The 72089-nt window shown below is 38.0% G+C and overlaps 2 protein-coding genes and 3 long non-coding RNA genes across 6 annotated transcripts in view; 4 read left to right on the top strand and 1 right to left on the bottom strand.

The window, feature by feature from the left end:
* Positions 1-361, bottom strand: part of LOC141562384 (E3 ubiquitin-protein ligase TRIM58-like) — a 1342-nt gene extending 981 nt beyond the window's left edge. The window contains exon 1 of the mRNA XM_074302425.1: positions 1-361. This exon is cut by the window's left edge and continues 821 nt beyond it. Within this exon, the coding sequence (XP_074158526.1) occupies positions 1-361 (361 nt within the window).
* Positions 362-5888: 5527 nt separating this feature from the next.
* LOC141562383 (E3 ubiquitin-protein ligase TRIM17-like) lies at positions 5889-7233 on the top strand. The gene is made up of 2 exons (XM_074302424.1): positions 5889-6890; positions 7213-7233. The coding sequence occupies exons 1-2, from the start codon at positions 5889-5891 to the stop codon at positions 7231-7233; spliced, it is 1023 nt and encodes a 340-aa protein (XP_074158525.1).
* Positions 7234-17526: 10293 nt separating this feature from the next.
* On the top strand, positions 17527-22038 carry LOC141563500 (uncharacterized). The gene is made up of 2 exons (XR_012488439.1): positions 17527-18021; positions 20821-22038. It is a non-coding gene; the product is annotated as an uncharacterized LOC141563500 (long non-coding RNA).
* An 8403-nt stretch (positions 22039-30441) lies between these two features.
* On the top strand, positions 30442-37389 carry LOC141563499 (uncharacterized). Of its 2 annotated transcripts, none has more exons than XR_012488438.1 (2): positions 30442-30910; positions 32126-37389. It is a non-coding gene; the product is annotated as an uncharacterized LOC141563499 (long non-coding RNA). The 2 variants fall into 2 exon arrangements; XR_012488437.1 differs by having other exon boundaries at positions 32113-37389.
* A 6468-nt stretch (positions 37390-43857) lies between these two features.
* On the top strand, positions 43858-59857 carry LOC141559810 (uncharacterized). The gene is made up of 4 exons (XR_012487566.1): positions 43858-44469; positions 50462-50752; positions 51498-51520; positions 58899-59857. It is a non-coding gene; the product is annotated as an uncharacterized LOC141559810 (long non-coding RNA).
* Positions 59858-72089: the final 12232 nt, after the last annotated feature.

Raw genomic sequence — 72089 nt, 5'->3', positions numbered from 1 at the left:
TTTGGCAACATCTGACACAGAGCAATGTCTGGTCGTCTTCACAGAAGAACTCCAAGACTTGCTGGTGAGTGGCACAGCGCCTCTGTCCTTCAGCACTCTGCAACAGCTGGGAGCTGAGCTGTTTCCCCAGTTCAGTCAGCTCTAGCAGGCGCCCATTGATACATAAAGGTGATTCTCTGACCTGAGACACTTGCCTGCATTCAGGGCAAGAGAAAGCTGTAGCTGCTGAGCTTGGGAGACATGCTCGGCAAAAGCTGTGCCCACACCCGATGGTGACTGGCTCACAGAAGTACTTCCAACAGATGGGACACGTGATCTGGTTCTGCAATTGTTGCAGCATTTCCACAGCAGCAGCAGCCATTCTCCTCTCTCCACTTGCTTCTGTTCTGCAGCAGCTGAGATGAAGAGCCTTCACTTCTATTCAAAGCAGTGCTTCTGAGCAGAAGAAGGCTCTCCTTTTATAGCAGGTAGCCCCACCCCTCTAGAGCCTCCCTGGCAAGGTGTGAATTCCCCTGTCCCAGAATTCTGAAGTTCTACTTGTTAACTCTTCCCAGTTGACAGAGCCCTGAGGACCTCAGAGTTCACACTTTTAGTTGACTCCTTTGTATGGATGGGTTTCACCATCCTGATGGTTCCCCTATCTTTTAGGAAGAAGCCTCTGAAAACAGGGAGCTTCAGATCAATGAATTTTACAATGTGATTTGTGCAGGAGCCCCATGTAAACACAAGGATCCATAAGTACCTTCTCTCCTTTACCCTGCCATACCCAATCACTTCCAAGTCTCTCCAAGAATCCTCTGCATCTCTCCCTTCAGTCCAGTTATGGAGAATCACAGAATGTGAGATGAGAAATCCTCCTCCATGGTCATTTAGTGCAAGGAACCCATGTTCATGATTAGGGCCATCTCTGTGATCCCCATGTGTGATGCCCATGGCTAAAACACACTGTCAAATCAATATAATAGGAGCCAAAATACAAACAAGGATCAAGAGGAAAAGAGTAGAACAGTTCTTTAATGTTCTTAATCAGTATATCCAAGTGCAAATTTTTGGAAAGAGTTGTCTACTTCACGAAGTTTTCTGCTTCTGGAAAGCATTTCTTCATAGGAATTCTTCCCTAGGGGACTGTCTTTGAGCATCATCCCAAAACTGTCCATTTTGATCTAATTAACTCTGAAATATATCTAGGCAAATCAGTCATACAGTATCCTTAGGGCCTTATTTTTAGGACAGTTTTGCAGACACATTTATACCAGTAGATCAGATTTTCCAGATGCCAAGAGATTTTATTGCTGAATAAATCTTCTAGAAATATATCCTTGTAGAAATTTAAAAGGATCTTAAGAAAATCTAATCACATTAAGAAAATCTAATCACGTTGACTGTTCAGCCACCTCAAAGATAAAATTACTAATGTAAACAAAGGTTGGATCTTCTAAGTATATCGATTCCTTAAGCAACAAGCTTAAGCCTCAATCTCCAAAACATGAGAAGATAGACTTTTATAAATTAAAAGCAATTAATTAAATAAAATCAATTAATTAAGAAAAGAATTCAATATTAGGTGATCAGATTTCTAATGTAAGGACAGATTAGGGCCTATCCAAGTTGTAAGGATGAGAGAAAGCAATGTAATTCCCTTAATTCATATGAAGAGGTGTCCTACTCCCAAATATCTATATTTAATCAAAGAACATGGAAAGAATAACTGATTCATCAATAAGTTTCAGGTTTCAGATAAGATATATGGGTTGTTTGAGGTATGCAATTGTGAGAAATCTCCCTTCATCAATCTTTGGATCTAACTAGGGTTCTGGGCAGGATAGTCTAGGTTCTTACTTACAGGTCTCCAAACTGCAAGTAGGCATAGTCCTGTTTCCTGGTTTGACAATAGGATAAACAATATTATGGAAATTTAAACATTTCACAAGCCTTTTTGACAGTAAAAAAAAAAAAATGTTATCGTTCATTTTCAACCATTCTTCTGTGGGCAGTAAGGGGTTCATGAAGAATATTCTTTATTTATTTGATTACACTTGGAAAGAGCTTTTAGCCATGCCCCTGATCTCTTTCTCAGGCATTTCCTTTTTTACTCTAATCAGCCCCCACATAAAATATCTGCATATGAGTAAATGACTTCCTGACTTCTTAACCAACAGTTACTTTTCTAGTCTTTGGAATTCTTAGACTGCCTCATTTCTTCTGACCTTCCTCTTCCCAGCATATAGATAAATTCTGGTAGTCAGTTAGGGGAGTGATATAATTAGCTAGTGATATAGCAATAAATACCTATAGACCTTGACCTCTCCAATTTCTCACTCTCCCCTTCAATTAATCCCACAGAGAAGAAAGAATTACCCTGAGCAGGGATGAAGGGACTTTTTTCAAAAAGAAGAGAGTTTTCTAAGGTTATATGGATGGTATATAGTAGGCATTGGGTGTACCTTAATGACTTATATTTTGACTGCAACTTTCTTTCCCCTGGGATTACTAAATCCTGAGGTGTGGCTTATGTTTTTCCTATTTTTGGAAGGAGGAACATGATGACTGAATCCTCACTTTTATATTCTATCTGGCACCTAAGAAATCTCTCTTGAGTATTGCTTTTATTTGGTTTTCATCCTTCATAACCGAATAAAAATTGGTTTTTAAAAGCCCTTTGGTGTGTCAAACATCGTGGTCAGATGCTCTATTGATTCCAACTCACAAGTAGCACAACATTTGTGTTCATGCAGGCTCTGCTTATTGCTCAGAATAAAACTTCAGCCTAATGAAGCTCCATGAGTGCTCCATCAGAAGCCTGATTAAATAATGCATAGAAACAGAATACAAGACAGAGAAGTTGATGAATCTCCCTGAGTTTTATTGTTCCCCTTTCATTCTTTATTCACTTACCCGTTGGAGTTCGATCTCAACATTGCATCTGGACCTGGCACAAGGTTCTACTTTATGAAATATTAGACAAATAGTCATTCTCTATCATTCTCAGAGCCCAGTAAACAGAAATACTGAAGACTACACTTTCAACAGGAAGGTTTTGTTCGTGTCCTAGAACTGGTATGAAAAAAAGCTTAGATTCATGGTCAAAGGGACTATCCCCATTTCAATACCCAAAGCTTGGCATGAGAAATCAAGTGAGATTTTTCCCGGGGAGTTTGTCAAAATTCAGGTAACACACCATGGCCAGCAAATGACAAAGAAAAAGTTTAGAAACTTAGGAATTATATTACAACAATACATATTACCCGTTTAAGACCGCCTTTGGCAAAGGTAAGGCCCTGATTGGTAGCTAGTTTGACTTTCAGATACAGATAATGAAGCCATACTGTCAATTTAGGGATGTTTATTGCTTTATAGGCTTCCTTTGTAAGGTTCTCTTGGTTCAGTTTTCTTGGGGTCTCTGGCAGCAGCCTTTGTTTTAGTTCAGTAATCACCAGAAGAGTAGCCAAGAGTTAAAGTCCAAATCTTTTATTTCCTCTTTGCCTGATGCTGGGCAGCTTTCTGAAGAGCCTTTCAGTGTGGCCTTGCTTTTATTGGGGAAAGTGCAGGAGGCCAGGCCAGCCACCAGGAAATTGAAATTCAAATTGAATTTGTCCCCTGGGTTCTGAGAACTTCTAGTGTGCTTGTCCTCAGTGGTTCTCAGTCCCTACTTATATGCTCTACACTGAGTATAAACCAATCATTTTATCACTATCATTTTTCCTAGGAAGTATTTCATATTTTCTTCTATTTTTTTTTTGTTTCACTGATTCTTGAAGTCTTGAGTGATTCACTTCCATTTGTTCACTAAATACACTAAAAATTAGAGTATTCTTTTCTTCAGTTATTTTTTTACCTCCTTTTGCAAGTGGACAATTAAATTTTTTTGTTCATTGCATTCTTTTTTTCATTTTTTCTATTCCTTCTTGCAATGGTCTCATTTCATTTCACCATTTTTCTTCTAATTCTCTTTTAAGATCCTTTATGCTATCTTCAAAGAAAGTTTTGTGAAATGGCAATCAGCTTGTATCTCTCTTTAGGGCTTCTTCTGGACTTGCTTTGCCTTTAGGAACCTCAGGATTTGAGGGCTGTTTTTCTCTCTCCATAAAAGCTGTCTAGGTTTGAGTTCTTTTTTGTTTTTTATTCATTGTTTTAAAGGCTTGAGGTGCTTTCAATGCAAGGGAGGGACAGCTGCCCTGGGGCAGTTCTGCTGATTGATTTCCAGTAATGGAACTATTTGTGTTTTATAAAAGGCAAATCTGCCAAACCATCTGGTAGCAACCAGGACAGAGTGGCCTAAGGAGGCTCACACAAGATCCCCAGGTTCGTGGAAGCTACAACACTTTGACTCTCCACTCCAGCTTCTTGCCCTGGTCTCCCTATACTATGCTCTGGGCTTGGCAGACTGTCCCTCTGCCAGATTGAAACAGACCTGTTCTGAAATTCTTCCAAGGTATCTTCTTCTTCTAGAAATGTGTTGTACTACAAATATTTGTGGATTCTTTGACTTCAAAACCAGTTTAGAGGCTTCATCTGGGGTAGGTTTGAGAGAAGGTTAGAGGAGGTTACAGAGAATTGTGTCTGTTCTCCTCCATCTTAGCTCCACCCCCTACCATGTCCTTTCCACAAAACTGGAATCCTTCCTTCTTTTTTTACAAGGCGCTCTCAATCATTAAAGCCTCCTTGTTCCTCATTTCTAGAGAAATGTCTCTCCACTTTCAAGAAAGAATGTGAAGATTTAAAAAAAAAAAAAATCATGCTTGTGGCAAAGTAGAGCTCCTCCTCTCTGTCCCATCATATTCCCAGATGTTAATAGCAGCCCTCACAACACTTGGATAATTTAAACAACTTAAACAACATATAGAGAGATCATCTAATACCTGACCAAATGGAGCAATAAGTGGAATGGAAAAAAAGCACTAGCCATCCCAATGCTGTAGCCTTCATTGGAGTCCTCATTTTTAAAATCAATAGAATTCAATTCAGTTAACACTTTTAGACACCTATCATTTCACTGGCATCATGGAAGATATTAGAAGACAAAAGATAAACAAATCAGACCCTGTCCTCTAGGTGCACCATTTGTGAAAGAAAGGTAGGATTAGGGAAAGGAAATTAAATTTGCAGATAAGTTGTTGACACTTTAATGTCTTGTTCTACTAATTTAAAATGATAGATGAAAAAATTCAATTAATGTTCTTTGTATGTTGAACTGTTTATAAAAAAGGTATTCTGTTGTTAAAAAAAAAAGCAAATCAGTTTTTCTGTTACACTTTTTTAGACAGTTTCAATCCTCAGATTGCTTGTGGAAGGTTAATTGACAACTGTGGAAAGGATGGAATAAGGAGGAAGAAGACACTTAACTGAGAGAAAAATGCAATAGAGAAGAAGTAATAAGTATGCCACTGTAGATCCAACAGAGAAGGAATACCCCTTCTTGGATCCTGGAGATGGCCCTCATCATGGCTGTGGGCTCCTTGAACTAAATGGCCATGCAGATCCATTTTTAATCTTAAATTCTGTGACTTTCCAAAAGTAGATTGAAGGGAGAAATGCACAGGACTTTTGGAGCTTCTTAGAACTGATTGGGTAAGGCTGGGTAAGGGAAAGAAAGCTCTTCCTAACAGACAGCCACAAAGCTGCAGGATGGTGAAATCCATCCATACAAAGGAGCCAAATAAAAGTGTGAACTCTGAGGTCCTCAGGGCTCTGTCAACTGAGAAGAGTTCTCAGGTAGAACTTCAGAATTCTGGGACAGGGGAATTCACACCTTGCCAGGGAGGCTCTAGAGGGGTGGGGCTACCTGCTATAAAAGGAGAGCCTTCTTCTGCTCAGAAGCACTACTTTGAATAGGAGTGAAGGCTCTTCATCTCAGCTGCTGCAGAACAGAAGCAAGTGGAGAGAGGAGAATGGCTGCTGCTGCTGTGGAAATGCTGCAACAATTGCAGAACCAGATTACGTGTCCCATCTGTTGGAAGTACTTCTGTGAGCCAGTCACCATCGGGTGTGGGCACAGCTTTTGCCGAGCATGTCTCCCAAGCACAGCAGTTACAGCTTTCTCTTGCCCTGAATGCAGGCAAGTGTCTCAGGTCAGAGGCTTCCCATTAATCAATGGGAGCCTAGCAGAGCTGACTAAACTGGGCACAAAGCTCAGGTCCCAGCTGTTACAGAGTACTGGAGGACAGAGGCGCTGTGCCATTCACAAAGAAGTCTTGGAGTACTTTTGTGAAGACGACCAGACATTGCTCTGTCTAAGATGTTGTCAAGCCCCAGAGCATGGGGCTCACAGGCACTGTCCTGTAGAAGAAGCTGTGTCCAATTCCAGGAAGAAGATGCAGCACCTGCAAAGTTGCTTACAGAAGTACTTTAAGGAAACTAAGAAACTTCTTGTTAAGGAAAAGAAACCTGTTATTGACTGGGAGGAGATGATCAGCAGAGAATACCGGGAACGGGATTACCTCATGTGGGATGAGTTATATCATTATCTGGAAAGGATGGATCAAGAAACAAAAAACAAGAAGCAGACACTATCCCAGGAAAGCAGCACCCTTCAGGACCTCATGCTAGATCTACAGGAAGCAGACTCCCAACCCAATCTGGATCTACTCCGGGATGTCAAGGAGTTGCTGGAAAGGAGCAAGTCAGCATTGTCCCAAAGGGCCAAGGCTCTCAATCCAGAGGTGAGAGTGTGTCCTATCTTTGGCATGCTAGAGACCCTCAACCAATTCAGAGTGGACATCAGGTTGGATCCTGCATCAGCCAGTCCCTGCCTGATTGTGGCTGAGGATCTGAAGAGTGTAAGAGCTGGAGAAGGCTGGCAGGTAGACAGCCCACATGGTGATGACTCTGATCTTCCCATGGTCCTTGCTGAGCAGGCCTTCTCCTCAGGCATACAGTACTGGGAGGTGGATGTGACACAGCTGCCTCAGTGGACACTGGGGATTCACACAACCTATTTGAGGATAAAAAGTCCCGGGAGAATAACTAAATATGCCTCTATCTTTTTCCTGAGATGTGTCAAGAAGGAAGATGGACACTATTTGCAATCTTATCCTGGATCACTGAACCACAAACTAAAAGATCCTATTCCCAGGATTGGAGTATACTTGGAATACAAATTTGGCATTCTAGCCTATTACAATGTTCTGCAGAGTTCTCTTATTTATCAGTTACCTGATATTTCATTTGCAGCCCCTGTTAGACCCATGTTTTCTCCTGGCCCCCCACTTCCAGGAACAAAGCCTGCACCCATGACTCTCTGTGCACTGGATTCTCATCTTTGTTCTTGCTGCTATTCGTCTCTCTGAGCATTCCAACAAGGAGGAATTCTCAGCCCACCACTAGGCTCCCCGGCTGGTGTTTTTCCATTTCCAAACTTCCCCTGCAAGACAAGGAGCATCACCAACTTCTAGATGGCTTGCCTTTCACCCTGCAAGCTGAAGAGGATTCTTCCCAAGTATGTTGTGCCTTCTGATTGTCAGTGGATTCTGCTTATAAAATTTCAAAACATAGCAATTTTTTTTTAAGCAGTTAAAAAAATATATAACAACACACATATGGACTGTGGCTTTCATATTCTTCCTAGAATTTGTCAAAGTTCTTCGAAAGCCATAGATTTCAAGCCATTCCACTCCTATGTCACTTGAATTACTGTTAACTTATCTTTTACTCCATTCAATAAAGATGTGAAATGAATTCTAGATTTTGGTGTGCTTCTTTGTATCTTTTTTGTTGTGCATTTCTTTCCTTTGTGTCAAGCTCTTTGTTTCCTCATTTGGGGTTTTCTTGGCAAAGTTATTTGTTACAATGAATTTAACTTTGCTAAAATTATCTTTATCTCTTCAAAGTATCTAAAGAACTTTAAGGAATCTAAGAAACAGCTTCCTGGTTTCTCTCTGCCCCTTCTTGGCTCTGCCCCTTCCACTAATTGTTTTTTAATTGACCTCATACAAAATAAAAATTTGAGTCATGTTATTGTTAACACCCTAAACAACATTGGATTCTGATGGGCTCCAGAAAACTGATGTGAGAAGGAAATCAATGCTAATCTGGATTACTTTAGTAATTCCAGAAAAGGAAATTCCTTTTTTACTGTTAGCAATCCCAGTAAATCTTGCTCACAAATGACAAATTGTTGAAGAATTTCTCAATCCAGAAGTCCTGTTATCATGCTGGAAAGTGATGGCTTCTTGCTTGATCCATTACTAAACTAGACCCACATTCTGACTGAGTAGGTTTGAAATTCACATTGAATATCCAAGTCCCTGAAGAGTCCTAAGGCTAAAGTTGGGATGTCTCCCTAGTCAATCATCATAAACCCAAATAGAGAACTCAAGGGGGCTAATGTCCTGTAGAATTTATCATCACTATTGGATTAAGCCATTGTAATTGAAATATATCCCTTTTAATTTCTTGCAAATGGACCCACATCTGAGATTCAAAAAAGGAAATCAGATTCCTCAATAAGAAACTTTTTTTTTTTTTTTTTTTTAATAATAAAAATGTTCACTTAGGCATGCTTCCTCTCGATTCGACCGCTTCCAACACAAGGTGAAAATTTGGCTAGTCCAGTATAAGATGTGAATTCCATTCAATATAAGAATTCCCAGGACCACCTGTCTGCCATAACTTTGTTCTATTACTTCTGACAGTCACTATCTGGTGACTGCATTAGCAGTGAGTACCATGGAGTTCTTACTTCTGGGAAAGTGACTGCCACAGCTGAGTTTGTTCTTGGTTTTGAACTTTTCAGCATAGGACAAACACAGAATGACAGAGTGGAAAGGTCCCCTCTATAGATATTAATTAGTCCATCCTAACTGGAACTGACCCCTGTATCAGAATCAGTACATCTTAACATTTCTTGATTATTTGAACGAATTATTAGAATTACGTGAACCACATTGAGTTTATTCTGTGACTCAGTTCTGGATGTGGCTCAGTTCCTTTTCTGTTTAATGAGGGACCTAATTCCATTTTCTGTCTACTAAGAAAAAAATGGTTCAGTTTTTGGGGATTGTGAGAAAGCTTAGTTGCATTGTTTGAACCTAGTCCCCTGAGGTTAGGAAGTTGGACCACCTCTACTAAATCAAGGAATTGTCACTTTTCCCTCTCTCCCTCCCAACTTTGGAAGTCCCTTATCTATATCCTGTTTTATGTCTTCTTCCTTGTTTTCTTTTATTCAAAAAGCAGTGGCTCCCTTGTAATGGGGCCAAGTGCCCAGCTGAGGAGGCCTGCTGCTGATGTGTTCTGCAATTAACATGTATTAAGTGATAAATCTATACTGCAATCTTTGTTTCTTGCATTGCTTCAGATTTTATCCATCACATTCTTTTCAAAAGAACCAAAAGAATTGAAGTTAGGAGAATATGCTGAATGAGTCCACTACTGATTGGAGGTATCTAATTTCAACATGTCCTCAGCTGGGGATGGTAATCATTCTGCCATTTCTAGTTAATTATCTGTCACTCATAAAGGAGCAATGCCAAACCTCTCTTCTCTCCTCCTGCCTCTACTGACTGAGAACAAAATCCACAACTAACAGAATTTACAAAGAAGTTTATTAAGTCATCCCATGGAGGGGAGGGTCAAAAAGTTGCTTTGGCCTTTGCCACTGAATATCTGTAACTTACATATGATATAGGATTCAAACAAAGGAAGAAAGAAACAGAAGTTGCTTGGCCGGCTTGGAAATATTTGCAGATAAGACACATGAATGGTTTGGCTGTACAACCAGGGAAACTTCCCAATGTTTCTTGCATCAATCTTCTTACCTGGTTGGCCATGTGGACAGGCAATCCAGGTTCTGATTTAAACATTAAGTTAATCAGGTCTCTGAGCAACATGTTTTGTAGGCTACCTAGTGGCAAGTTCCACCTGAGCTCTGAAGTTTTCTCAAACTTCCCACAGAACCCCTTATTTGATTTACCCACAAAGAACTTTATCTTATATGTCTTCAAAAGTTTTAGACCATTTTCTGAGAGGTGCTTGTTCTCTGCTTTTCCTCACCTCACACCCTCTGAAAGTACCCTTCACTTTCCCAGTGCACACATTATTTCACCATTTGCTCAAGTCTTTTGAGGTTGGTAGTGCTCCTACAGAGAAGGCCAGGGTTCCCAACCACTCAGTGTCAAGTAGGAGTGCATGAGCAGAAGATGGCCAATGTGGAATATCAAGCATGACTGGGACCAATTTAAAGACCTATAAAAGGAGTGAAAATATCTCATTAATTTCAGTATGACTGGAATGAATATCCATGGATGAATCCAAGAGAAAATGATCTGTCCTTCCATTTTTTGGACAAAAATTGGATTAATGGCATGAAATACTGAATGAATTTGATATTTATGACAATTAAGTTTAGAAAGTGACATTTTTCCTCATTCTGTCTTTTCTTTTTCTGATCAGAATTGCTTGCCTAATGACGGAAAATACAAAATATTCTGAGCTGAAGAAAATGAAAAAATAAAGTCTAGCCTTTCCCTTCTAGTTTCTTGCAAATGGACCCAACTGTAAAGTTCAGAAAAAGAAATAAGATTAATTTTTTTTTTTTAATGATTGTCTCTGGGTACTTCCTCTGAATTCATCCCCTTCCAAAACAAATTTAAATTCATGTGATGTGCCATAACATGTACATTCAATGCATCATTAGATTCCCCAGTAACACCTGTACTGCCATAAGCTTTGTTTTGATACTTCCTAAAATTCACTTGTGATAGCATTAATGGTGAATATAATGGGGTTCACATCTCATCCCATAAATATGTTTGTGCTTAATATTAGCCATTTCTAGGAGGAGGGCAGAAAGAGAAGAAAATAATTTTTAAAAGAAAATTTCTTTTTTTTTTTTTTTCCCTGAGGCAATTGGGGTTAAGTCATTTGGCCAAGGTTACACAGCTAGGAAGTGTTAAGTGTCTGAGGTCAAATTTGACCTCAGGTCTTTCTAACTTCAAGGCCGGTGCTCTATGCACTGTGCTACCTAGCTCCCCCCAAAAAGAAAATTTCAAGATACCTGTATTTTGTTATGTTATTTAAAAAACTCCCCCTCCTTACATTCAGAATAAAATAAATAAAATAAAAATACCAGTGTTCAAATTTAGCAGATTACTAAATAAACTAGAAGCACATTCTCACCAAGTGGATTTGAAATTCACATTGAATATCCACATCCCTGAAGACACCTACAGTTGGGATATCTCCTTAATCAACTTAGTTAAACATCATAAACCCCTAATACAAAACCCAAAAAGGCTAGTGTCCTAGGAAGTTTATCAGCACTGTTAGATTAAGTCATGCTGTAGCATTCCATTGTCACTGAAATATTTACCTGCTAGTTTCTTGCAAATGGACCCAATTCTGAAATTCAGAAAAGGAAATAAGTTTCCTAAACTAGAAACCTGTTTTTAAATGATTCATTCAAAATATGTCATTTATTTAAATTTAACCCCTTCCAACACAAGGTGGAAATTCACCTGAACCACATAAGATATAAATTCAATTCATTATTAGATTTCACAGGACCACCTCTTCTGCCATAAGTTTTGTTCTGGAACTTGCTGAACTTCACCTGAGATAGCATTAGCAGTGAGTATGATGGTGTTCACACCTCTGGGAAAGCAGCTAGCCTGCCTTAGTATGTTCTTGGCTTTGGACTTTCAGCAGGTGACAAATACAGAATGATAAAATTGGAAGATCCTCCCTATAGATATCAACTAGTGCAAATAGTACCTAACTGGAAATTATCTCTATTTCAGTGTCAATAAGTCTTACTTTTTTTTACTTTTCAAAAGAATTATTGGAATTCAATACACCACACTGAATTTATGTTGTGACTCAGTTCTGGAGGTAGCTCAGTTCCCTTTCTATTTAATTAGGGATCCACTTCAATTTCTAACTACTCAGAACACTGTTCAATGGTGAGAATTGGGAGAAAACTTCATTGCATTGCCAAGTGATTTAGAAGTTGGGCCACCTCTACCTAATCAAGGAATTTCCCCTTTTCGCTCTTCCCCTCCTTATCCTGTTTTATATCTTCCTACTTGTTTTTTTTTAATTCAGAAAATGTTTCCCCTGTAAGGGGTCAAGTGCCAGGCTGAGGAGGACTGGTCCAGATTTGCTCTGCAGTTGTCATGTATTACATAATAAATGTATATGGCAACCTTTGTTTCCTTGGTTATTTCAGATTTTATCCATCAATTCTTTTAAAAGAATCAAAAGAATTTAAGTTAGGAGAGCATGCTGAATGAATCCACTACTGATTGTTGTTATTTACTTTCAATTATGTCCTCAGCTGGGGATGGTAATCATTCTACCACTTCTACTTAATTGTCTATCACTCAAAAGTTAGCAATTCCAAACCCATCCTTTCTCCTCCTGCCTCTGTTGATTGAGAACAAAATCTAGAGCTAAAATAATTTAAAAAGAAGTTTAAGCCTTCCAGCAGAAGGGAGACTTAAAAAAGTTGGATGGCTGTTGCCACCGATTTTCTTTAAATTATACATAATATAGGATTCAAACAAGGAAGAAAAAAAGAGAAGCTGCCTGGCCAGCTAGGAGGCATTTTCAAATAAGCCACATGAATCCTTGAGATGTGTACCTAAGGGAAACTCCTAACATTTCTTGCAAATCTTCATATCTGGATGGGTACCTGGTCAGGGTAATCTAATTTCTGATTTAAATATTTAAAAAATCTTGTTTCTAAGCAACACATATGTTTTCTAGGCTACATGGTGGCAGGTTCAACCAGTGCTCTGACATTTTCTCACAATTCCCACAGAACCCAGTAGTTGATTCACCCACAAAGAACTTCCTTCATCTTATATTTCTTTACAAGTTTTAGACTATTTTCTGAGAGATGATGCTTCTCTGCTTTTTCTCACCTTACACCATTTGAAATTTCCCTTCACTTTCCCAGTGGGTACACTGTTACACCATTTAATCAAGTCTTAGGGTTGGTAGTATTATTACAGGGAAGGCGGCCCAAGGTTCCCACTCACACAGTGTCAAGTAGGGGATATGAGCAGAAGATGGGCAGTGTGGAATATGGAGCTTGACTGGGACCAATTTGAGGTCCTAGAAAAGGAGGGAAAATATTTCATTAATCTCAGAATAAGTAGAATGAATTGGTTAATGAGTGAACACTGAGATTAATTGTGTGCCTAAGGGAAATGGAAAATACCAGGATGACAAATTAGAAAAGGTTTTTTGTTTTTTGTTTTTTTTTTTGGAGGGAACAAACTATCTTATATTTTACAATTGCTGCATCCCAGTACTCCACACAGAGTATAATGGTGGGGAAATGTGTGGAGAAAACATAAGCATGTCTTGCTTAAGGAAAAATACCTCTCCATCTTCTTGTTGTACTACATGCTGGGAATTTTCTCAGTTAAGAGGTCATCAATTTGACATTGCTATGTACCCTGAAGGGGAAGGCATATGTGAGATACACAGGGAAGACCAGAAGCTGTTCTGTGATAGGAATAAGACCCTACTCCTTCAGGAATGGCACTGATTGTCCATGCACAATTTCGCTGTTTCTGCATTAGCTTATCACTTAGATCTGAATACTGTTATGTCAGAATGGGTTCATGGTCTTTTGTAATGTGCTGTTGTCTCCAGAAGCTGCTGTTTGCTCTCTGGGAGGAGATCTGCTGTGTCAACTCAAATCTCTCAGACAGATTCTTCTTCCTCTAGAGAACTGTTGTCTCTAGACAGTTGCTGTTAACTCTGGTCCAGAGTGGGACTTCCCTCTTTTATCCTCCCAGAGAATGGGTGTAGGATAATGTAAGGGCTTCTGGGAAAAATTACTTCAACCAATGAACTTGCTCCTCCTAAGCATGCAAGCTCTTCCCCAGAAATTCACAAGTAAAACTCCCAGTCCTGGCTGGAACTAGAGAATTGTCAAGTACTGACTTAGCACTTAGTAAGAACCTAACAGTCTTTCCTTTGGTGACTTTTCCTAACAAATCAATGAAATAGTACCAGCTTATCAGGGTTATTGAGTTTCTTAGTTTCAAGTAGGTCACAGAACTCAGGCTGAGGAAAGAAATTTCCTGTTTATTCCTCTTTCTTTACAAAAGAAGATGTAGAAAAAGATGGAAATCTTTCACAGAAAGGTCAAAATAGTTCAGAAAATTGTATTAAAAGAGAAGGAGCAACCTCTGGTCTGGGCTGTGGTATGGAATGTAAGTATCCAGCTACCTCCCTCAATAATATATTGAATATCCCCAATCACAGATGATTTTCATTAAAAGCCTCCCAGACTTAATTGACTTGTTTGGAAAGTGAAGAAATGGAGGTTCATAAGTAGTATCTCACTTATCACATGCCACTAAGGAATTCAATTTTTTTCAGCACTTAAGTGTATATCCACTTTATTATTATTATTATTATTAATAATCATTTAATGGTATTTTCTTTTTCCATATACATATAATTTCCAACATTAATTTTTGCAAGATTTTGTGTACCAGATTTTTCTCCTTCTCCTTTCCCTTTTCCTCTCCCCAAAACAGCAAGCAATTCAATATAGGGTAAATTGCAATACAGGTGCAATTTCTCTAAACATGTTTCCATATTCATCATGCTGAGCAAAAAAAAAAAAAAAAAGCAATTCCTTAATCTTCTCTTTCTCTATTTTCTTCAAATAACCCTCTAAAGATATGAAATTTCCCCTTGTTACTCCTTTAGCTGCATCCCACAGATTTTGGTATGATGTCTCATCATTGTCATTATCTTGGGTGAAATTATTAATTGTTTCTATAATTTGCTCTTTCACCCAGTCATTCTTTAAGATGAGATTATTCAGTTTCCAATTACTTTTTGGTCTATTTATCCCTAACTTTTTACTGAATGTAGCTTTTATTGCATTGTGGTCTGAGAAGAAGGCATTTATTATTTCTGCCTTCCTACATTTAATTTTGAGATCTTTATGTCCTAATATATGGTCAATTTTTGTATAGGATCCATGAACTGCTGAGAAGAAAGTATATTCCTTTCTATTGCCATTCAGTTTTCTCCAAAGGTCTATCATACCTAGTTTTTCTAATGTTCTATTTACTTTTTTAATTTCTTTCTTCTTTGTTTTGTGGTTTGATTTGTCTAAATCTGAGAGTTCAAGGTTGAGATCTCCCACTATTATAGTTTTACTGTCTATTTCTTCTTGCAACTCTCTTAACTTTTCCTTTAGAAAGTTAGATGCTATACCACTTAGTGCATATATGTTTAGTATCGATATGGCTTCATTATTTATGCTACCTTTCAGTAGGATATAGTTTCCTTCCTTATCTCTTTTAATTAGATCAACTTCTGCTTTTGCTTGATCTGAAATAAGGATAGCTACCCCTGCTTTTTTGGGTTTACCTGAAGCATAATAGATTCTGCTCCAACCTTTTACCTTTACTCTATATGTATCTCCCTGCTTTAAGTGTGTTTCATGTAAACAACATATTGTAGGGTTCTGATTTTTGATCTAGTCTGCTATCCGTCTCCATTTGATGGGAGCATTCATCCCATTCACATTTACAGTTAAAATTACTAATTCTGTATTTCTTGCCATCATATTATCCCCAGATTATGCTTTTTCCCTTGACCCCCCTGAACCCCTTCCCCAATATTCAATTTATAGACCCCCCCTTGTGACGCGCAGCCCTCCCTTTTTTTTTTTTTAGTATCCCTCCACGTCCCTTCCCTTATTCTCCTTTTCCTTTTCCATTTTCCTCTCCCCCCTTTTAATGAGGTGAGAGAAAATTCTTTGAAAAAGAAAATATGACAATTATTTACTCTTTGAGCCTCTTCTGATGAGAGTAAGATTTACACAATGATTCTCCCCCTCTCTAAATTCCCTCTGATATGGTGTATTTTCTATGCCTCTTCTTGGGATGTAGTTTCCCTCTTTTTATCACTCCCTCCCCTTTTTCTGATACTACCCCCTTCCTTTTACTGCCCCCCTCCTTTTTTTTTCTTTTATATCAGTAAAATCAAATTATCCATGTGTACTTTCTATATACCCACAACAGAGATATAGTTCTCAAGGGTTCTGTGTACCTTTTTCTGTTTCTCTTCAGTCTTGTGGATGTAGATCAAATTTTTTGTTTAAGTCTGGTTTTTTTCTTATAAACATGTGGAATTCCTCTATTTCACTGAATGACCATCTTCTTCCATGGAAAAAGATGCTAAACTTAGCTGGGTAGTTTATTCTTGGTTGCAATCCTTGATCTTTTGCCTTTTGGAATATCAGGTTCCAGGCCCTTCTATCTTTTAATGTGGAGGCAGCCAGATCTTGTGGGACCCTTATTGTGGCACTTTGGTATTTAAATTGTTTTTTTCTAGCTGCTTGCAGGATTTTCTCCTTTGTGTGATAATTCTGCAGCTTAGCCACAATATTCCGTGGTGTTCTTTTTTTTGGGTCTATTTCAAAAGGCGTTCGAGGAATTCTTTCAACATCTACTTTCCCCTCTGTTTCTATTATCTCTGGACAGTTGTCTTTGATAATTTCCTGTAAAATAGAATCTAGGCTCTTTTTTTGGTCATAGTTTTCGGGAAGTCCAATGATCCGCAGATCATCTCTCCTAGATCTATTTTCCAGGTCTATAGATTTTCCCAGTAAGTATTTGATGTTGTTCTCCAGCTTCTCATTTTTTTTGTTTTGTTTGAATGATTCTTGGGTTCTCAATGAATCATTCATTTCTATTTGTTCCATCCTGACTTTTAAGGAGTTATTTTCTTCATTCACAGTTTTTAGTTCTTTTTGTAAATGCCCAATTTCATTTTTAAATGAGTTATTTTGCTCTATTGAATTTTTTTCCATTTCCCTAATTTTTTTTTTTTTGAGAATTATTTTCTTTTTCCAATTCAGAAATCCTATTTTCTTGGGACTTTTTTATCTTCTCCAATTCAGAAATCCTATTTTCTTGAGACTTTTTTATCTTCTCCAATTCAGAAATCCTACTTTCATGTAATTTTTTTACCTTTTCTAATTCACTAATTTTGTTTCCCTGCATCTCCTGTGACTTCTTTATTTTTTCCAACTCCAATTTCAGAACGTTGTTATTCTCTATCATAGCTTCTCTTTCCTTTCCCCATTTTTCTTCAAACTCTCTTAACTTTTTAATAGTCTCTTCAATGAGAGAGTTATGTGATGGGGGGCAGGAATCGTTCCCCTTTAGGTTGTTATCTGCTGACTCTCTGCTGTTAACTTCCTCAGGGTTGGATACCCGCTCTTTCTCTTTGTAGAAGCAATCTATGGTTTTTTTGGGCTTCTTGCTCATACTTAAAAAATCTTTTGGGGTCTGTCCCTGGGGTAGGAAGTTATTTATTTATTTCTTTACCAGATTCCTCCCAGACCAGATGGATGCAGCGGGCCCCGCGCCTGAGCTAAGAGAGAGCTCTGGGAGAGAGTTCCCCACCCCCTCCCTGGAAATGCCTCAGAGGTGATCAGCACTGCTGTGCCCTGAGGGCGCTGTGTTTTAGCCGCTTCCCTGAGGTTCGAGACTGAACAGTAAAGGCGACTCAAAGTCTAGCCTATACGTCCCGGTGGGACTTGGATGTCTGTAGCAGATGACGTGAAAAGCCCCTGCGCTCAAACTGGAAGTGTCTGCCAGAAACCGTGGTCCCTAGTTCAAAGGTTCCACTTCTCTGGGACTTCCGTTCCACAGCCTTCAGCCAGCCGAGCCAGGCACTATGAGTTACCGCCCCGCCCACTCTTCAATCTCTTAACTACCCGGAGGTAAAAGCCTGGATTGCCTATGTCGGCCACACCCACCAGTGCCCAGATCTGCTGAGTCACTCCTGGGATCCGGGAAGATCCAATCTGGTTTTAAATTTTAAAGTTGCTTAGATTTCTCTTCTGAACTGCTGTTTTATAAGCAGAGAAGAGCTAACAGCCTGTGCCAGATTCTTTTATCTCAGTGGCTTCTCTGATCCCAGAGCCCTCCCCAGCACGACCGGCACAGTGTGCCACTACCCCACCGTCTGCGCTGGCCTCTCTTCTTCCTCCCCTGGGAGCTGACCTTTCCTGCTGAAACTCCAGATTCTCTTCAGCTGGTAAGTCGTGCTTCCAGTCCTTGTGGATACTATCAGTCCAATGCTATTTCTGAGGCTGATTAAATCTAGTTGGTTGTGAGGAAAGAAAGGAGCTTACACAGTGGCGTGTATCTTCTCCGCCATCTTGGCTATGCCCCCCTCCATTCTTTACCACTACAAAAACAGGTAATATGAATATTCCTTGTGCATATAGGTCTTCTCTGTCCCATCTGCTTTTCTTTTCTTTTTTTTTTTATATAATATTATCCCTTGTATTCATTTTTCCAAATCATCCCCGCCCTCCCTCCACTCCCTCCCCCCGATGGCAGGTAATCCCATACATTTTACAAGTGTTACAATATAACCTAGATACAACATATGTGTGTAAATACCATTTTCTTGTTGCACATTAATTATTAGCTTCCGAAGGTATAAGTAACCTGGGTAGATAGACAGTAGTGCTAACAATTTACATTCACTTCCCAGTGTTCCTTCTCTGGGTATAGTTATTTCTGTCCATCATTGATCAACTGGAAGTAAGTTGGATCTTCTTTATGTTGAAGATTTCCACTACCATCAGAATACATCCTCATACAGTATTGTTGTTGAAGTGTATAGTGATCTTCTGGTTCTGCTCATTTCACTCAGCAACAGTTGATTTAAGTCTCTCCAAGCCTTTCTGTATTCCTCCTGCTGGTCATTTCTTACAGAGCAATAATATTCCATAACCTTCATATACCATAATTTACCCAACCATTTTCCAATTGATGGGCATCCATTCAACTTCCAGTTTCTAGCTACAACAAAATGAGCTGCCACAAACTCCCATCTGTTTTTCTGTGCCACTGGCACACAGAACCAGATGTGTCTTAGAAGACACTCAGGACAGAGGATATCCACCAGCATCCTGGAATGATACCCTTCTCAGAATTTAATGCCCGTCAGCATTTTATTTTTCTGAGAATCCAGATGCTAGTACAGACAGAACAGATAAACAGATCAGATGTCCTAAAACAGACATTCAGAGTTACTCTCTGGTGAACAAAAGGAAGGGGTCCACTGTTGGGTATGGCTACAACTGAAAACTTCTCTCTTCCCTGGAGACTCTGGTAATAAATGCAGAGGGCCAGCCTCTCCAGGCTAAGAACTCAGATCTCCATCTACCCAAGACTCAAGGTGGAGACCAAATGTCTCTAATCTCTATTCCCATTCTCAGTTTCTAAAATCTTAGTGGGAGCTCCAAATGTAATGCCAGAGAAACTGAGGCAAAATAGAGATTAGAGAGTGTTTAATAATTTATTTGAAAGGGAGAGATTTACTGGGACAAAATGGATCCACAGTTTGGTCCCAGGACTGAATGAGACTATGGTCTCCAAGAATCCAGCATCCTGCTAGCATTGAGCATCCAATTCCAGTTCTCAATGGCATATTTATACACAGTAGCTAAACAAAGGCAAGGGGTGGAGTCCAAACTCTGGTAAGCAGGAATCTCCAGACAGAAACCATCAATTTGGTTCTGACAGGTTGGGAGGTAGGACCATAAATTCTAACAAAGTGGGAGTTAAGAAAGTGTCTGGATTCCCTTTTTTTTGAGTTTACACACTGACATTTTAAACCCTTAGAGCAAATAGTCCTGAGTTATATCAGTCTTCATAAACAAGAGGGGAGTTTGCAACTAAGGGGATTGAGGCATAACAATTAGGGAAACTGAGTCAGGACAATAAAAGGGAACTGTGGCAAAACACCTTCATATAGGATTTCTTTGGGATACAAGCCTAATAGTGTTATTGCTGCATCAAAAGATTTGCATTGTTTTGTAGTACTTTAGGTACAGGTCCAAATTGATTTCTTTAAAGATTGGATCAGTTTACAACTCTCCTGACAATAGTGTCCCAATTTTCTCACATCTTCTCCTTCATTTGCCATTTTTCTTTTCTGTTATGTTAACCAATCTGACAGGGGAGAGGAAGCAATCAAAGTTGTTGCATTTCTCTAATCAAGAATGATTGCTTTCAGTTTTTCATTTCTCTATAGATAGCTTTGATTTCTTCATCTGAGAGCTGCTTGTTCACATCCTTTGATCATTCATCAGTTGGAAATAGCTTATAGTTTTATAAACTTGAGTCAGTTTTCCAGTTATTTAAGAAACTAGGCCCTTAATAGAGATATTTGTTATACAGATTATTTTATAAAGTTCTTGCTAGGAAAAGGGTTTCTACAAAAATTAAATTACCCCCCCCCAAGGCCAATAGTAAAAGATTCACAATCAGGTTTGAATTCACATGCTTTCATGAAGTTTATGAATGCTTGTGAAGCAGAAAAGTAATAAAATGGGAGAAATGAAAAAAATCCTGGATTTGGGAATATTAGAGGTGACATGAGTTAAGAAATCCAGTATAAGATAATGAAGGAATCAAGTCTCTCCAATAAACTAAAAGAGATTGCAAAATGGTAAGTATTATGATATAGTAGCTGGAAAACATTACATTAGATGAATGGATTAGTTAAATGACAATTTTGGGGACAAGAAGGAGTAAAGAGAAAGTTTGGAATAAGTTGTTTGATGGTCTTAAGAACTCTAATTCAAACTGGAAAAGCCCTTAGATGTCAACCATATATAGTAAAACTCTGATCTTAAAGGATAAAACTGAAATCAGAGACTAAGTAACTTCCCCCAGTTCATACAACTGGTAAGAGAGGAATCCTGGGGTTATGATTCCTACTTATCCCAATGCTCTTTGTATCACACCACATTGAGCAGGCAGAAAAGGGGATATTTGAGGGCTGCCCTTGGTATATCACCTAATGTCTTTCTTTCAGGCCTATACAAACAGAGGAATGTTGCAGAAGCAACTTAAGCAAATATGACAATATCTAACAAGGAAGAAGACAGCGAAGGGGAAAATGTCATTCTGGAAAAGGAAAACAAGAAGTTCCGTGAACTCATTCAAAGACTAAAGGAAATAGAGGCTACACAGGAACAACAAATCATGGTGGAAAAGAAGTGGGAGGCCATGATATCTAGCCAAAGCAGATTTCTAACAGCCATAATTACTGAGCTGAAGGAAAAGATGGAGAAACCAGATGTAGAAATACTACAGATGAAACTATGGCAAACTCATCAGGGAAAGTTGTTTGGGGGACAAGGAATCTAGGACATCTTCTTTCCCTGACTTTCCTGTGTCACAAAAGATTTCTTTGGGGATCTCCCCTTATCTCTTGCTGTATTCTTATATTTCCTGTGGGGGAAAAAAGTGGGTTCATGCCTGAGAGTTATGGTATCTAACTAGAGATATTTTGGTTTGAGAGCAGCCTGGAGGGCTCTGTGTACTGATGCTAAGTCCAAGTGATCCAAGGATCTAAAGCCTAGGAATGCTCCTCTAATTTGGATCTATCATACGTGTAATAGCAGCGGCTGGAATAAGAGACAGGGTGACATTCATGGTTTCCATGCAGCTGTAGAGATGGCTCCAGAAGATCTCCATTCATTCCCAGGAGGCTTTTAAAAACAATTATCAGTACTTTCCATTTTTTCTGTGTGATAGAGAATGAGTCTTATCACAAAATGACCTTTTCTTGACTACATTTCTTCTGGTACAACACAGGAACTGCTCAAGAATCTCCTGGCATGAGAAGAAAATTTGTATCCAGAATGTAGCTTTTCCAAAATGGCCTTCAGTGAAATCAAGAAAATAATAAAAGAGCAGTGAAAGTCCCTGTTCAGGACTGGGAGGCTATGAAGCTTTAGAGATTGGTATCATGGAAAGGTTTTAGGAGAAATGATTCATAAATAATACTGACCTTTTTTCTTTCTGGGATGTTGCAGAGACATTGGAAAGGTATGTTTCTTTTTAGAGCGATTACAGATAGTATGCAGAGCTTAGTTTGGGGCAGGGTGAAAAGGGCTTGGGGATAAGGGATTGTCCCTCAAAAGAGAAACAGGTAATAGGGCCTTTAGGAGAGTTTATTGCACAGGTTGTTCAATTTCAGTGATTTCTCTTTTTTGTAAGACTTATATTAAACTGAATTTGCAACCTTATGTACCGACTATGGATGCTTCATATATCACTGTGGTGACCAAATTATTAAAAATAATTCAAAGTAAGTGTCAGCCCTTTGGAAAAGAATCTTTCAGCTTTCCTCTCAAGAATCCTGGAAGGAATACAACCTTCCTATTAGAAATGCAGTCTGAAATATCCCTGTTATCAAATTTCTGATACCTTTGTGTCTTTAACTTGGGAATTATTCCCAGCATAGATAAGTTCATTTGTCTAGAATATGCCAAAAGGTAGAAGGGAGAAACTGATACAGTAGTGTTGGGGGGGGGGTGGCAGGAGGGTTGTGGGAGTAAAAAATAAGAAGAAAAACAAGTGAAGGGAGAAACAAACTCCATAAGATTAGTTGAGAGCTCTTTCTTTGGGGTGCTTCCTGGCACTATTTGATTAGATGGAACTCTACTGGGATGGTCTTGAAGCTTCATTGAACTGAAATCTTGCTTTGAGAAAGGAGAGCAGACTTTTGGGGGATGTTAGAGGTATTAGGACATTTGAGCCTGGTGCTAGGCATTAAATAAATTCTAGTGCTCACTTTTGCTCATTCGTGAAGGATAGAAAATAACAAGTAATTGTTAGGATTACTAGGTGAGAATTACTAGGGCACTTAGGAAAATGTTTTGCTAAGAATCCAGAGAACAATTTCAGTAAAGTGTCACTGTGCTCCTTTGCTGAAATATGTAAGATGAACAAGATGGACAAGGCATTCAAGGTTATAGCAATCCAAGGGGAAAGAAATCCCTGGATCAATATTACAAACTATTTTATTATTCCTGGAACATTCATTGAAGTCTCAGAAAGCTCCTTTTCTAGCCCTTTATTTCTGCCTGGATCTTGCAACTGTAAGATGCGATGTATTAAATGACTTTTATAAGATCCTTTCCAGATCTATTAGAATGTGTTTTGTAAATGAAATAAAAATCCATGAACTCTAAAGATGAATGACTATGTAATGACTCCTCTCCTTTGGAGGTTACTTGGGACATGGTATGAAGATATAAGACTTTGATACTCAGACCCTGAGAGCTCTATTAAATGAGGGAATTCCTCAGAGAGATCTACATTATGCAAAAGCCTTCAAATATTTGGGGAACACTCATTTGTACCCTAAGAACTTATTGTTCCTATTAATAGAAACATGGAGACAGTTCCTCCCAGTTGCTCTCTTTGCTCTATGATGAACTGAAGGAATGAAGAAATTTGGGGAGGCAAAAGCTGATACTCTTCATGATCCAATTTACTTTAAGATATTTAGAATGCTAGAAAAGTGCATCATTGGCTAATTATACTGTACCTTTAATTAATGAGTTTTACTTAGAGGAGCACTTATTTAATGGGAAAGCAAAATTTAATTCTCTGCCTTTCTTGAGAGATAGGGATATCTGGACATTCCAAGCCCAGGAAGTAATTGTTGCCTTTAAAGACAAGAAGTCATTTATCTGTGAATAGTAATTCTTGCAGCTGGAGTTATCTTGGTCTTTAATATAAGAGTTCACACTGCTCCCTTGGCCATTTTGCCTTACTTACAAATAGAAAGGCTTCACTTCTTCTTTGAAAACTTTCTTTATTCCTTACATGACTGTTCTAGAAATAGGTATATTGTTCTTATTAATAGAAACATGGAGACATTTCCTCCCAGTTGCTCTCTTTGCTCTATGATGAACTGAAGGAATGAAGAAATTTGGGGAGGCAAAAGCTGATACTCTTCATGATCCAATTTACTTTAAGATATTTAGAATGCTAGAAAAGTGCATCATTGGCTAATTATACTGTACCTTTAATTAATGAGTTTTACTTAGAGGAGCACTTATTTAATGGGAAAGCAAAATTTAATTCTCTGCCTTTCTTGAGAGATAGGGATATCTGGACATTCCAAGCCCAGGAAGTAATTGTTGCCTTTAAAGACAAGAAGTCATTTATCTGTGAATAGTAATTCTTGCAGCTGGAGTTATCTTGGTCTTTAATATAAGCAGGGAGAGTTCACACTGCTCCCTTGGCCATTTTGCCTTACTTACAAATAGAAAGGCTTCACTTCTTCTTTGAAAACTTTCTTTATTCCTTACATGACTGTTCTAGAAATAAGTATGGCAGTGGATTAGAGGAAAATGAAATGCCTTAAATAGAGAGCTCTGGTTCTCAGAACCTTTTCCTTTTTCAAGCACAGCATAAGTATTTACTGAAAATTCTTGCTCTGGATAAAGCAAGAGAATTATATAAGATGCAAGTAAGGCTTCCCTCTCAGTAGAGATATTGAAACCCTTTTTTTTCAACTGATATCATTTCCTTTTTATAGGACAAAAACTGTCAGAGAAACGGAATTTCTACAGTTTGTCTGAAGAGAAAAAGAGGGCAATCAGAATTATTCCTGGCTTCTCAGGCAATACCTACTTTGTCTATATGTTTGGGAGTATTCACACTGAGGATATCAGAGGAAGAACATTTTTTATACACACTTAGTCCTGGGATGAAATTGTTGAAGAATACAGCTACACAAGAGCAATCATTAATTTTAGGAATTGCATTCGGAGTGATCAATCATCTAGCTGGCCTTTTAACCCCTACTAAAATGGTATTGTGAGCAAATATCTGTGCACACAGGTTGAAGTGGTTCTGGATGGTATTGAATCTATGTATTTAATAAGCTTAACATATTGTCAAAAGTTCATGTTATATTGCTTTTGTATTTGGTCAGTCATAAATTATAAATGTAGAACAACTTTTTTTCTCAATATTTTATTTTTCCAAATACAAATAGTTTCCAGCATTCATTTTTGCAAGATTTTGTGTTCCAAATCTTTTTCCCTCCCTCCCTTACCTCCCCCCTCTTTCTAAGCAACAAGAAATCTAATACAAGTTAAATACATATAATCCTTTTAAATATATTTCCTTTTTTATTATATTGTACAAGAAATATCAAATCAAAAGGGAAAAAACATGAGAAAAAAATAAGCTAATAAATAAAAAGGTGAAAATACTTTGTTTCAATCTACATTCAGTCTCTTTAGCTCTGTTTCTTGAAGCAGATGGCATTTTCCATCCCAAATCTATTGTAATTGCCTTGAATCACAGCATTGCTGTGAGAAGCCAAGTCCATCATAGTTGATCCTCACATGTACAGGGTTCTCTTCATTCTTCAGATTCTTGATTCTTCTCTCTCTGCCTTTTCACCAAAAACCTCACTGGATAAATATTACAGGATCTGAGAATGGCTGATGCTTTACTAAGACCAGTTTCTGAAAAACATTCCCTTTATCACTGGAAAGTTCTTCTGAAATTACACATCCTGATTTGCAATCATTATTTGAGAACTCACCTCAATGTAGAAGCCTGCTTAATAAATGCAGTTACTGAATATTCACTCCAATTTGCACCATCTGGGATATGCTTTTATTTGATTGAAGGATAGCCAGATAGAAGTAGTAGTGGCCACTAGGTGGCCCTATGCACAGTGTTTTTAAAGTTCAAGTCTGTCCTCACATTTACTAGCTGTTTGATTGTAGGTAGGTCATTTAGCTTCTGTCTGCCATGGTCTCATCACCTGTAGAATGGGAGAAGAAACACCTACCTAACAGGGTTGTTTTGAATATCAAATGGGGTATGCTTCATAAATAGGTAAAAATTTCTAAACCTTAAAGTACTTCATAAATGTTAGCTATTTTAGCTATTATTAGTAATCACTTCAGACCAGCATTTTCACTTAGCCAACTGAGAATAAAACAACAACTTTATTCAGCTTTGTATTGCAAATGGAAACCTGAATATGACGTTCTGAATTCAATTTCCACTGCCCAAACTGAGTAGATCTGTGGAATGTGGGCTAAATCCCCGGCCCTGGTTTTCTGTTTTTATCTGCTCTCTGCACTACCTTGTGCATAGTAAATGATAGATTTGAGTTGAAGTAAACTTTTGATTTAAAAAAGGGATTATCTGGAGAGGATAAAAGGAGAAGGAAAATAGAATAAATAGGAGGAACTACAGTTAGCAATAATAATTAATTACTAGTCAAAATATTTTTCCCCTGAAGCAATTGAGGTTAAATGATTTGCCCAGGGTCACATAGTTAGGAAGTGTTAATTGTCTGAGGTCAAATTTGAACTTAGGTTTTCCTGACTTTAGGGCTGATGTAATATCCACTGGACCACCTAGCTGCCCCCTGTCAAAATAATTTTGAAGCAAGTTTTTCTGATAAGGCCCCGTTTTTAAAACATATAAGGAACTGAGGCAAATTTATATTTAAAAAAATGATTTATGCCCCAATCAATAAATAACTAAAAGATATCATTTATGCCCAAAGGGCTAAAAATCCATGCATATCCTTTGACTTAACAATACTACTACTAGGTAAGAATCCCCAAAGAGATTTTTTTTTTAAAGGAAAAGGACCCACATGTTCAAAAATACTCATAGCAGCTTTCTTCCCAGAATCAAAAATTGTAAATTGAGTAGATGCATATCAATTGGGGAATGGGTGAACAAATTGTGGTACATGATTATGATGGAATATTATTGTTCTATGAGATATAATGAACATGATGCTCTGAGGAAAAATCCTGGAAAGCTCTGTATGAACTTAAACAAAGTGAAATGTATTATATATACAAAGTAATACCAATATTCTGGGATGATCAGTTGTAAATTCTCTGAAATACAATGACCCACAATTACTCTGAAGGATTTATGATGAAAAATACTATCCATACCAGAGATGGAATTGATTGTGTCTGATTATACAATAAACCTTCTCTTTGTGTGTGTGTGTTTTTTTTTTAATATTTTCTTGAGATATTTGATTTTTTGGATAGAAAGTCTATGATTTCTTGCACACTTGACTTTTATAAAAATGTTTTGCATAATTTCACATGTGATTTCTTAATAAGCTCTGGGAGTAGGATAAAGTAAAGAATCTGGAACTGAAAAGTCTTAAGAATAAATGTAAAAAAAAGTGCTTTAAATACAACTGGTGGAAAATAATAAATAAATAATTTAATTTTAAAAAACATGGGGTGATCATAGCAGTGGCATAGAAAGTAATAGAAATAGGAAACTAGGGTCATGAATAGATTTTTTTAAAAAATGAATAAAAGAACAGAATGAAAGTCAGGAGGAATAGACAGTTTAGAAAACAATATTTCATTAATGCAGACTTTAAAAAGAAAGATAAGCTGACCTGTGAATACAGAGTTATAGTTTTGAGTAAAAAGTTTCTTTTTTGTTCTTCTTTACACATGGAAATGCTCTTTTTATTTCCTCTTGGCTAGGTTCAGAATTTTTTTTTTTTTTAATCAGATCGATAGGATTTGAAAATTCAAAAGGCACAGTGATCATATGTTGAGAATTTAAGACCAACATTACTATTTTTATTTTCAACATATTAATTATTTTTTCATTTAACAAAAATTGTTATTGAATCTAAATTTTAAAAATGACTATCACTGTCCTGGCAACTTCACAGGTTGTTATGAGAAAACACCTTTTTGAACACAGAGATTTAAAATAAAGTACTATAGAAATGTGAAAAAATGTCTTTTATCTTTGTTCAAATGACTAATTTATTGACAACTATATAGAATGACTAATACATTTTTCCAGTACATGGCCTTTGTGTCCTGTTTTGTGTCATCACAATCTCTGTTTTCCTCATGCCCCAGAACTTGCTACTCATGTCTAGTTCAGGAACCCAAAAATTATACCAGTTAATGTCACAGTAATATCACAATAATTTTATCTTAAAATTTCATAACATGTAGAGATGGTAAAGTTTTGTCACAGATTTTATCTTGCTAACAATCCCCCACTGAGGAAAGAGAGTGAATCAAATCCCCCTCCCATTCTACATCTCTACAGGGACAGATTAGAGATAAGAAAAATAAAATAGAAGAAAAAAAGGAACATAAAATTTCTTGATTTAGGAAAAATATAATTCTAAAAATAAACTAAGTAAGTAGACCAATTGTTAACTTGGGCTCCTGAGTGAAAGAGTTAGAAATTTAGTCCAACAAATCTATCTCCAAATGGTGAGACTGATTGTATCTGCCTTATGGGCACTTGGTCAACTAAATGAGGGAATTGAAAAAGTAGCCTCAGGAATGGTATTAATCAGGGATAATCCTGCTTGAGTTGTAGGATGGATTTTGGGATTATACCTGTGTTTTTAAGATGGAAAAACTTCAGGTTGATAGAAGAGTTATCTGAACAGAATTTTGTAGACCTCTGGTTTTCAAAATTTGCCTAAATGTACTGATAGCATCTACAGGAGTCACAATGGGCTTGTCACTTAATGGAGTCTATCATTTTCTGGGGATAGGTTTGAGAGAGTTACTGATAATTCAGTCATGTATGACATACCTATTTTCCATGGAGTTTTTCTGGTCAATATACTGAAGGTGCTTGCAATTTCTTTCTCTAGTGTGTCCCTGTTGAGGTTCAAAAGGAGACCCCCAAAAGGTTGGAGTTGAAGACCGGTGTCTCGAGGTGTCTCAGAGGAATTTGCAGGCTAGACCCCATCTCCAAGTCAAGGGGCAAAGTTTATTATAATTGTAACTACAATTAAAGGAGGCTAAATTCCAAAAGGATTTAGCAAAAAACCAGGAGCAACAAGATAAATTTATAGGAAAAGAGATCCAGTCCTTTGGGTCACTGATATACAAATTTTATGACTTAGAGGTAGAACTGAGGAGTGGTCTGGTATATACCTCACTATTGAATGTTAAGGTTCAGATGTGGGGTTGAGGAGTAGTCAGGTTATGCACTTTACCATTTGTCTCAGAAACCCTGTTATCACTGACCTAAAGATTGTTATCTGGCAGTCAGCAATATTTCTAGGATTATTTCTTAGTATTTCTAAAGCCAGGAGACTTTAGGTTCCTTGACAAACCTTTGGCCCTGGCGTCTTTCTAACTGAGCTTTACTTCCAAATTTCTACAATAAACCTCTTATTTATCAATCTAGGTTTTCGGGCCTGTAAATTCATTTTCCAGGGGACATTGCGCCTCATGGGATTATCTATGCACCAAGAAATGGGGTCCTCCTTTCCTCTGGCTTCAGGATTACTGTTGTAATTCTCCTAAGAGCTGCCTCCATTATACCCTTCTCAAGCAGTTTGAAACCTAAACTCACTTGGGACAAAGGGATACAAGTCTAATATTCTGGAGCTACTTCAGACTGAGAAGGAGCACAGAACTGTCAAGTGGGGTCCAGACTGAGAAAGGGATACACCTGACTTGCAGCATCCAGGGTTTGCTGAGTGTCAGCATCAAGTATCAGGTGATATTCCGATTAAAACAATAATTGGAAGTTCATAGTTTGGAGTCTACAAGGAACAACTCCCTCACACACAGATTTAAAATGCCACCGTCAGCAATGAGCAAAAAACCCAAATAAATAAAAGTGGATTTTATATGGGAAAGACTAGGAACCCCATCCAGAGGAAGTCTTGGGGGAGAAGAGATGAGGCTGTCATGAATGTCTCACACTCAGACAGTTTTTCCTAAATATCAAAGGACATTTACCCCCAATCCTTGCTTTTGTCTCCTCAAAGGAGTAGGGCAATGGGGGGAACTTGAGGTTATACACAGTGAAAGGAGTACTCACGAGGCCTAGGGTGCAAGCACCATAATGTGTAAAAGGCATTAAGCATTGGGTAGAGAGGATGGCAATCAAAGTGGATAATTAGTCTTAAATGCCTCAGCTTGAGTTATTTGAGAAGTGAAGGCTGGGCCACTGTCTCTCTGTAAAGAACTGGGCAGGCCAAAAGAAGTTAGCAAAAACACTTCTCAGTCTTGCAGAGGAAGGAATTGACCTGATGGATAAAGCTGTCAACACCAACCAAAAGAAGTTTGGAGCTCCTGAGAGGGGGCATATGGGTAAATTCTATCTGCCAGTCCTCCCCTGGGTATGTACTCCTCCTCCAGGAGTCAGAGTAAATCCCCCTTTGGATTTACCTGGACACAAACTGGGCAGGCCTGATAGACTCGTTTACTGTTTCTCCTAGCTTGTGACCAGTAAAAATAGGTTTCACAAGGGGTTGGCATTTGTTTCCACAAGTGAGTAGCTTTGGAATAGGTCAAAGAGAAGTTTCTATTGCCTGGTCTCTGAAGTTGGCCGGAAGTGTTTGAAACTACCCAGAAGGAGAAAGGGTATAACCCCTTTCTTTAGCAAGAACTTGTTCCTGGGAGGTACATGAGGGAGTGTAGGAGTCAGGGAGTTGGGGTATTAAAGGTGGGGTAGTCTGCAGCAAACAGGCAGCAGCATAGGCAGCTGAATCTGCAAGCCTGTTTCCCTTTGCCTGAAGTAAATCCCTCTTCTGTTGTACTTTACAAAAGATAACAGAACCTCTCCAGGCCCATGGACATCTTGCATTAATTTTGCAATTTCCCCTGCATACTTGTAAAGGGCCTAGAACCGATCTTCTCTGTGCGGAAGGGAGCCGCCCTAATGTCAGTCAACTCCAGCTCCGGGTTGATTATTAGAGCTGCGTGTCTGTGGATGCGTAGAGCTATGAGTCGCCTGGCCATAAAAGGAGAAACCCGACTAGGCATTGATAAGGGAGCTGGCCCCGCCCACGATGGGAGGTTTCGGGGAGGGTCCGAGAACCTCTATAAGAGGAATTGCCAGCGGCAACTCGGGGAGACATTTTGGGTGCAGACAATAAAGACCAGTTCTGCTACACGTTGGCTCTCTGTTTGCTTATTCCCCGCTCCTGTCTCCGGAGCGGGGCCGGAGACGTCCGAAGGCTGGTGATAGCGTGAGGCGCGCAGTAAGAAACTTTCAGTTTCCAGTGAAGCTGCAGGGAAGCAGACCCACAACAAGTGGCACCTTGAACAGGGACCTGGGCAGTGTATTCGCTGGAACAAGGAAAGGTAAGTAGAAAGACGCGCTCCTTGATTTTTAGAATCAAGAAGAAGCAAACAGCCTGACTGCTTAGACGCAGTTAGATGAGGCATGGGACAAAAAATAGTTAAAGCCCATATCGAGTCAACAGATTCAGGAGTATATGCTTCATAGCTATATAAACTCCGTAAAAAGAATAGAGTGGATCTTAACTTAAAAGCATGCAGAGTCTGGATAGAAAAAATAGAGCTCTGGTCTGTCTGTGTATGTTTGTCTGCTTTGAATTTTTTGTTCTGTGTTAAAAGTTAGCAAGCTCATAAGAGATAAGAATTCAGCCTCTGTGTTACAGGCTTAGAAAAATAATAGGCTGAATTGTGGAAATTGAAATTCATTCAGAATAGTAATTCTTTCAGAGTGGTTCAAAATGTATTGGTCTTAAAAATTGTTTGTGATCTTAAACTTTTTAACCTGTTGTACCAATTTGTAAGTAAAACAAAAGAAAAAAAAAACTTGACTATTTTAAACTGGTGGGAAAGTTTTCTCTGAAAAGCAGATTTTCAAAGCTAAAAGGGGAGTAATGGCATTACAATCTTATCTGCTTAATACCGCCTGGGAAGCTTCTTACTAGTGGCCTTGAAGCACTCAGGCAGAAGAAAAAAAAAAAAAACTATTTGGTTTGCTTCTGAAACATTGGGTAATTTGTTATCATTATGGGTTATGAATCTTGAAGTTTAAAGTTTAAAAAAAAAAAGGTGATTAAAGAAAAGGGACAAGAGAGATTGATTTGCAAAATTAATTAATAGTTTAAATGAAGCATCTAGTCAGAAGAGTTATTGGTTTGGAAGTGTTTAAAGTATGTCAGAGAAAGTTTGAGCAAGTAGGCATTGGGAAGAGAGAAACAGAGAGATGGGACAGGAGAATAAAGGTGATTTAAGAAGGATTTATTAGTGGGAGCAAATGATTTCAAGAAGAAATCAGTGGGGAAAAGAAGGAACTTGTTGGAAAAGGTAGTCACGGAGAGGTGACTGTGAGACGGAACGTATTTTTGCAGGGGTAGAGCAGCAATAGGAAGCTGCAGCTGTTTCTGGTTGAAGAAAGCAAACTGATTTAAAGGGATTCAAAATTCTTCCTTATATCCAATATTTGAAACCAAGGATTTGTTTTTAAGGAAATATGTTATGTCTTTATTTAACATCTGAAAACTTTACAACTAAACAGGCTTATTGCTCAGACTCCTCCCTTAGGGTTTCAACAGTGCATGAGTTCTAGCTTGGAGACGGGGTCCTGGTTAGGACGTGGAAGGAGGACAAGCTGACCCTGAGCTGGAAAGGACTGTTCCAGATCCAGATACAGCAGTGCTACATAGGAAAGAGAGTGGACTCTGAGGGTGTGGACTTCCCAACTGAATGCAGAGAACAAGCTGAGACAAACATTGAAAAGCAACTGATAAACTGTGCATGTAAAATCTTGATAGAGGTATTGAAACCTCACTATTAGATAAAATATCTATTACTGACACCTCCCCCTCCTACAAAACATCCTCCATCAATCATAAGAGTTCCTAAAACTTGTACCAATAATGTAACTTTTCCTCCTCTGATGAATTGTGTTAGAAAGAAAAGAACCTGGTATGACACTTTATTTGGTGGTGCTGGAACTGGTTTTGGTATAGTTAATTCAATAGACTTTGAAATCTTGGCCAGCAGACTGCGCAGTGCTGGACAAGATGTTTCTCAGGCTTTGACTGTAAATGCTCAAATAGTTGCCCACGACGATCCTACTCCACCAAAATACATTATAATATCAAGGCCAATTTCTACAGATTTTTGATGATAGTATTATTACTAGTTTGGGTTTTATTGGAAATATTAGTAAATTATTTAAGTGGACCAAATGCTCTTTACAAAATATGTATACCTAGATACAAAAAGAAAATGCTCAGAGATTGTTGCAATGTGGGATTATATGTTTAATTTACCAGAAGCATGGAAAAACAATGACCTGAAAATGCTATGTGTACTTTTTTTTGGTGTACTGGAACTATTGTGTATTGTCAAGTTAAGATATGGGCTGTTATGTGTTAATTTCATGTATTACCTTTTGTCTTACCTGATTACTTTGCTTTACTTCATATATATGGATATCCTAAACAGATCTTAAGTTATGAAGAAACTATTAGAGTCTAATCAGCGCGCATTAAATGAACATCAAATACAGACTCTTATAGCTGCAGGACAACTTATCGAGGCCTCTCATTTAGTAACATCGGATACTAACCACCATTGGTATGATTTCTTATTTAGATCAGGTAGCGCTACCATTTATTTTAATAGTTTAGCCATACCATATTATTATTATTGTTCTTTCTGTAATTATGTATGTGTAATTGTCATATGTATTGGAAAATGAAATTAATTTACTCTAATTTCACCCCACTAGCTCAGTCCTCTTATTATTTTCGTGATCTTAAGGCCAAATGATTAAGAAATTTAAAATTTCATATTAGGATTATAAGCTCACTCAAATCTAACAGGCCTGAGCTTCCAAATTATGGGAACTTGACCGTTCCATGAACTCCGTATATTTTTGACACTAGATGCTAGGAACTAGCCATTCCTAGAGATGTTTGTGCTCCAGAGAAGAGTGGCTCCCTCTCTGGGCATAGACAATTAATAAAGAACTGTCAAGATACAGACGATACGGAACGAGTCAACTAGTGAAGCCCTTCCGTAACCCGCACCTGCACAGATGTATGTGCCAAACCCTTATATAAATTTTTGGCAAAAATCCTTCTTTGTCTATAGACATGATAAGAAAATTAACTAGAATGAACAGAACCTTAAAAACTATGCTCATTAAACAAAAAGGGGGAATGGGATGCAAGAAAATAACTCAACAAGATATTGATAAAGCTCTCTTCACTATCAATTTTTTGAAATTTGACGATGAGGGATTAACACCGGCCATGAAGGCTTTAGTTGAAAATACCATGGGTAATAAACCAGAAAGAAAATCAATGACAGAAAAATCGGAAAATGATTCCAAAGAATTAAGATTGGAAAAGATAATGTATAAGGATGAGAATAACGTTTGGAAAGGCCCTTACAAAGTTATTGTGAGAGGCAAAGGATTTGTTTGTGTCTCAACAGGGAAAAAAGAGAAAAGATGGATCCCGATCAGAAGGACCAGGTTGGTATGAGAAAAAGAAGACGAATCCATCGGGGCAGAGGAGAAAGGAGGAGAAATGGAAAAAACCGAACCCAACGAGCAAAGAGAAGAGAAGGAAGACGAGAAACTCAAATGCAAATGAATCAAATTGCATGCATGTTGTTAGGATTAAGTAGCCTGATAGGAGGGGTGAAGAGTGAGGAAAGAAATATGATTGCAGATTTGTCTAGTTTTCAAATGGTCACTTGGCGTCATCAGCCTATACCATTAGCCACATTAGGAAATGTTTCCTTTTTGGAAGGGATAGGGGAGTACAAAGAATCAAAAATATGGAAGGAACATTTTAAGAAGCTCACTTTCATTACTCGGGATGTCCCTTTATGCCTGACATATAACTTAAAGATAAGTTCATGCATTATGCTGGAACCTTTTAGAATTAAGCAATCATCCCACAAAACGAGCGACCTAAATGACTTAACTAGCGAGATGATAGTTGAGATGTTGGCTGTTCCCCACGTGGAACATGAGATAAAAGATGAAGTTGAAAGTCCCCTTCCCCCTTGTACCCTGGTTATGAACTCGCCTTTATTTTCACCTTTGATCAGTTGTTCCACGGGCGTGTTTCGTAAAGGGCCCTTTTTGCCAGAAGTTAATATCAGCTTTTGGAATGGGGAGACAGATGAGGCACCGGTACTGGTTGCACCAACACCCATAGTGGAAGGGCATATTCAGAATCACCTATGGAAGATAGGTCTGACACTAGCAATTACGAATATTTCAGTTATAATTAATGGTCCTCTACATGAACATCCTACCAAACTGCTGGTGCTGCCGCATAGAGTTTGGAAGAAGGATTTTGGAGAAAGGTTTGGAAGTTTACTAGGGAAAAATACTACCTGCTTTAAACACTCTAGGGTTAATCAGATGCAGACTTGCTTCCCTTTTAAAGGTAGAGTTCAGTCATTTGACGGTGCCGCCTTTTTATTATGTTTGATAGCGTCAATGATACCTAGAGGGCATCCTGCTATGACGCGATTATCACCAATGAAATTGGGGAAAAGACCTTAGCCTTTAACAGCGGGGTTATATTTTTATTGAAGAGTCCCCCTATCACCCCACGCCCTCCTTCGGAGGGTAAGAAACAAGATGGCAAGGGTATGATTCCAATGTATACTCTACACGTGGCTAAGGCACCAACTCATTGGGCTATAACTCCTAATCTTCCCAAATTACGAATGATGACATGGGTTCATGAAAGTATCCCTTTAAAATTGACTGGTAATGGCTCATTCTTGGTAGGCTCACACATTCACCCAGGGTACCCAGAGCGACAACCTCAAATGTTTAAACAAAGTAAAGACAGCCTAACTTTTATGACAACCCACTTGCCACTGTGCATAGTTCTTGAGGGACAAGGGAATGATTGGTGTGCAACCATGAAAAGGCTGAATAGAAGTCATCTGCTACACAGTAATGATGAGTTAAATAATATAAGTACCAGTATGATGGTGCAGATGAAGGAAATACATGGAAAAAATACAATGAATGCTGTGAGACAGAGACGTGCTGATTTGCCGAGTTGTATAGACTCAAGGTTGGGTGTAGTTTTTGGTCAATTAAGGGAATGCAGTACAGGACTAATGAGGAAAAGCATATCTTTGCAAAATGGCACTGTGAACTTGACGTTTTGGGATCGGAATGCCGATTCTCACTCTCAACTGATTGCTCCTGTATTCTATTCTAATCATGTCCTACAGCCACATCTGTGGAAAGTGGGATTAGTTACAAATAAGATAAAAATGCAGTTACATATATCTAATAATGAGGACAGGGAGTTGACTTTTACCCAATGGCATCGGGTTTTTGGCAACAAGAATTCCACTTGCAGAGGGGGAGTTTTTCCAAATAGTACATTGTGTTATAGTTTTGAAGGACAATTGTGGACTTTGGGTAATGCTTTGTTCCTGATATGCTTGAATTCAAACTATAAGATAACCAAAGCAGAAGGGGAGTACGTGGTAGTGTGTACAAATGGGACATATACAAATGTTATAGGAGGTATTGAAAGATCATTACTGTATGATAGCACTCTGTTTTTGCTGGAAGTGCCACCGTTTACCGTTCATCCTATTTTAGCTAAGAACTTTGCAATATCACCAGCAGAAGGGGTTCTTCGAGGACTATTGAAAAATCTGCACCATAGAGGAAAACGGGAAGGTGGCAGTATGTTTTTATCACTGGCAGCCTTAGCTCTGAGTATCTCAGAGGAATTCCAGATAAGAGAACTGAATACACAATTGACTATTGTGGCGGAGAAGCTACAGAAGTACATGACTGAAAATGACTTGGCCTGGAGACACCAGGAGGCCATAGACTCTATGCTGATTTCTCAAATAACTCAACTGCAATATGTTTCCTTGGAGTTAGTGAAACAACAAGCTTTGTTGTCCCGATATGTGAAACTTACTTGTAGCTTTTTATATCGTGCCTCTTGTATTTTACCTGTGTTATATAATTCCTCTGATTATGCATATCTTGAATGTCTTTTACGTAATGCTTCTATGCAAACGTCTTTACAGAATGAATTAATGGCCCTTGACAAAATTATAAATGGATTGGAGAATGTGACAATTGATTTTAATAAGCAATGGGAGGAATCGACCTCCTCGTTGATGGCATGGTTGAATGGGCTTGACTATCACAATGTAATTCACTGGTTAATTCTCGGGTGTGTTGCCCTCGTCCTTGTGTTATTTATGTTGTGTTTTTTGCCTTTAATGATTCGAGCCATACTTTTTGCACTACGTCGGTCTCTGACAGAACTGAAGGCATCTAATGTCTTAAATGCCAAAGGAGATTTGTAATCAATCCCTGATCAATGAGCCTAATGTTGTACATGTATTTTGATATTATCTATTTGTGTTTCGATTTCTGGTGCTCTGAATATTTTCCATTTTGATATTTTCATAATTGATATTCCTGGTGCTCTACCTCCATTTATGTCCTTCCGAGTTGTGATGGCTGTATTAGACCGCCCTCTTTTTAAACAAAAAGGGGGAATTGTAAAGGGCCTAGAACCGATCTTCTCTGTGCGGAAGGGAGCCGCCCTAATGTCAGTCAACTCCAGCTCCGGGTTGATTATTAGAGCTGCGTGTCTGTGGATGCGTAGAGCTATGAGTCGCCTGGCCATAAAAGGAGAAACCCGACTAGGCATTGATAAGGGAGCTGGCCCCGCCCACGATGGGAGGTTTCGGGGAGGGTCCGAGAACCTCTATAAGAGGAATTGCCAGCGGCAACTCGGGGAGACATTTTGGGTGCAGACAATAAAGACCAGTTCTGCTACACGTTGGCTCTCTGTTTGCTTATTCCCCGCTCCTGTCTCCGGAGCGGGGCCGGAGACGTCCGAAGGCTGGTGATAGCGTGAGGCGCGCAGTAAGAAACTTTCAGTTTCCAGTGAAGCTGCAGGGAAGCAGACCCACAACACATACTTAATGGGTTTTGTTTTGTTTTGTTTTCTGTCAAAAGTCCCCTTTCTTTCCATTTAGCCTCATGAACATGCAAACCATGAAAGGAATATTTGGAATCCATATAAATGGTCACTATCATTTCTTTCCCCAATTCTAAAGCTGAGGACAAAAATTCTCTGAAGTTGGTGGGAAGCTAATGTTGTCAATGGCTGTCCTAAAGTGATCTTAGAGGCTTCCTCAATTAGAAAGACTATAACAGCCACTGTTCTAAGACAGGAGGGTCGCCCCAAAGACATCTAGTTTTTTTTTGAGAAGTCTACAAACTCCAACCATACCCAGGAAAGTAAACAACTGGTTTTTTTGAGGCAAGTTTAAGGAGTGATAAAATTATCTGCTTCTTTTCCACTGTAAGTAAAAAGGAGGTAAGAGTTAATTCATGGCCTAGATTTTTTTTTCTTTTTTATTATAACTTTTTATTTACAAGATATATGCATGGGCAATTTTTCAGCATTGACAATTGCAAAACCTTTTGTTCCAACTTTTCCCCTCCTTCCCCCCCACCCATTCCCCGAGATGGCAGGTTGATCAATACATGTTAAATATGTTAAAGTATAAGTTAAATACAGTATATGTATATGTCATGGCCTAAATATTTAACAGACTGATAGGCAATGTGACAGAGAAAGAAACTTTCTAGTTCAGGAAAACAGAAAGTTAAGGGTTTTTATGGCTGCAGTCAACAAAGCTTCTCTGTGGGGCTGCAGATCAAGACATCATCTACTACTGAATAGCCAGTGCCTGTCCAAATATGTGGGGGCTCTCACAGAAGTCCTGAGATAGGACTGTCCATGTTAATTGGTGGGAGTTACTTTCTCCTGAATTTAGCCATTAAAAGGCAAGAAGAAATTTCCTTTGCAATTTGATATGCAAAATAAAACATCTTTAAGATCTAAAGTAGAAAAACATTGTGTCTCCTGAATACTCATACAGTTCTCATGGCTTCTACTATTCCTACTATTTTTGAAGTATTAAATATCTGAGACCAGATTTGAACTCAGATTCTCCTGATTTCAGGGCTGGTGCTGCCTCAATGTAATGAATGAGTTCTGACAGACAAATCTTTAATTCTTACTTATTTTCCTCACTTGCTTTGAATTTCTAGATTTTTGTTTCTTCAGATAATTTTTAAAAATTATTTCTTCAATCTTTGTAAAGGAGGTCCTTGGTAAATCCAATATAGCATTACAAATTCGAATCAATTTTTGTAGTAGACATCTTGTTATACTGGTATGGCCTAATCATGATCTCTACATCTTTCTCAAGTTGAGTTGTTCTTTATTTATTTTCTTTCTTTTTTCTTTTTTTCTTTCTTTCTGAGGCTGGGGTTAAGTGACTTGCCCAGGGTCCCACAGCTGGGAAGTGTTAAGTGTCTGAGACCAGATTTGAACTCAGGTCCTCCTGAATTCAGGGCAGGTGCTCTATCCACTGCGCCACCTAGCTGCCCCCGTTCTTTAATTTTTTTAAGGCTCACCTTAAAACTGAAACTACACGTTTCAAGTTTTTCTTTACTTCAGGAGGTTGATTCCCATATTTGCATTTTTCTAGTTATTTGGAATGCAATTGTACTTTCAATTTTTACCTCTCATCTTTCGTTACTAAAATGCAGAAATTGTGTTGTGTTTTGAGCATTTATTTTGTAGCCTGTAACTTTGATGAAGATTTTGATTGATTGTCTGAATTAATATCTTTGTTGATAGCCTAGGTCTTACCAAGTAAGTCATCATATAATCAATAAAAAGGAAAACTTTTATATGCTCTTTACTTGTCTTTATTCCTTGAATTCTTTTCATGAATTTTATTGCTATCAGTTGCATTTTCAGAAAGATTTTAAATAGGAAACGTTAGCATCTTTGCTTCAATCCCATATTTATCAGAAAAGCTTCTAGTGTATTCTCATTGAATATTATATTTCCTTTTGTTTTAAATGAATGTTTTTAATTATTATTATATTATTGCCCATTCAGCATTTGTTGGAGTACACGGGAGCCACCCGACAGGGGCTGCTGGAGATGAGATCCAAACTTGCAGAATGGATCTTTCTTGTGAGAGGATTATACAAGGATACTGAGAGGCAGTTGCTGTTCTCTGACTTCTCTAACTGACAGGCTGTTGCTTTGTCTGATCTCTCTCCTCTTCCATCTGCCTCCAATTCACCTCATTCCCAGTGGGCAACACCTGTGTCAACAAAGGCTGCCCTGCAACTCCTTCAGATGTTATGATGGACAGCTGTGGAGGCTCTTGGAGAAATAACCTGCCCCTTAACAATTCCCTGGTTTTTTGTTCTTATTCCCCCCCCCCCCCCCCCAGCATAATCCAGGCACTCAGGAATGCAAGCAGCACTATCATTTCTGTATGGTTGTAGTAGGTGTTGATCTTGTGAAATATCATGGAGGCAAACTTTCAAACAGAGAAGAAGACTATAGTCAGAACAGGCATTTAAGTCTCTCATCAGTCTCCTGGCTCGGTCCTTTGCTGTGTTGGCCCATTTAAAATGTTCTTCTAAGATAAGTAAAATAGTGCTACAGGGTCCCTGTGACTCCTGAATCCAATATAACTTATTTACTGCCAATTTAGTAATAACAACCAGGGAAACACCTTGACTCAGGTCAATGTTGAGGAAACAGTTTATATAGCCATGAAATTAATTAAATAATGCATTAGATGTAACTCCTCTTCCCACACTCAAAAAATTTTAGTTGGGGAGCATCATTTGGAGTGGTTCCCTGAAGAAAAGCCCAGTGATGTCAATGGATGTCTTAGGGAGTTATGATAAATCAATGGTTGAAAAAGATTTTGGAATAAAAAATGTTGGAACTCTGGATATGTGAGGGAGCATTCTGGAATAAGAGACATACTACTGGACTTGAAGCAAGTTTGATTTTGATTTGAACCTACTAAGGATATATGTTGTAAACATGGGAAAAATCACTTAATGTTCCTGAGTTCAGTTCCTTGACTGCAAAATGAACAATACTACCTATATTACAAGATGTCCTTGTAGTCAAATAAAATACTTTATAAACCTTTAAATCCCCACATAATTGAGAATTACCATTGTTACTTGAAGTCTGTTGCAGTCTATTTATCATGATTCCTAGTGCATAATAAAATATCTAGCAGAAAGACTTAATAAATGCTCCTTGGTTAATATAAGAAAGGAGGATGACTACAAAAGTGCATTCAGAAATTAGAGGAAAATAAAATGCCTTAGCACTTGTTGCAACTTTACTATCTTTCAGTAATTGAAAACTCAATTAAGGGCATAGTTTAAGTTCGTTGGAACAAGCATTAGTCACACAGTAATACCTGTGCCAGTTGATACTGGAAAAAATTATTTGATCAGTTCCCTTCTGTTAGCAGTTAACCCCTCCCCCTTTGCGTCCCCCGCCTCGTTCTCCTTGCCCTGACTCTTCCTTCCGGCAGGTCCTACCCCTCTCTTTTTTCCTCTCCCTCCCCATCCCCCCCTTTCTCTGCCTCTCCGGGTGTGTAATGGAGGAGAACAGAAAAAGGCTTTTGTAAGAGGGAGATAACTTGTCGATGGCGGCAGGGAGATAGAGGTCCTTGATTTCTCCACATTTTCCCTAAAAAAAAGGAACCCAAAGCCACTCCAACCCTCCCTCACGAAGACACACAGACTCCTGTTTAGCGTTCCACCATGTCCTACTGGTCTTTTCTATCCCTTCCCTCCTTCAAACTTGGTCCACTGTCAAACGCCCATCAACTTCCTGACAAATTATCTGCTATGGTTCATAGCCAACTCATGTCTCCAGCTCTGTTATGATACAAAAAAAAAAAAAAAAAAAAAAAAAAAAAAAAAAAGGAAGGATCCCCACTCCCACGCCCTAGATTTGTAGGCCACAGGGACCTGGGAGTCCCAGTTCAGCATCCCCTTACCACGCTCCAGGGAGCATCACACAGACCGAATGCCGGACATTCAAGTTCGGATCAGCACACAACGGGGCTGTAGAGTACCGAGGTGGGACTGCATCGGGCAGCATAGTCTCTTGAAGTTGGACTGGGGGGTGGGGGTTCGGTTGTCTCCCCCTCAAGCTGAAAGCAAATGAAATTCTCAATTATTTCTCTTCCACATGCTGAGTGGTTCCACTCCTAATCAGACGGTACCACTCACAGCGTCATTCCCCAGCGGGTAAGTTCCACAGGGATAGTACAAAGAACCGATCTGAAAGTCCATCTTCAGCTTCAAATGCACTACTGTCAACCCTGGCAGCGGCTGTGGTTCCCAGGAGACTTTCTAGGGGATGTGCCAGGGTACTTTGGGGAGGATGAATAGGGTGCTTTAGCAAAGATGAGAAGAAGGAAAGGTGATTGGAGGACTTAGTGGCTACCCCGAGCCAAGCTCCCTCAGTGGCTTTCCAGGGAGGAAGCCAGAGTGATCTGCGGCCGCTTCAGGCGCTCATCTTCACCCCGCCTTCTGAACTGGGTGCTATCTTACCAGCAGCCCTGGAAGCACCTATCTTCTTCTGGGAAAACAAGCACAATAGCCACAGAATTTCAAGACTAGAAGAAAAGCAAAAACCTATAGCCCAGCAACCCCCAGCCTCCTCTCCAAGTCAGGACTGGCGATCCAGCAAGGTTTCTTGGGTTAGATAAGAGCCGGAAGTCTTCAGCCCTGTATGGTTCGAGAGGGGCAACGCCAGCAGACACTATCCCAAATCTTGGTCTGGCCTTACACCTAACCAGGCTTGCTGTATGCCAGGGCTCCACGTTCCAAAAGAGGGGCTCAGTTCAAAGTCAACCTCAAAGGACAATGCTTAGCACCAAAGGCTAAGCGGGACAGAAGAGGGGGCTGATGCTCCTAGAGACCAGCAAGGGTGGGGGCGCAATTCGAGTTCTGAAGGCTTTGCTGTAGGACAAGGAATCAAAAGTCGTGTCTCCTTCCTTCCCCAGTGTAAGTTTTCCTACTACTGAGTTCCTCACCCTGGCTCCACCCCCTACCATTTGAAGTGGGGCACACTGCAAAAGCACTGCACATGCCAGTGGAACATTACTGCCAGAGCAGGCCAGGACTACTGAACCCTGTATTCATCCTGGCACTCTTGGACTCACTCATTTGTGTGACTGGTATAAATAGACTGAAGAGCCCCTTAAACAACTCCTGCGTTTTTGCACAATCCTTCCAGCGCTCCCCCACTCATATCCCTTAACAAAACCTTGAATCTTTCTGTCTCAGATGCCACCCTCAATCAGTCAATGAACACGTTTCAGGCCTCATTATTTCCCAGTTCTAGACAGATGGCTCCTTCTGCCAGCAATTTTTGAGGCTTTCAAAGAAATCATGGATGTGGAAAGTGCTTCCCCTCTCAGTCCCATGGTATTCCCAGATGCTGATAGCAGCCCTTACAGAACTCCCTAACATCAGGCTAGCTCAGAGAAGCTATAGAGATACTGGTTAGCAACAAATGGAAAAACAAGCAAAATGGGTGGGTGGGTGGGGGGAAACATTTGCTTTTCTAGTCCTGTAGCCTTCATTAGAATCCTCCTCACTCAGTTCAATCCAATTTAGCTAACTGTCTTTTGGCCACCTATAACTTTTGCAGGCACTGTGCAAGATATTAGAAGATAAAGACAGGCAAACTAGGCCTAGCTCAGAAGAAGCTCCATTTGTGAAAGAAAGGTAGCGTGAGGGAAAGGAAACGAACCTAGAAATTCCCAAGTAAGTTTTGCACACCTGTTGGGGCAATGAGGCACTGCTTTCCTTTTGAGATGTGCCAAGGAGCCTGTAGGCCACATCAGCTGGTAGGGCTGGCCAAGGAGGTAAAAAGGGGCTTAGCCTCTGAGGCAGGAGGTTGTGTCTTGCAGGAGTTAAAGGAACTAATGGGTTTCTTGAGATGTCAACGGGCGTGTCCTCTTGCTAATTAATTCTTCTCCTAGGATGCACCAGAAGCCTCTTCTAGGTCTCCACCTACACAGTTCTGAGTGGGCTGGGCAGAGGCAATGCCAGAAGAGAGGCAGCATAAATAGACAGCCTTAAGGAGAACTTGCTCTCTGGTGCTCCTGCACTCTTGCTTCCTTTGTGGGTTGGAGTCTGAAGGCAGGTGAGCTGGCCTTGGGGAGGGCATACAGATCAGGCTGTGTGCTGGGACACACATCCAATAAGGCTTACTTGGTAATTTGTAATTATAAAAAATGAAATTTAATCAATATGCTTTATATGTTGAACTGTTTATAAAAAAGATATTCTATTACTTAAAACAAATTAACCAGTTTTTCTGTTACTCCCTTTTTAGAGATTGCCTCAACTCGCTTGTCCACGTTTATGTGGCAGTTATGGAAAGGATGGATTGGGGAAGAAGGAGACAGTTAACTGAGAGACAGATGTGAAGATCACTACAATAGAAAAAAGGTCATAAGGATCTCATTGTATATGCAAAAGAAAAATGTTCAAACTCTTCTTGGATAATGGAGATGGGGCTACCTCCTATGAAAGGAGAGCATCTTCTTCAGAAATATGCCTTGAAAGGAAGTGAAGTCTCTCCATCTAAGCTGCTGGGGAAAAACAAGTAGTTGGAGAGAGGATAATGGCTACAGCTGTGGAAATATTGCAGAATGAGATCACCTGTACCATCTGTTGGCGCTACTTCTCTGAGCCAGTCACCATCAGATGTGAGCACAGCTTTTGCAGATTGTCTACTCAAGCTAGAGAGCTACACTTTTCTCTTATCCTGAATGTAGGCAAATGCCCTAGGTTAGAGGATTCCAATTAATCAACGGATGCCTTGTACAGCTGACAACTGGACAAACGGCTCTGGTCCCAGCTTGGGAGAGAAGAAGCAGCAAAAGTAAAGCCAGTACTAGAAGGGAATGATCAAAGAGGTCCTGTAATTGGAGAGAGCACTAACTTTTAATAATAATTAGAAGATTGATGCCACAAGGTAAAATGGAAGAGGTTGATCATATTTGTGGTGGAGGGATTGAGTGATATGGAAATAAGGAATTAGGGATGAATGGGGAAGTGATGTTGGACCATTACAATGTGATCAAAACAACTTGTATGTGAAGGGTATGACTAGAAGTATGTTAATTGTTGTATGGAAGGCAGAAATTATCTTCCTATGGGAGGCAGGAGACCAAGTGGAAGACACATGAAAGACAAGACACAAGGTTACATGGAAGTATCCAACTCACTTCTCTTCCTTCTAAAGACTAGAGATTGGCAATTGACTTTGACCCAGGAGGTGGAGTTCATAAGGGTAAAGAACTAATATTTCTTGGATTGCCAATAAAAAGACTTTTTTGCCTCTTTCTCTAATCCTGTATATAGAATGAAGTAGGGATGGAGAAATGAGGTTTTCCTTTGTTTTGTCTTAGATGATAGCTTATAACATCATCCTTTTTGTGTTTTTTTTCTTCTGGTAATTCCTTGTTTTGTATTAATGGGAGAAATGTCCATCATTTGGCAAATAGCTGAACATGTTGTAGTGTGTGATTGTGATGGAATGCTGCTATGTTATAAGAAATAAGCTCAATGATTTTAGCAAAATGTAGAAAGATTTCCACAAAAATAAGGAGGCATGAAATGAGGAGAACGAAAAGGACACTTTAGACAGTAACAAAAAAAGTTGTTTAAGAAGAACTCTTAGTGACTAAGCCATTTTAACTATTATAAATTCCAAAATTAACTACGAAGGACATATTAAGGAAAATGTATCTTCAACCAGATGAAGAACTGACAAATAGTATTATAAGAATGGTATGTGTATATACATGTGTATATATACACACACATTTCATGAACATGTGTACATGTGTGTGTCTAATGTTAGCCATTTCTAGAATGGGGCAAGGAGAGAAGGAAGAAAAAATTAAAAGTTTCAACATAATATATTTAAAAGGAATTTGATGTATATAAGCTTTTCAGTTTCACATAAAATTATGTTTTTTCTATTGTATTATGTTACAGAAATCCTTTCCTCTTCCCCCTGAAATTCAGCATAAAATAAAATTTAAAAATTTTAGCAGCAGTGTGCCAAGTTAGAAAATTACTAAACTAGCACCACATTCTAAGTGAGTGGGTTTGAAATTTACATTGAATATCCAAATCCCTGAAGATTCCTAAGGCAAAAGTTGGGATGTCTCCTTAGTTAAATTAATCATCAAAAGCCCCAAATACAGAATCAAAGGGGGCTAGTGTCCTATATAGTTTATCATCACTGTTGCATTAAGGCATTGTAATTGAAATATATCCCTTTTAATTTCTTGCGAAGTGACCCATATCTGAGATTCAGAAAAGGAAATAAGATTCCTTAATAAGAAACCTTTTTTTAAAAAAATCAAAATATTCACTCGGGATACTTCCTCTGAATTTGGCCCCTTCCAACACAAGATGAAAATTCAGCTGGTCTAGCATAAGATGTGAATTCAAGTCATTATTAGAATCCCCAGGACCACTTCTCTGCCATAAGCTTTGTTCTGATACTTCTGACACTCACATTCTGGTGACTACATTAGCAGTGAATACCATGGAGTTCATACTGCTGGGTAAATGACTGCCACAGCTGAGTTCTTGGTTTTGAACTTTTCAGCATATTACAAACACAGAATGACAGAGTGGGAAGGTCCTCCCTATAGATATTAATTAGTGCAAACTGTACCTAACTGGGAATGACCCCTGTTGCAGAATCAATACATCTTAACATTTCTTGACCTTTTGAAAGAATTATTAGAATTCAGTGAACCACATTGAGTTTATTCTGTAAACTCAGTTCTGGATGTGGCTCAGTTCCTTTTCTATTTAATAGGGGACCTAATTCCATTTCTTTCTACTAAGAAAGGTTGGTTCAGTTTTGGGGATTGGGAGAAAGCTTCATTGCATTGTTTGAACCTAGTCCCCAGTGGTTAGGAAGTTGGACCACCTCTACCAAATCAAGGCATTATCACGTTTTCCTCTCTCCCTCCCAACTTCTGAAGTCCCTCATCTATATCCTGTTTTATATCTTCTTACCTGTTTTCTTTTAATTCAGAAAGCAGTGGCTCCCTTGTAATGGAGCCAAGTGCCCAGCTGAGGAGGACTGTTTCTGATTTGTTCTGCAATTAACATGTTTTAAGGGGTAAATCTATACTGCAATCTTTGTTTCTTGAATTATTTCAGATTGTATCCATCACATTCTTTTAAAAAGAACCAAAATAATTGAAGTTAGGAGAATATGCTGAATGAGTCCACTACTGATTGGAGGTATTTAATTTCAACTATGTCCTCAGCTGGGGATGATAATCATTCTGCCATTTCTAGTTAATTATCTATCATTTATAAAGGAGCAATGTCAAATCTATATTTTCTACTCCTGCTTTACTAAGAACAAAATGCAGAACTAAAATAATTTACAAAGAAGTTCATTAAGTCATCCAGCAGAAGGGAGAGTCAAAACGTTGGTAATCCATTGCTGCTGAATACCTGTAATTTACCCATGATATAGGATTCAAACAAAGGAAGAAACAAACAGAAGTTGCTTGGCCAGCTTGGAAGCATTTCTAGATAAGAAATATGAATGGTTTGAGATGTATAATCAGGAAAAATCCTAATGTTTCCTGCATCAATCTTCATATCTGGTTGGCCATGTGGAAAGGCAATCCAGTTCTGATTTAAACATTAAGTAAATCTCATCTTAGAGCAAGCAACGAGTTTTCTAGGCTACGTAGTAGCAGGTTCAACCTGAGCTCTGAAGTTTTCTCAAACTTCCCCCAGAACCCCTTATTTGATTTACTCCCAAAGAACTTTATCTTATATGTTTTAAAAAGTTCGAGAACAGTGGCTGAAAGGTGCTGCTTTTCTGCTTTTCCTCACGTCACACCTTCTGAAATTACCCATCACTTTCTCAGTGTACAACATTATTTCACCATTTGCTCAAATTGGTAGTTGTAACTACAGAGAAGGGCAGGGTTCCCTACCATACAGTGTCAAGTAGAGCACATGAGCAGAAGATGGCCAATGTGGAATATGAAACATAACTGGGACCAATTTAAAGTCCTAGAAAAGAAGGGAAAATATTATACTAATTTTAGTATGACTATAATGAATGGGATGGGGCCAAGAGAAAATGATCCATCCTTCTGTTCTTTTTTGGACAGAAATTGGATGAATAACATGAAATAATGAATGTGGTGTTTATGGCATTCAAGTTTATACAGCTACTATTTTCCTCTTTCTCTTTTTTTTCTGCTAAGAATGGCTTGCCAAATAAAGGAAAATATGAAATATTCTGAGCTGAAGAAAAAAGATAAAGGCTACTCATAAATATGAATCTTTCAAAAAGAATCCTAGTGCAAAAGTTTTTGAAAGACTCAAGGAAAAGTTTTATTGTTTTTATTTTACTTACTCTTCATATTCTTTTTTTTTTTAACTGTATATGATTGTTTTAATCATCATTGTTAGTTCTATTGGAGACCATCCATTTTGGAGCTAAGAAATTTTCCCAAGCAGAGCCTAAGATATCATTTCTATCTTTGTGACTTTAAATTCAAAAGATCAAGAAAGCAGTTTAACTCTTTCCCCTGTGTCAGTGGGCTAAGTGCATTGACTGTGAGCAGTCCCTAAGTGTGAACAAGCCTTGGAGTCAAGGTAAGGCCAGGAGAATTCACATCTTGAAGAAGGGAGGGCATTCAGTATGTTTAAGGGTATATGAAAGGCCTAAGAGGAGACAGACTCAAAATTCCCTTGTGCTGAAAGCACGGGGGAAAGGCAGAGCAGTAGAGCTCAATGAGAGATCCAAGAAGAAAAACGAATGCAAGTTTTCCCATGAAAATTTCATCTTCATATTTATGGGTAGCCTTTATTTTTTATTTTCTTTTTCATATCTTTGCAAATGTGTAGAGTATTATGGGTATGAATAATTATAAATAATAGCAGATGTATTGGGTGTGTTCTTTGGTTTTGGAGAACTGTTGTTTTGGGGATGTTAAATTGTTCTGAGGGAATAATTGATGAGGAGAGGATGAGCTTTTCGTATGAGATTTGGAAGAGAAAAAGGACAATGAAATTTAAGAGAAAGTGAGACAATGAAAAAAGAAGAAAGTTCTTCAAAAGATATAACTGAATAGCTGAAAAGATAAACACAACTGGGCTGGGAAAGACAACAACTGATCAAAATATACTAATATAATTATTGTTAAACATCAAATCACAATAAATTGATTGAATATAATTAATTTGAATAGGCTATCAAAATTATCATATTGATATAAAGCCAACCTTGTAAACAGGAGAGCTGACTTGAATCCTATTTCAACTTTTAACTAGCTGTCTGATATTGGATAAGCCTGTTAAATTTGCATCTTGACATTTTCTATGAAACATTCAGATAATAGCATATGGTACTTCAGAGTTTTTTGGTGAACCAAAGAGGATAATGTATGAAAAGCATCTTAACTCTTTCTCAAAGCTAGATATTATTACAAGGTATCCCATCTTTGCTCACTTTTCCAACTGGTGTCGTTTGTTTGTTGAAGACTGTGAGCAAGTTTAGGGGGCAAAATAATTATTACTAAACTTACTGTGGTGTTTCATGAACTGTGTTTGAAACTTCAGAATTGGAGGTGTAAACAGACTTACTGTACCTAATTTTCTCTCTTCAGGGTCATGGCTGATGAATTTGAAAAGTCAGAGATGCATCTCTATGTTATTTATTTGGGTGAAGAAACTAAGCCAATTGCCCCTACATTCAGACATATTATTTGCCTATCTTGCCTCGGCAAGGAAACCATTCCATCTTGCTGTATGGAATGCCAGGGAAACAATCACTGCTTTATAGTCATAGAGGAGATGGGTAGAGATATCACAATGGTTACCCAACATTTAATGAGAAATTACATCAAAGGATAAGGATTTCTCCAGAATTTAACTGGTTTGAGTCTAGGAAAACAAAGGAATATGAAGTCATGTTTCCTTCATTGTGAGTTGGAGAGGTGTGTGAGGGTCTGGAAGTTTCACACTGTTGAAAACTTTATTATGTCAGTGTAATGGGATTGTAGCCATTAGGGTGTAACATGAACAAAAGTACAGAAGGAGATATTCTGGTTGAATGCCTGAACATTGGAGAGGATTCTATAAAGATACACTGGTTCTAATTTATAAAGGAGCTTAAATTTCTGGGAAAGAAGTATCCATTATATTTAACAGGAAATAAGGAACCACAAAAAGGTGGCAAGGAAAAGAGTTTCTGTAGAAGGCATAAAAACAAATTACTTCTTAAGGTGAATTATAAAGAAATCTAGGTCAAGTTTAAAAGCACAGAAATGAGAGAAATTTTTTAAAAAATTACTGCATTTGGGAATATTAAAAATCTATTTAAGAAGTCAGAACCCAAATTTGGAATAGTAAAGGAGGAACATTTCTCCTATAAAGTGCTATGGTAGATGATTTTTCCCCCCCCCCTGAGGCTGAGGTTAAGTGACTTGCCCAGGGTCACACAGCTAGGAAGTTTTAAGGGTCTTGAGATCAAATTTGAACTCGGGTCCTACTGAATTCAAGGCTGGTGCTCTATCTACTGTGCCACCTAGCAGCCCCGATGGTAAATGATTTAATGATTGGGATGAAAGAGTTCTTTTGGGAGAAGAAAGGAAAAGTAAAGAGTGACAGATTGGAGAAAGTTTCTTAAATGTCTTAAAATTTCTAAAAACAAAAAAACAAAAAAACCCCTGGAAAATAACTTAGATGTCATCCATATGTAGAGAAGCTCTGATTTTAAAGGATAAAATTGAAGTCAAGAAGCTAAGTAATTTCTTCCAGCTCACACAGCAGGTTGGAGGATTCCCTATACTCTTGACTCCTATTTAGCCAAAATGTCTTTGCATTAAACCACACTGAGCAGGCAAGAAAGGAGAGATTTGATTATTGCTTTTGCTATATCACCTAATATCTTTCTCTTCTAGACCGTACAAATAAAAGAATATTTCAAAAGCAACTTAAGCAAAGTGGTTATATCTGACAAAGGAAGAGAAAGTAAAAGAGCAAAATATTGTGGAGAAGAAAAACAAGAAGTTCTATGAGCTTTATCAAACACTGAAGGAAATAGAGGCTATACAAGAACTACAAATCATGGAGGATAAGAAAGAATGGGAGACCACGATATCTAATGACATCAGATTTCTAATTGACATAATCACTGAGCTGGAAGAAAAGATGCAGAAGTCAGATGTAGAAACGCTACAGATGACACTCTGGTAAAGTCATCAGTGTTATTTATGGGGATAAAAGGCCTTCACATCTTCTTTCACTGCTCTTCCAAGATTACAAATCATTTCTTATGAGATCTTGCCTTGTTTCCTGCTTGTATATGTCTTGTGCTTTTTGTGGGTGGCTGGGAGAAAAAAGAGGGGTCACTTCTGATTGGTATCTGACTACACACAGTTTGACTTGAGATTAGCCTGAAGGCTTAAGGTGCTGCTGTTGGAGCCAAGTGATTCAAAGGTCTGAGGACTAGGAATCTTATTTTTATACCTTGGATCTATCATATGTATATACATGTAAGCAGCGGTTAGGACAGGCTCTGGAAAATTCATGGTTTCCACAGTATTGTAATGATAGCTCAAGATAATTCCTATTCATTCCTAACAGTGCTTTTATTACTATCAATATTTTTCACTGTTTTTCTTCATGTCATAGAAAATGCTTGGATAGCCCTTTTTTACAAATTGAAATACAGATTGTCCCCTTAAGTTCTCTTTCTAGACCACATTTCCGCTAATACATTACAAGAACTGCCAAATGCCTCCTGGCATAGGAAGAAAATTTGTATCCAGAATCCAGCTTTTACAAGATGAGGTTAAGTGAAATAAATAAAAAAAATAAGAGGAGAAAAAAAAAAAGCAGAGAGTCTCTTCAAAGATTATCAGCTTCTTTAGAAGTGGAAAGGTTTTAGGAGAAACTTCATGGACTATACTGATCTTACTCTTTATTTTTTTCTAGGATGTGGCATTAACACTGGAAAGGTAAGTTTCTTTCTGTATATTAAATAATTACAGAACTTAATTTGGGGATTGGGGAACAATTAATAAGCCTGTGTGTTTTCTCAAAAAAGGCAGAAGAAATAAAGCATGTAGTATAATGAAAAGCATATTCTATGCAACATTTTTTTTTTTTTTTTTGAGATTGGTTTGGCCAAATTTGGTACCTTTCCTACTGAATCTGCATGCTTTTTATGTAAATGCTGTGGTGGAGTTTTTAAAGGTCTTTCAAAGTATCATCATTTTAGGCAAGAATCTTTGGGCTTTCCTCACAAAGTTCCTAGGAAGCAAATAACCTGTTAGAAGTGTAATCTTCAATATCTCCATTTTCAAATTTGATGACTTTATATTTTGAACATGGAAATTACTCCTAGTAGGAGTCATGTGACAAAAGATAGAAAAAGCTGACCCAGAGTAGTGTTGGGAGAAAAAGCAAGGAAAAAAGCAAATCAAGAGAAAAATGAATTCCATGAGATCCACAGAGACCTCTGTCAGTTTGTGCTTCCTGACAATATTTGATAAGATTGGTCTCTATTGGGACAGTCATGCAACTTCATTGGGATGAAGCCTTGCCTGGAGATGGGCAAGCAGGGTTTGTAGAAGCACAGAGGACATCTGAAGTCAACTGGAGGTATTAGGATACCTTAACATCCTAAGGTGACATATTATATATTCTTATAGACTCTTTTACTCATGGTTGAAGGGTAGAAAACAACAGGAAATAGGACTTGGAGGAAAAAATTCTTAGTGATCTGGACAGAGGAGAATTTTGTTAAAAAGTCACTATGACTACGAGCTTCTTCTTCTTCTTCTTCTTTTTCTCTCAGTGGTTTTATAAAAAAGATCGAAGCTTTACTTAAAATTATGTATTGAAAAAGGAGGCCATAGCAGGTTAGGATTAGGAAGCATATGGTTACATTATTTTTCCAATACCTTCACCAATTTATTTCTACTCCTCCTAAATATTGGAATGTGGATATGATTATACACATGTTCAATGGCCAACTTTATTATTTGTTAATAAAAATATTTTGTTTTTAATTTTTTTTTAAATTTAAACTATTTTTATTGACAGAATTTAAACATGAGTAATTTTTTACAACATTATCCCTTGCGCTCACTTCTGTTCTGACTTTTCCCTTCCCTCCTTCCACCCCCTCCCCTAGATGGCAGGAAGTTTTATAGATGTTAAATATGTTATAGTATATCCCAGATATAACATATGTGTGCAGAACCATACAATTCTTTTGTTGTATAAGATTTGGATTCAGAAGGTAAAAATAACCTAGGAAGAAGGACAAAAATGCAAGTAGTCCACATTCATTTCCCAGTGTTCCTTCTCTGGGTGTAGCTGATTCTTTCTATTATTGATCAATTGAAACTGAATTAGTTCTTTTCTTTGTTGAAGATATCCACTTCCATCAGAATACATTCTCATACAGTATTTTTGTTGAAATATATCACGATCTCCTGGTTCTGCTCATTTTACTCAGCATCAGTTCATGTAATTCTCTCCAAGCCTCTCTGTATTCATCCTGCTGGTCATTTCTTACAGAACAATAATATTCCATAACATTCATATACCAGAATTTACCCAACCATTCTCCTATTGATGGGCATCCATTGATTTTCCAGTTTCTAGCCACTACAAAAAGGGCTGCCACAAACATTTTGGCACATACAGGTCCCTTTCCCTTCTTTAGTATTTCCTTGGGATATAAGCCCAGTAGTAGCACTGCTGGATCAAAGGGTATGCAGAGTTTGATAACTTTTTGGGCATAATTCCAGATTGCTCTCCAGAATGGCCGGATTTTTTCACAGCTCCACCAACAATGCATCAGTGTCCCAGTTTTCCCACATCCCCTCCAACATTCATCATTATTTGTTCCTGTACTTTTAGCCAATCTGACGGGTGTGTAGTGGTATCTCAGAGCTGTCTTAATTTGTATTTCTCTGATCAATAGTGATTTGGAACACTCTTTCATGAGTGGAAATAGTTTCAATTTCATCATCTGAAAATTGTCTGTTCATATCCTTTGACCATTTATCAATTGGAGAATGGCTTGGTTTCTTATAAATTAGTCAATTCTCTGTATATTTTCGAGATGAGGCCTTTATCAGAACTTTTAACTGTAAAAATGTTTTCCCAATTTGTTGCTTCCCTTATTTTGTTTGCATTAGTTTTGTTTGTATAAAAGCTTTTTAATTTGATGTAATCAGAATTTCCTTTTTTGTGATCAATAATGATCTCTAGTTCTCCTTTGGTCACACATTCCTTCCTCCTCTACAAGTCTGAGAGGTAAACTATCCTATGTTCCTCTAATTTATTTATGATCTCGTTCTTTATGCTTAAATCATGGACCCATTTTGATCTTATCTTGGTATGTGGTATTAAGTGTGAGTCCATGACTAATTTCTGCCATTCCGATTTCCAGTTTTCCCAGCAGTTTTTGTCAAATAATGAATTCTTATCCCAAAAATTGGGAATTTTGGGTTTGTCAAACACTAGATTGCTATAGTTATTCACTGTCTTGTCCTTTTAACCTAACCTATTCCACTAATCAATTAATCTATTTTTTAACCAATACCAAATGGTTTTGGCAACTGCTGCTTTATAATATAGTTTTAGATCAGGTAGAACCAGGCCACCTTCATTTGATTTTTTTTTTTTTTAAATTAATTCCCTTGAAATTCTCCACCTTTTGTTCTTCCATATGAATTTTGTTATTTTTTCTAGGTCATTAAAATAGTTTCTTGGGAGTCTGATTGGTATAGCACTAAATAAATAGATGAGTTTAGGGAGTATTGTCATCTTTATTATATTCGCTTGACCTATCCAAGAGCACTTAATATTTTTCCAATTATTTAAATATGATTTTATTTTTGTGGCAAGTGTTTTGTAATTTTGCTCATAATTTCTGACTTTCCTTTGGCAGATATATTCCCAAATATTTTATACTATTGACTGTCATTTTGAATGGAATTTCTGTTTGTATCTCTTGCTGTTGGATTGTGTTGGTAATGTATAAAAATGCTGAGGATTTATGTGGATTTATTTTGTATCCTGCAACTTTGCTAAAGTTATGAATTATTTCTAATAGCTTTTTAGCAGAATCTTTGGGATTCTCTAGGTATACCATCATATCATCTGTAAAGAGTTGATAGTTTGATTTCCTTATTACCTACTCTAATTCCTTTAATCTCTTTCTTCGCTCTCATTGCCAAGGCTAGTGCTTCTAGTACAATATTGAATAGTAATGGTGTTGGGCAACCTTGTTTCACTCCTGATCTTACTGGGAAAGGTTCGAATTTATCGCCATTACATATGATGTTTACTGATGATTTTAAATATATGCTCCTTATTATTTTAAGGAATAGTCCATTTATTTCTATACTCTCAAGTGTTTTTAGTAGGAATGGATGTTGGATTTTATCAAATGCTTTTCCTGCATCTATTGAGATGATCATATGGTTTTTATTAATTTGGTTATTGATGTAGTCAATTACGCTAATAGTTTTCATAATATTAAACCAGCTCTGCATTCCTGGTAGAAATCCTACTTGGTTCCTGGGGATGATTTTCTGTAGTCTTTTTGCTAATATTTTATTTAAGATTTTAGCATCAATATTCAGTAGGGAGATTGGTCTATAATTTTCTTTCTCTGTTTTCAACCTACCTGGTTTAGATATCAGTACCATGTCTGTGTCATAAAAGGAATTTGGTAGGACTCTTTCAATCCTTATTTTTTCAAATAGTTTATATAGCATTGGAGTTAATTGTTCTTTAAATGTTTGGTAGAATTCACATGTAAATCCATGTGGTCCTGGGGATTTTTTCTTAGGGAATTGGTTAATAGCTTTTTCTATTTCTTTTTCTGAAATGGGAGTATTTAGGCTATTTACTTCTTCCTCTGTTAATCTGGGCAAGCTATATTTTTGAATGTATTCTTCCATTTCACTTAATTTATCGAATTTATTGGCATAAAGTTGGGCAAAATAACTCCTAATTATTGTTCTAATTTCCTCTTCATTAGTGGCGAGTTCTCCCTTTTCATTTTTAAGACTAACAATTTGATTTTCCTCTTTCCTTTTTTTTAAAAATCAGATTTACTAAGGGTTTGTTTATTTTGTTTTTTTCATAGAATCAACTCTTAGTTTTATTTATTAATTCAATAGTTTTTTATTTTTAATTTTATTAATCTCTCCTCTTATTTTTAGAATTTCAAGTTTTGTGTTTGTCTGGGGGTTTTTAATTTGTTCTTTTTCTAGCAATTTTAGTTGTAAGCCCAATTCGTTGACCCTCTCTTTCTCTATTTTATGCAAGAAGGCCTCTAGAGATATAAAATTTTCCCTTATTACTGCTTTGGCTGTATCCCACACATTTTGGTATATTTTCTTGGGTGAAGTTATTAATTATGTCTTTAGTATGAGATTATTTAGTTTCCAATTATTTTTTGGTCTATTTTCCCCTGGCTTTTTATTGAATGTAATTTTCATTGCCTTGTGGTCTGAAAAGAATTCATTTACTATTTCTGCCTTACTGCATTTGATTTTGAGGTTTTTATGTCCTAATATATGGACAATTTTTTTTAAGGTTCCATGAACTGCTGAGAAGAAAGTGTACTGCTTTCTATCTCCATTTAGTTTTGTCCAAAGATCTATCATGTCTAATGTTTCTAGTATTCGATTGACCTCTTTGACTTTTCTTAATTATTTTGTGGTTTGATTTATCTAATTCTGTGAGTGCAAGGTTGAGATCTCCCGCTATTATAGTTTTCTGTTTATTTCTTCTTGCAGCTCACTTAATTTCTCTTTTAAGAATTTAGATGCTGCACCACTTGGTGTGAGTATAGATTTAATATAAGTACTGCTTCATTATCTATGCTTTCCTTTAGCAAGATATAATGCCCTTCCTTATCTCTTTTAATTAGTTCAACTTTTGCTTTTGCTTGATCTGAGATGAGGATGGCTACCCCTGCTTTTTTGACTTCACCTGAAGCATAGTACATTCTGCTCTAACCTTTTACCTTTATTCTGTATGTATCACCCTGTTTCAGGTGTATTTCCTGTAAACATATTGTAGGATTCTGGTTTTTAATTCAGTCTGCTAACTGCTTCCTCTTTATGGGGGAGTTTACCCCACTCACATTTATGGTTAAAATGACTAATTCTATATTGCTTGCCATCCAGTTAACCCCTGCTTATGCTTTTGTCCTTCTCTTCCACCTTACCCTCCTCCCCAGTATTAAACTTGTAAGCACCACTTGCTTTTCAGAGCCCTCCCTTTTTAGTATCCCTCCCCCATCTTAAAGTTCCTTCCCCTATTTTACCCCTTTTTCTCACAATTTCTGTATTCCCTTCCCCTAAGATTACTCCCTCCCTTTTTACTTTTTTCCTCCCACTTTTCAATGAAGTGGAAGGAGTTTCACTCTAAATCGAATATGTCTATTGATACACACTATGTTCATCCCCCTCCTTTCTTTCTCTCAGATATAATAGGTTACCTTTGCCTCTTCATGAGATGTAGTACCACCACTTTACCTTTTTTTTATGATAAAATTTCCTTTCCACCTCTAGTTTCTAGAACAAATTATAGATGTGTTCTTTATATATCTTTATGGCAGAAATATAGTTCTCAAGATTTCTTTTTACGTTTTTCAAAATCTCTTGAGTTCTATTTTTGTAGATCAAACTTTTTTGTGTAGATCTGTTTTTTTTTTTTTGTTTTTTTTTGTTTTGTTTTGTTTTGTTTTTCATCAAGAATGCATGGAATTCATTTATTTCCTTAAATTTCCATCTTCTTCCCTGGAAAAAGATGTTCATTTTTGCTGGGTAAGTTATTCTTGGCTGTATACCAAGTTCTTTAATCTTTTGGAATATCATATTCCAAACCCTTTGCTCCTTTAATGTGAACGCTTCTAGATCCTGGGTTATCATTATTGTGGCTCCTCCATATCTGAATTGATTTTTTCTAGCAGCTTCCAATATTTTTTCCTTTGTCTGATGATTCTTGAACTTGGCCACTATATTTCTTGGCGTTTTGATTTTAGGGTCCCTTTCAGTAGGTGATCAATGAATTTTTTCAATGTCTATTTTATCTTCTGTTTCTAAAACGTCTGAACAGTTCTCTTTGATAATTTCCTGGAAAAGTGTCCAGGCTCTTTTTTTCCTCATATTTTTCAGGGAATCCAATTATTCTCAAATTGTCTCTCCTGGATCTATTTTCCAGGTCTGTTGTCTTCCCAATAAGGTACTTGATATTCTTTTCCATTGTTTCATTTTTCTGGTTTTGCTTCACTACTTCTTGATTTCTCCTTGAGTCATTCAATTCTACTTGTTCTATTCTAATTTGCAGTGATGTATTTTCTTCACTTACTTTTTTTTAATATCTTTTTGTAATTGTCCAATTGAGTTTTTAAGTGAGTTTTTTTCTTCTATGGAATTTTTTTCCATTTCATTAATTTTCTTTTTTAGAGAGTTATTTTCTTTTTTCCAACTCGCTAATCCTGTTTTCCTTAAAGTTGTTTACCTTTTCCAATTCACTAATTTTTTTTTTTTCAATGATTTGATTTCTTTATCCTCTTGGTTGTTAAATGCTCGGGATGATTTCTCCAGACTCTGTTGCCAAGCTTCCCTTTCCTTTTCCCATTTCTCTTCTAGATCTCTTGTGAGAGCCTTTTTGATTTCCTCTATGAGAGTTGTGTATTGAGGAGCAGATCATATCCCCCTTAGGGGATTCCTCTGGAGACAGTCTATTTTTAGTTTCCTCAGGGTTTGAAGTCTGCTCTCTATCCATATAGAAGCTGTCAGTGGTTAGAGCCCTTTTAAACTTTTTGTTCATTTTGTCAGAGCAGAATCAAAGAAAACAAATTAATAAGGAAAACAATTGATCTGCTTTTTTTTGGGGGGAATGGGGCTGGATGGTGTTACTAGGCATCCTCTACAGACTGTGGGAGACAGCAGCAAGGCACTAACAGGAGAGTGATGGCTGCACTGAGTCTGTGCTCTGAGTCTCTAAGAATGCACTGAGTCATTCCAGGTGGGGGTGGGGGTTGCCTTCTCAAGAGACGCTAGCTTTCTGGGGTTTTCTTTATCTCTGGTGTTTACACCTTCTCTGCTGATCCTGGCTTGCTGCCAAGATGGAATATCCACACTGGGATAAAGGTCATTCCACAGAAATAGCAGAGAATGCACCGCTCCCCCCTCCAGTCTGAGCAGTGTGAGCTGCCTGCCTAGCTCTATCTGCTTGCCCTTAGCCTGTGCCCAGTCTGTTCATCTCCTCCCCCGAGCAAAAACAGACATTTTCTGGTGAATTTCAAGGATATCTTCTGTTGGTAATTATTTGTTTTTTTTTCCTGTCAAGCATTAATTCTGAGGCTTGTCATGCAATAAATTCTGAGAGAAAATATGGAGCTCAAGCAGCTGTGTGCCTCCTCTCCACCATCTTCCATTTTCTCGTACTTAAAACTGTGAAGTTGGGGTTACCTCCTGGAGGCCTCAGAATCACCCAGAGTCAGGATAAGCAAAAGACCTTGGTCTTCAGAAGGAGAAGTGAAGGGGATCGACAAAACTGCCACAAGCTCTCCACCTACCAAACTCCCTTTTCCACATCATCCTTCAAAGTGACTATGGCTTGTCTCACACCATCCCCTAATCCCTGCTATGATTATCTGTATACACCAAAAGATCAAGCTAGTACAGAATAGTGAGAAGGGCCATTTTTCCAAGCATATGCTAGTAGAGTATTGTCCCATAGGTAATTACCCTTAGGTGCTAGGTGATCTGATTCCAGTGCACCTATTCAGAATTTCAGCCCTTTACATAAAACCACAAAGATTTAAATACTATCTTCACTTCTACCTTTGAAGTTTTCTTATCCAATAAATAGCTGCTCTTGAAATGGCTATGGTGTCCTATTAGACATAAAGGAAATTCCTGAAAAAGAGAGCTCTTGTTCTCAGCTCATACATTGTTGTTTCCCAAAAATTTCTCCTCCAAAAATTTTGATGGCTACCCATGGAATGAATGTTATAGGATTCAGGTAAGGTCTTCTCACTAAGGATATTGAAATCCTATTTTTTGGACTGATACAGATTATCCCAGCAAATGAGAACCCTTCAGGACCTCATGCTAGATCTCCAGGAAGAAGAGGGCCAACCCAATGTGGATCTGCTCCGGGATGTCAAGCAGTTGCTGGAAAGGGGCGAGTCAGTGTTGTCCCAAAGGGCCAAGGCACTCACCCCAGAGCTCAGAGTGTCCCGTCCCTGGCATGATAGAGATGCTCAACCGCTTCAGAGTGCACATCAGGTTAGATCCTGCATCAGCCAGTCCTTGCCTGATTGTGGCTGAGGATCTGAGGAGTGTAAGAGCTGGAGAAGGCTGGCAGGTGGACACCCACCCTGGTGATGACGGGCATCTTCACATGGTCCTTGCTGAGCAGGCCTTCAGCTCAGGGAGACAATACTGGGAGGTGGATGTGACACAGCTGCCTCAGTGGATGCTGGGGATCCACACCCCCTGCTTGAAGAGACAAAGTGGTGGCAGCAAGACCCATTGTCCCTCTGTGTTCTTTCTGAGATGTGTCAGGAAGGAAGAGGATTACTTTTTGCAATCCTACCCTGGATCGCTGGACCACAGACTGAAAAGCCCTATTCCCAGGGTAGGACTCTACCTAGAATACCGTACTAGCATTCTGGCCTTTTACAATGTTCTGCAGAGTTCTCTTATTTATCAGTTACCTGATATTTCCTTTGTAGCCCCTGTTAGAACAATGTTTTCTCCTGGCGCCCCACTTCCAGGAACAAAGCCTGCTCCCATGACTCTCTGTGCACTGGATTCTCATCTTTGTTCTTGCTGCAATTCGTCTCTCTGAGCATTCCAACAAGGAGGAATTCTCAGCCCACCCCTAGGCTCCCCGGCTGGTGTTTTTCCATTTCCAAACTTCCCCTGCAAGACAAGGAGCATCACCAACTTCTAGATGGCTTGCCTTTCACCCTGCAAGCTGAAGAGGAATCTTCCCAAGTATGTTGTGCCTTCTGATTGGCAGTGGATTCTGCTTATGAAATTTCAAAACATAGCAATTCTTTTTCAGCAGTTAAAAAAAAATAACAACACACATGAGGACTGTGGCTTTTATAGTCTTCCTAGAATTTGTCAAAGTTCTTCGAAAGCCATGGATTTGAAGCTATTTCACTCCAATGTCACTTGAATTACTGTTAACTTATCTTTTACTCCATTCAATAAAAATGTGAAATGAATTCTAGCTTTTGGTGTGCTTCTTTGTATCTTTCTTGTTGTGCATTTCTTTCCTTTGTGTTAAGCTCTTTGTTTCCTCATTTGGGGTTTTCTTGGTAAAGTTATTTGTTACAATGAATTTAACTTTGCTAAAATTATCTTTATCTCTTCAAGGAATCTAAAGAATTTTAAGGAATCTAAGAAACGGCTTCCTGGTTTCTCTCTGCCCCTTCTTGCCTCTGCCCCTTCCACTAATTGTTTTTAATTTGCCTCATACATTATAAAAATTTGAGTCACATTATTATTGCCACCCTAAAGAATTTTGGGGTCTTATGGACCTCAGAAAATTCATATGAGTAGGAAATCAATGCTAATATGGACATTAATGTTTTTGACCTTGTTCCATTTGACTGGATAACTTATGGATCTGAATGAAAATTACAATTTGAAATTTTGTTCAGGTTCAAATGACTGGCAATTGGTGATTAGGTGTTATTGCCCAAAATAAAGACTGAAACAAAAAACATCAAAGAATAAGGAAAAGAAATCACTTACACAAATATTTTGGGAGTACTTTTATTGGTGGGGAACAAGAAGCTGGAAATCAAAGGGGGTATATATCACTATGCACTTTATGGTCTCAAGATGCAATAGAATACACTTGACACATAAAAAAATGATGAAGAGTTTCAGGAAATAATGTGAAGTCTTCCCATTTGGGCATCTATATAAGATAAGAAATATACATAGAATTTATTCTCCCCTCACCCCACAGGAGTTCACTGATGAGGAGTAAATTGGGGCTCTAAGCCAAGATGTATCAGCTCTTCTCCTCCTGAGTCTGATTAACCTCTCTCTCTCCAAAGTAACCAAGGGTAGGTTCAGTAACAAATGAATTGGCTACTCAATGCTGTATCAAAACAAAGTCTTTATTGATAGTAAAGGGATAGACAGGCATTTGGCCTCCAGGAAGACCAAACTGCCTGGCAAGGGAATGCCAGTTGGCAGGCACAAGGCTGGTGTAGACCGAGTGCAAGGATTCCATTTTTTAGAACTTCCTTTTATGCATAACTAGGATCATCAAAACAACATTTGCACAGATATGTTATCCAAAATGTTGCCGAGATATTTGTAAATAAGACAGGAATTTCTCTTAATCATTTGTATCTCAAATTATCTCTTTTTACCCTTCCTCAGACAAGAATTTCCTGTTAATTATTTTTATCTTGAACTATCTCCCTTTTTTTTTTTTTTTGACATTATCATTTCCCCCTCTCAAATATTAGGACACAAATTCTTTTGGGGGTAGGGAAAATGGGCATTGAAGATCATCTAGCTGCTTCGTGCTGGAAAGGGGCGTTGAAGGGGGGGGGAGTTGATGTCTAAAAAGCAATAGCCATAGTATTAACCATTCCCATTCTAAATTTTAAGCACAGTAATAGATAACCCAGACAAGTTTGCTGTTCCACTTCCTAACCATAACATAATTATTTACTGAAAATTCTTCCTCCCAAGATACTAAATGTTCTGGTTACCCACAGAAGGAATGCTATAGAATTCAAGTAAGGTCTTCTTCTCACTAAAGATGTTGAAATCCTTTCTTTTGGACTGAAACCTTTTCCTTTTTATAGGATATAAACTGCCAGAGAGATGCAGTGACTACAACTCGTCTGAAGTGGAAAAAAAACAAAAACAAAAATAATGTGCTGTCACAATTGTCCCTGGCTTCTCAGAGAAGAAATACCTTGCCTATATATTTGGAAGTGTTCAAGCTGAGGATATCATAATTAAGAAAATTCTTTATTGAGGCATAGTCCCAGATAAAGTGTTTGAAGAAGTCTAGGTCAAGGGGGCAGCTAGGTGGCACAGTGGATAAAGCACCAGCCCTGAATTCAGGAGGACCCGAGTTCAAATCTGGTCTCAGACACTTAACACTTCCTAGCTTCATGACCCTGGGCAAGTCACTTAACCCCAGCCTCAAAAAAAAAAAAAAAAGTTAGACTTTTACTGTAGTTTAAGGGGCACAGGACTACAAAAGTGAACCTCTAGGAACCTCTATTCTATGAACCTCATAGAATTTTGAAATCTATGGACCTCATAGAACTTTAACAAATTCTAGGAAAGCTATGAAAATGATGGTCTTCATAGGAGTTGATGTTAATTTTTAAATTTCTGGAATACAATTGATGTTGTAAAACTTCATAAATACATGGGATCCACTAAGAACAAGAAGGCACAAAACACTTGGGAATGGTCCCCTTTCAACTTGCAGGGTAAATGGCAAGCTATCTAGAAGTTGATGATATTCATTTTCTTGCAGGGAAAGTTTGGAGATGGAAGAACTCCAGCCAAGAAGCCTAGTGGTAGGTTGAGAGCTCCTCCCTGGAGAAATGTTCTGAGAGATGAATAGCAGCAAGTACAAAGATGAGAATCACCTAGACAGAGATGAAACCAAGTTTTGTTCCTAGAACTGGAAGCCAGGAAAAAAGATAGGTGTAATAGGTATTATGAATGAAATTTTTGGTAATGGATAAAGTAGAGAACTCCAGAGAACATTGTAAAAAGCGAGAATGCCAGTTTGATATGCTAAGTAGGGCGCTATCCTGGGAATATGGCCCTTCAGTCTGTGGTTCAATGTTCCAGGATACTATTGTAAACAGTAATCCTCTTTCTTCTAGCCACATCACAGGAAGAACAGAAGGACAATGAGTCATGCTGCCACCACTTTGTCTCTTCAGGTGTGTGTAAATCCCCAGTATCTACTGAGGTAATTGTTATATCAACCTCCCAATATTGTCTGCCTGTGCTGAAGGCTTTCTCAGAAAGGATAATGGGAAGATTAGAGTCATCACCAGGTTGGGTGTCCACCTGCCAGCCTTCTTAGAAAGGACTGGGTGATGGAGGATCCATTCTAATGTCCCCTCTGAATCAGGTGAGCATCTATCATTTCAGAGATGGGACACATTCTCTACTATGGAATAACGGCTTTGGCATTTTGGGATAATTTTGCTTCACTCCTTCCCAGCAACTGCTTGACACTCAATAGCAGATCCAGATTGGGTTGGGAATCTGCTTCCTCTAGGTCTAGCCTGAAGTCCTGAAGGGTTCTCCTTTGCTGAAATACTCTGCCCTGCTCTTCTTGCTTTTTCCTTGGAAGACAATGAGATTCCTCCTCCATCAGGAGGCAGTGCAGTTTGTAGAATTCTCCTATGATCATTTCCTGCCAGTCAACAACAGTTCTCTCCTCTCAGCAAGAAGTTTCTCTGCTTCCTCAAAGTGCTTCTCCAAGCAACTCTGAATGTGCTAGAGCTTCTTCCTGAAATTGGGAGCAGCTTGTTCTACAGGAGAGATCCTGTGAGCCCCATGCTCTGGGGTTTGGCATCATCTCACACAGTAATGTCTAGTCATCTTCACAAAAGAACTTGAAGACTTTGTGTGTGTCACACTGCTTCTGTCCTCCATTACTCTGCAAAAGCTGGGAGCTGAGCTGTTTGCCCAATTCAGTCAGCTATGCTAGGTACCTGTTGATTAATGGGAAGTCTCTGACCTGAGAGCTGCATTCAGGTCAAGAGAAAGTTGTAGCTCTTCAGATTGAGACATGCTGGGCAAAAGCTGTGCCCACTCCTGATGATTGATTGACTCAGAAGTAGCGTCAAAAGATGGTACAAGTGATCTTACTCTGTAATTTTATATGTGTACAAAGTGTTTTGTATTTTTGCTCATATAATTCTTGTATTTCCCTTGGCAGATAGATTCCCAAATATTTTATACTTTTTGGCAGTTACTTTAATGGAATTTCTCTCTGTAGCTCTAACTGTTGGATTTTTTAGTGATATATAAGAATGCTGATGACTTATGTGGGTTTATTTTGTATCCTGCAACTTTGCTAAAGGTGTGGATTATTTCTAATAGCTTTTTAGTAGAATCTCTAGGGTTCTATATACCATCATGTCATCTGCAAAGCGTGCTAGTTTGGTTTCTTCATTACCTATTCTAATTCATTTCATCTCTTTCCCTACCCTTATTGCTGAAGCTAGCATTTCTAATACTATCTTGAATAATAATGATGATAGTGATAAGATCACTCCTAATCTTATTGGGTTTGATTCCACTTTATCCCCATCACATATGATGTTTACTGATGGTTTTTAATAGATGCTCCTGACTATTTTAAGGAAAAGTCCATTTTTCCCTAGACTTTCAAGTGGTTTTCACAGGAATGGACATTGGATTTTATCAAATGCTTTTTCAGCATCTATTGAGATGATCATATGTTCTTTGTGAATTTGGTTACTGATATAGTCAATTATGCTAATAGCTTTCCTAATATTGACCCAGCCCTGTATTCCTGGTAAAAATCATAGTTGGTCATGGTCTGTTATTCCAGGGATGATTTTCTATAATCTTTTTGCTAATATTTTATTTAAGATTTTAGTATCAATATTCATTAGGGAGATTGATCTAGAATTTTCTTCATCTGTTTTCTACCTACTTCCCTGCCACCTAAGAAATGCAGATCATGGATTGTGAAAAATGGAGTGAATATTTAGTAATTTCGCATATCAAATTGGTTTTTCCATAAGTTGAGCTCTCCTATGTTGATCAGGTCATCACTAATTTAGAAATAACTTTCCATTGCTAATGGGAATGTTTTGGGAAGCTGGTCCTGATAGAATATCAGGAATTCACAAACCCCCTAATATCAATCCATTGGGGGTGGGCAGGAATTTCATTTATGCCTAGTTAAGGAGCTTTGCTCTAGATTTATAATCCTATGATTGACCAAATATGAAAGCAGTACACATGAATATTTGGCAAGAATTCATTCAATGAGTCAACATTATTTAGAACTACCTTAACTTCTATGGAAAGGCTCTTTCCTCATGCTGCCTTTTTATTGGAGAAAAAAACTTGGTAGATGATTCATCCCTCTTCATAGCAATTCTAAAATTGATAATTCTGGCATAGAATTCTTCAAACACCTTATCTTGGGACTTAGCCTCAATAAGGAATCCTCTTAATACAATATCCTCAGCTTGAACTCTTCCAAATATATAGGCAAGGTATTTCTTCTCTGAGAAGCCAGGGACAATTGTGACAGCCCTTTTTTTTTTTTTTTTTTTTTTTTTTTTTCTCTTCAGACAAGTTGTAGTCAATTGCATCTCTCTGTCAGTTTATATCCTATGAAAAGGAAAAGATTTCAGTCCAAAAGAAAGGATTTCAACATCCTTAGTGAGAGGAAGACCTTACTTGAATTCTATAGCATTCCTTCTATGGATAACCAGAACATTTAGTATCTTGGGAGGAAGAATTTTCAGAAACTAATTATGCTATGGTTAGGAAATGGAACTGCAATCTTAGCTGAGGACTAGAGCTTTCTTTTTCAAGCATTTCCTTTTATTCTAATACACCCCCATATCTGTTTAGATGAAATCTGTTTGTAGGATAATAAAGGTTTCAAGGGAGAGGTGAAGGTAGTATTTTAGTCTCTGTGGCTTTTAAGTAACGCAAAATGGCCCAGTAAATCATGTGAATTCTTTCTCCTTATAGTAAAGGTCAGAATAGCTCCAATTATAAGAATAATTTCCTAAATTTGGAATGCCCAGATTTCTCCAGTTCTCACGAATTAAATTATACCTTCATTACCTAAGTCTACATTAGATGCTCTTGATAAATTCATGGGACAGTACAATTAGTTAAAATTAAGTTCTATAGTGTCTTCAATCTCTCAAAGTAAATTGTTTCATCAATGTCACCAGCTTTTATTTCCCCAAATTTTGTCACTTCTGTAGTCCATCATGTTGAGAAGAAATAATGAAAGGAAATTATATCTCCATCTGTCTATTGACCTGGGGCCATAAGTTCTTGAGATGCAGACAAATATTCTCCCAATATTTGAAGGTTTTATGTCTTAACACAGATCTTTCTGAGGAATCTCTTCATTTCACATGGCTGTCAAGGCCTAAGTATCTAATAAAGTCTTATCTCCAAGGAGCCACTTTCTAATTGTATATCATAAGTTCCTGGATTTTGATTTCATTTCTAAAATATAGTCTAAGATAATAGATATGGAAGAGATCTTATAGAAATCAGCACAACATAACTTCCTCTTAGTAGGCAGAAATGAAAGAAGTTAGAAAATGAGCTTTCTAAGAGTACAAAGAAAGCATAAGGAATGGAAAATGGTTTACACCTCTGATTTACAAACATCTTTCTCCTTGGACAACTATATCCTTCAGTACCTAGTCTTTCTTCTTTATCTTATATAATTTGGGAAAGAGGCACATGGTGATTCCTTACTAAAAATCATTCTCTACAGAGACCCTTAGGGAATTTCTCCTCTTATTTCCTCTTGTTTTCTGCTTTTCATCAATGAGTAAGAGTTGATAAGAATTTCCTATGCCCCAATGCCCTGCAACTTAGAAGCTCAGCAGTAAGGTCTATGACTATGACTATGACTATGACACCAGGATGGCAATCCAGCATACGGTCCCAGTGCATGACTTCCTGGAGCAGCTTCAGTCTTGTCCCTGGTCATGGCTGCAAAATGACCAATATGTACAAAAAATATTCATAGCAGCTCTCAAGACAAAAATAATTGGAAATTGGAGGGATGGCCACTTGTGATACAGTATTATCATTCTATGTGAAATATTGAGCAGGATGCTCACAGGAGGAAAAAAAAAAAAACACCTGGAAATTCTTTTATGAACAAAGTGAAATATATTGTATAAAAAAAGAATAGCAATGTTCTAGCTTTGTTATTCTCAGTAGAGCAATCATACACAACTATTCCAAAGGAGTTAGGATGAAAAATCATATCCATACCCAAAGAAGAAACTGATTGTATCTGAATAAAACTCTCATTCTCTCTCTCTTTCTCTCTCTCTCTTTCTTTCTCTCTGTCTCTGTCTCTCATTATTTAATTTTTCTTGAGGATTTTTATTTTAATGAGGGTAGAAGATCTATGTTTTCTTTCACAACTTGACTTTTGAGAAATGTTTTGCATAACTTCACATGTGATTTCTTAATTGTGGGTGAGGATAAGGAAGAGTGCCTAGAACCTAAACATCTATAAAACAAATGTAAAAAAATGTTTTTAATATTACTAGGGGGGAATTATTAAGTAAATAAATACCTAAGTCTGATAATAAGAACATGCCTGCCTGACTGGAAATGAATCAGAAATATGTGTCTAAGCTCTCCAGTCTTCCTCAACATCTTTGCCCTCCATGTATTCTAGGCTGCAGTGACAATGGCCTCCTTGTACTCAGAGAGGCTCTTCTATCCACACATTTCTTTATCACTGGAATTCTTTTAATGCTAGGAACTCACTTTGTCCTTGTCACTACCTGATGAATTCCCAACATCCTTCCAACTCCAGATAAAATCCTCCAATCTATGAGCAGTGTTTTCCCAATTTTTTTTTCATGTTAGTCTCTTCTTCCTCTTGATTATACTCAATTTAATTCGTATGTCTCTTGGCCAAACGTGTCTCTTTTCATGTTTTCTTTTTCATTAATCTGAGAGATCATTAAGGGCTGAGGCTTATTCTGTCTTTTAATTTCTCCCCACCAATTGTCACAGTACTTAAAATATAGGAAAAGCTTAATATGTGATTATTACTGTGGGAGATGATGGTGGAAGGATCATGTGATTCACTATTTTCCAAGTACTCTTTCAAGGCCACTCTGTGATCAATTCATACTATTGCTTAGCAAACTCTTTACTTCTCAAAGTCTATTTATCAAATGTGTCCTATCCGGTTAATCTCCTTTTCCCTTAAAATCTCATTTTTCTCTTTGAGTGATGAAGCAGTCTTAAGACTGGGAAACAAATCAGAAAGCTGAACCAAGATGGCAGGAATAGATGTCACCTCCAATGCGAGACAACTTAAGACTTAGCTCTAGATTTCAGGTCAGAAGATATTAGTTTGATGCAAATTTCTGAACTCATTTGATCACAAAAGAGGGAAAAGGACTCATACGTGTAAAAATATTTTTGCATCTCCCTTTGTGTGGCAAGAAACTTGGAATTCAATAGATGCCCCTCAATTGGGGAATTACCTACTTAGTTATGATATATAAATGTAATTTAATATTATTGTTCTCTAAGTTATTATATACAAGGTGATTTCAGTAAAGCCTGGAAAGACTTACATGAGGGTCAGCTAGGTGGTGTAGAAGATAGAGCAAAGCCTTGAACTCAAGAGGACCTGAATTCAAATCTGGCCTCAGGCACTTAACACTTCCTCAGTGTGTGACCCTGGGCGAGTCCCAACCCCAATTGCCTCAGCAAAAAAAAGAAAGAAAGAAAGAAAACAAACAAAGAAAACGTACAGGAAATGATGCTAAGTGAAGTGAACAGAATCATGAGAACATTAGACAGTGTAAGAACAAGATTATGTGCCAATCAACTGTGATAACCTTGGCTCTTTTCACCAATGAGTTGTTTTAAGGCAATGACAGGAAACTTGTGATGGAAAGTTCAATCCACATTCAGAGAGGGAAAAAAAGGCTGAATATGATGTAAGCATAGTATTTTCACCTTTGTGTTGTTGTTTGGCTTCTGGTTTGGTTTTGTTTATTCCCCTTTGAATCTGCTTTTTTTTTTTTGCTCAGCATGATGAATATGGAAACATGTTTAGAGAAATTGCACCTGTATTGCAATTTACCCTATATTGAATTGCTTGCTGTTTTGGGGAGAGGAAAAGGGAAAAGAGAAGGAGAAAAATCTGGAACACAAAATCTTGCAAAAATTAATGTTGGAAATTATATGTATATGGAAAAAGAAAATACCATTAAATGATTAATAATAATAATAATAATAATAATAATAATAATAAAGTGGATATTCACTTAAGTGCTTAAAAAAAATTGAATTCCTTAGTGGCATGTGATAAGTGAGATACTACTTATGAACCTCCATTTCCTCACTTTCCAAACAAGTCAATTAAGTCTGAGAGGCTTTTAATGAAAATTATCTGTGATTGGGGATATTCAACATATTATTGAGGGAGGTATCTTGATACTTACATTCCATACCACAGCCCAGACCAGAAGTTGCTCCTTCTCTTTTAATACAATTTTCTGAACTAGTTTGACCTTTCTGTGAAAGATTTCCATCTTTTTCTACATCTTCTTTTGTAAAGAAAGAGGAATAAGCAGGAAATTTCTTTCCTCAGCCTGAGTTCTGTGACCTACTTGAAACTAAGAAACTCAATAACCCTGGTAAGCTGGTACTATTTCATTGATTTGTTAGGAAGAGTCACCAAAGGAAAGACTGTTAGGTTCTTACTAAGTGCTAAGTCAGTACTTGACAATTCTCTAGTTCCAGCCAGGACTGGGAGTTTTACTTGTGAATTTCTGGGGAAGAGCTTGCATGCTTAGGAGGAGCAAGTTCATTGGTTGAAGTAATTTTTTCCCAGAAGCCTTTGCATTATCCCACACCCATTCTCTGGGAGGATAAAAGAGGGAAGTCACACTCTGGACCAGAGTTAACAGCAGCTGTCTGGAGACAACAGTTCTCTAGAGGAAGAAGAATCTGTCTGAGAGATTTGAGTTGACACAGCAGATCTCTTCCCAGAGAGCAAACAGCAGCTCCTGGAGACAACAGCACATTACAAAAGACCATGAACCCATTCTGACATAACAGTATTCAGATCTAAGTGATAAGCTAATGCCGGAACAATTAAACTGTGCTTGGACAATCAGTGCCATTCCTGAAGGAGTAGGGTCTTATTCCTATCACAGAACAGCTTCTGGTCTTCCCTGTGTATCTCACATATGCCTTCCCCTTCAGGGTACATGGCAATATCAAATTGATGACCTCTTAACTGAGAAAATTCCCAGCATGTAGTACAACAAGAAGATGGAGAGGTATTTTTCCTTAAGCAAGACATGCAGATTATATGTCCACATTCAGCTGTGATTAGCTTAATGACTTCATTCAAGCAGTTAACACAAAGACCCTCTTGTACTGCATCAACCATGATTCTGAAGAGAGAAAATGAGGCAGTGTAAGAATACTTCTATTCCTTCATTTCTGAAGTTTTAAAAAGCACATTTCAAGAACACCATAGCAAGCAAAATCATAATTGATGATATCCCCCATAAACCTGGAGAAAGTCTCTAACAAGTATAGACTCCATCACTTAGAAAGATAGACACAATAATATGTAATAACATCTAGTTTCACCTTAGACATTTATGATGCATTTCATACAGGATTTTTTTGGTCCACACAAAACTCCCATCAAGTACATGAAATTGTCTGCATGGTGGGTAGGGAACTGTAGGATGAGAGGCCAAGTGACTTGCTCAGAACCAGCAAAGCTGTATGAGATAATTTTGATACTCTTATTCAAATCAATCAGTATTTAATCAATTTGTTGAGATTTTATGAGTATCAGTGATTGTATTAGTGAATCAAACAGAGTGATTAAGTTGCTGTTAGGATAAGAATTAATCCTCCTTGAAGATTATATTTATTATGTTTCTCAATTACCTTCCTATTGTTAGTAATGTAATAATTACTCCCCTCCTTGACTTGGGAAATGCTGTAATAAGATGCACTTGCTAGTGCAATAGCTCTCTCTCCTATGAACCACTACTAACCACTCCCTATTGATCTTTATTTCAAGCTCACAACTTCCTTAGACTATAGGATAGCATTGGTTAAACCCTAGGGCTCTTGACTTGTAGAATGCCCTGAGATGTTGTTGAAAGTGTGTTAGGGCCTTTGGGTCACCTAGAATTTATGACCTCTGGAAAGTCTCATAACCTATAAAAAGGTCTGCTGATATAATTATTTTTGATAGACATCCCTATCATTTCCTCACTTCTGGAATTGAGGAAGCAGTAAATTGTAATGTCTCCTTCTATTTTTAGTACTCTCTCAAGTATATAAAAGTAGCTAGCACCAAGAGGAGGGACCTCTGATAGTGAGGAAATCTTGGATCCAACTAAATTCAGGTCCTCTGCATTCACTGATGAATTGATTAATCATACTTGGAGTTCTCCATTACTTTTGTAATCTTCTAGCCTATAGTAGCCATTAATCAGTCAACATTTATTAAATGCCAGCTATTTGCCAGTTACTGTGCCAGAAAGTTTACAAATATCTTCTCATTTGATCAGCACAATGACTTAGGGGATTTCATTTCCTTAATCATACTGTCGGGAAACTGAGGTAAATAGATGTTAATAACTTGCCCAGAATTAAACAGCTAAATACATATGAGACTAGATATTGGAAGTAGGTCTTCCTGATTCCAGTCCCAATGCTGTACCCATTATGCCATTTATGTAATAAAATAAGC

This window comes from Sminthopsis crassicaudata, chromosome 3, assembly GCF_048593235.1.
Source record: "Sminthopsis crassicaudata isolate SCR6 chromosome 3, ASM4859323v1, whole genome shotgun sequence".
Taxonomy (NCBI): domain Eukaryota; kingdom Metazoa; phylum Chordata; class Mammalia; order Dasyuromorphia; family Dasyuridae; genus Sminthopsis; species Sminthopsis crassicaudata.
Note: the sequence above shows the minus strand (reverse complement) of the source record. Positions and strands in the feature narration are given on the sequence as shown.

Coding starts and splice junctions, on each gene's coding strand:
- LOC141562383 (XM_074302424.1), top strand. CDS start 5,889: ATGGCTGCTGCTGCTGTGGAAATGCTGCAACAATTGCAGAACCAGATT. Junction 6,891..7,212: donor TACAGTACTGGGAGGTGGAT/GTGACACAGCTG, acceptor CCCCACTTCCAG/GAACAAAGCCTGCACCCATG.